Raw genomic sequence first — 72089 nt, 5'->3', positions numbered from 1 at the left:
GGAAAATAATAATAATAGTGTCGTCAGTGTTCCAGGTGCTTCATAGACAGAACAGTTTGCGGCCTGCCACCAGTGCCCTCTGAAATAAGACCATTTTACATGCCTTCCTGTATGCAGAAAGTATAGAAAGCACCCTATTTTAAAAAGACACATTGTGATTTTTTAAAAGTCCAAGCAACTATAGCAATAATATCAGCAAATTTAGATTACTATGCCACAGGTCCTCCCCCCCAGCATCTCCTTGCTCGTATGCACTAATCATGATGTGACAATCCCTGAGTCATGGGTGCTCACCTGCTTGTAAGGAATCCTTTCAACAGTCACCTGGATGCGAAGAGGTAGAGCTGTTCTAGGTCCCCCCCTCCCTTAAGTATAGTCACAAAACTCTACTTTTATAGGTCATCATGGAAATTATGTCTTCAGAGATTGAGACGCTCCTCTGCCTCACGACTAATAAGGAACACGGGCCATTAAGAGATGGAACAAATGGCTTAAACGAGAGAGACAAAAAGACATTCTGGAGCTGATTGTTTGTTATTAATAAATCATGATGCTCCTCTACTCTCTTGCTCGGAGATTGATTTTTAGAGAACTCAGTGAACCCGCCTGAGCCGAGCGCTTCGGGAGCTGGAGCACTGCAGCAGCTGGAACGATATTAAGACGCAAGGCAGTTTTAGAACTTCCAGAAGGTTCGTAAGTTGAGCCTTTTTTCAGCACGATACCAATTTGGCTACTACGTGACTATTTTTAGTGGAGGTGTCATGGGACTCTGGGGCACTGTTCCCTCTAAGCTGAGTCAATGTGAGCCAACTCACCGTTTTTTTAGCCTCCGGCTTACACATTTTTGCCTTAGCTCAGGAAGGATGGCTCCAGAGCAAACTGATTTATGCAGTAGCCAAATCACTCGCTCACAGCTTTGATGCCAGTAGCTCAGCAAGCAGAATTTTTGCTCACCAGACTCCACAGCTTAGAGGGAACATTGCTCTGGGGATGTTTCGGAGGGAGCAGAATGGGCAGCAGTCACTGTTACAGCTCCCACTTTGTTTCAGTGGATGTACGTGCCAATGTGCAGCCACCAGACCTCAGAGTACACCCTGACAGCTTTGGGGGTAAAGTCGGATGTGGCAGACAGCTAGCATTTCCAGCCCTGAAGTTGGCTAATACCCTGGTAAGAACCATTTTATTGTTCATGAAGGTTAGTGAGATGGTGGAGGCCAAAGGAGGAGTCCACAAAAGAAGGAATTCCAGCAGCTGCACTTTGTCACCACCAGGAGAGCCTCATTGCATTGAGTTCCTGGCCCAGCAGTCTTTGCAAAAGGAAACAGGAAGAGGCTAACAGCAGTTTGCACCAGTTGCTTCCGCAAGGATGCTTCATTTCCCCCTTTGCCAGGAGCATCCTCATGACCTTATCCTCCATATTGTCCTGCTTCTATGATTTCCCCTGCTTTGCAGCACTCTTTTCCTAGCCTGGCTTTATACAATCTCTTTAACAAGATCCTAGCAGAAGTGCGTTTCCATGGTGTGTGAGCTGGAAGTTGTGTGTTTTTGCCGGGTCCACCCACATCAGTGCTGTTTTCCTTGCCACAGCCAGCCCCCCCCCCCCCGCTGCCATTCTTTCCATTTCCAAGGTGCTAAATATCACCGAGGATCTATTTTAAAACAATTTGCTCTTGCATTACTTTTTCTCTTATCTAAATAAATCAATATTTCAAAGTGTGTGTGGGAGCTTAAAACATCCAATAGGTTGATTTTGCTTCCGCTTGCGTGATGTTCAAAATTATCTGATCTAGAGATATTATGGCAAAAGGGAGAGTTATCTCAAATCATCTTTTTATACAGACATGATTTCATCCCTAAAGCTGAAATTGCCAATATGAGCCTTTATTCTGCAGAAACCAGTCAGGCTTGCTTAGCAGCTAATGGAATAAAATTCTGCTTTAGAACCATTTGTTCCAGACCACAGAATGTGGCTACTGACTGGCGGGGGCTGGCAACCGACAATCAGCTCCTCTTTCCTTCCACTGCTCAGTATAACGAAAAAATGGCAAACGGGCTGGTGCCATGATGTCATTTCTGGGAAAGACCATAAATAAAACCATAGAGTTCGGGGTGATTCTTAGAGAGGTGTGACATCACCCTGCCTCCCTGGTCTCCCACTGGTTGCCAACCCTAGGTACAAAATGACTCCGTTCAGACGGGGCGTTTCAGCCGGCATAAACTGTACCGGTTAGAACCGGTGCAGTTTATGCCGGCTGAAACGCGATCACACTTACCTCCCTCACAGCGGAGCCCATCGCTGAATGCCCGTTCACATGCTGCGGGCGTCGGCGGGGTTTTTTTTAAAACTCAGTTTGAGCATGCGCATAGGCAGCCATCCACAGAATGGCGATCTTTGCGCATGCTCAAAACACCCCATATTACATTTGAAGTTTAAAGGTAAGGACTTACCTTTAAAGTTTAAAGCCCAAACTGGCCTCCCTGAAGTCCCAGACTCCTCCGAAACGTTAAACTAAGGGCCTTTTCTTTTTTAAAAAAACAAACGCCGGTGCAAAGCTTTGCCCAAGCGCATATTGGCAACCTAAAAAAAAAATGGCGGGCGAAAATCAGAAGCCTCGGGCTTCCGAACGGAAGTGGTTTTCTCAAGTGGCTAGACACCGGTGGAGAGCGATCAGACGGGGGTAAACCGATTACAACCGTTGTACTCAGGATACCACCACTTGGGGACCTAGTGGCAGAGTACAATGGTTTAAAGGGCTTTGCAACGGTTAGGGACGGAAGGCAGATGTTCTACGTGTGAACGCCGGTAAGTTCACCGATTGCAACCGGCACCTATTCCATTGCAAATGCCTCATTTGAACGCACCCAATATGTGTTGGGGTAAGTACCTAGGTACAAAATATGTGTTGGGGTATTTGTGGCAGATCTGCTTTCTGCAGGGAGTTAACTATCTTTAGTGTGTTTCCTATGTTTATTTTAATAATTCAGGATATTTTCTTGTATCGAAAGAGATTTATTTTATTGAGGTCATAATAATACTTTTCTATGCTTTTCTCACAAAATTGGGGCAGTAGCAACTCTAGCTGCAAAAATTGTACTGAAAAAAGTATGTTCTTCCAGGAACCGGCATATTTTGAGACAGGCCCAACCATGCATTTCCTTCTTATGCCAGCTACTAGGGACGAGATTTGTTCATTTGTCCTCACAACAACCCTAGGAGATATGTTCGTCTGAGCAAGAATCACTGGCCCCAGGTCCCTCAGTGAGCATTCATGGCTCAGAGGATTTCGCACCTGGGTCTCTGTTGGGATTGAATCACCCCTGATTGAATCACCCCAGAGACTGGCTGAGCTTGGAGCTCAAGAACAATAGCTGACCAGGACTCTGGAATAAACCAATCAAGTAGTAATGTTATGTAAATAGCCTACCACTGGGAGTGGGGTGTGTTTGGGTGCGGCAATTGCATGCTGTTTAACAGAGCTGAGGCTCTGGAGTCTTGTCTTGTAGTTTTGCTGAAATGACTGAATAAACCTGAGCCGATCACTGCCATGTGTCTAGAACCCAGTATTTAATAGTCTCCTGTCTCCTACTCTGGTGTTGTAAAGATTATATCACACTGGTAGAAGAAGATAGGATTGCCAATGTCCAGATGGGTCCTGGAGATCTCATGGAATTTTAACTGTTCTGCAGAGTGCAGAGATCAGTTCCCCTGGATAGGATGGTTGCTTTGGAGGGTGGATTTGATGTACGGTTGCCAACTCGGGGTTGGGAAATTCCTGGGTGCAATCTGGGGTGGAGGCTTGGGAGGGCAGGGTAAGGACCTCAGCAGAGTGGAAATGCCATAGAGGGCCCCCCCCCCCAAGTAGTCATTTTCTCCAGGGGGAGTGATCTCTGTCATCTGCAGATCACTTGTAATTCCAAGATTTAAGAGGCTTTAGAGGGCGGACTCTATGGCATCACATTCCTCGTGAGCACATTCTTGTACACAGGCCTTCTGTCTAATTCAAAGAGAGGAGAAATGTCCACAATAGCTGTGCTTCAAAAAGAAGCCCTCCTTCTCTTCTCCATCTGCGAACCTTATTGCCAGCCGTGTTAACAGACTGCAGCAATAGACTTTCCAGGGCTTTCAGGAACGAGCAACGCAAAAGTGAGTACAGTTGTGGGAACAGAAAGAGCAAGAGTCCAGACAGTGGCCCCTTGAAGAATGTCACTGGATTCCTCGATGCATCCAAAGATATGCCGAACAATATTTGTTTAGCGCTCCAAGCAGAAGATGGCCGAAACAGCCGCTTCCCCCCCACACACACAGATCATCTGCTGCCTGCCTATTGCTGCCTATCTGCATATTCAAGATTTTCCTGTTCTTTTTCAATGAAAAGCAAAAACAAAACAAAAGCAGAGCCAGACTCAATGTAAGCAGGCAGTCAGGGAGGGGCTGGGGCTAGCAAGTGACGCCGAGGAGGAAAAAATAAATTGCATATTGCATAAGTGAAGATTGCTGACAGGACTGGATCCCCCCCCCCACCCCGCACCCCCCACGTTTTGCATTCTACCACTGTTACAGGAGGTGAAACTCAACAGCAATAATGGCATCATTTCTAAGTGTCCTCCCACCATTATGGAGTCATTGAACGCTCGTTACTCACTTTAATAGCAACGAGGGTAGTGAAGTTATTTGTCACTTTTCAATAGCCTGCCTGCAACCCAAACAAAGGGATCATTTCCTGCTTGCTGGGCGTCAGGGATAAAAAAGCCAGCTGGGCGAGAGAGGCCAAGTACACAATGACAGGCGCCGAGTACACGGGGATGGGGAAGCTTCGTGAAAGAGGGGCTCCACCTGCTGGCCATAACTAGTAATGCTGATCCCAACGGAACAAAGCAACATAAACATGCATTATTTTAGATTAACAGAGCGCCGGGATAATTGCAGTAATATGATCCTAAAATGAATCTGGCTTATGTTATATTTGTATGTGACTTCAAATCAATAAAAGGCACTCACTATATCTTTAAAAGGTCTTTTAAAAATAACTTTAAGCATGAAAGAACAATAAATTACTGGAAAATATATTAACAATAAACTGGGAAGTGTTTTTTTATACATTGCATAAAGTAGCAGCCCATGAGTCGACACTCCACTCCCCGTGATCACACACCCTAGCCCTGAAGAGAAAAATATCAACGTTTATAGTAAGACATAAGAAAAAAAATAAATCTATGAAGAGACCCAGTTTCGAAGCACCACTCTGCCATGGCTGTTGACCTGCAGGGTTCTGCAGGATTCAGTCTTATCCCCCCCATGCTGTTTAATATTTATAATGAAGCCACTGGAAGAGGCTATCAGGAAGTTTGAGCTGCAGGGTCACCAATGATACCCAGCTATACCTCTCTTTTCTATCCAGTCCCAAGGGTGCGGTTATGTTCTGAACCGGTACTTGGAGTCAGTAATGGGCTGGATGAGGGTGAACAAGCTGAAACTTAATCCTGACCAGACGGAGGTTCTCTGGTTAATAAAAAGGCAGGCCAGGGACTCGAGATCTCTCCTGGCTTGTGAACCAGGTTCACAGCTTGGGAGTGCTGCTTGACACAGCACTCAGCTTAGAAAACCAGGTAGCTGCTGTGGTTTGGAGGGCTTTTGCCTAGCTTTGGCTGATGCTTGAGCTGCACCTGTTCCTGGTTCAGTCAGATTTAGGCACAGTGATCCATGCCTTAGTAACATCTAGACTATTAGTTATATGTGGACAATTGCAATGCACTCTGCTTAGGGTTACCCATGAAGAGCACTTGGAAGCTGCAGCTGCTACAGAATGCTGAGGCTAGACTGCCGGTCATAACCAGTTACCAGGAGTACATGACCCTGACACTACAGCAAGTCCAGCGGCTACCAATCCGCTCCCAAGTGCAGTTCAAGGTGTTGCTTTTGTCCTTTAGAGCTCTACATGGCTTGCGACTGGGACATCTGAAGGACCGTCTTTTCCCATACGTTCTTGCCCAGGAATTAAGATCACAGCGAGAGGCAATCCTGACTGTCCCCCCAATCAAAGAATCTCATCTAGTGGTTGCATGAGAGAGGGCCTTTTCAATGGCAGCCCCAGGATTATTAGGGTTGTGAGACCTCCTGATACAGTGGGAGGTCTCTCACCTTTGCTGCTTGCTGGTGCCACAGGCATTGGTGGGAAGACCTGCGGGGAGGGAAGTGTGCCAGCATGCCTATGTTACTTCTGGGTTAAACGGGAAGTGACACAGGACACTCTAGCATTCTGCAAAAACCCAGTAGTAAAACCATAGAATGTTTTGCTGAGTGCTAGAGTGTCCCCAGCAACATGTTGACATCACTGGTGTGTGCACAGGAAGTGACATCATCATGCTGCCAGTGAGGGCCCCCCACTGCACTGGGAAACGACGTCAGCACATTGTCAGGGATGCTCTAGCAATTCTGCAAAAACTCTGTGATTTTACCATAGGGTTTTTGCAGAATGCTAGAGTATCCTGTGTCACTTTCGGTTTAACCTAAAAGTAACGCAAAAGTAACTTAGGCACAATTATGGAATAACCTCTGCAGGCAAAGAGTTGGGATGCTGGGAGGTTTCCTGTTATAGTGGGAGGCCTGGTATCCCTAATAATACACCTAAAATTTTATTTTAAAATGTAATCAACCTTAGCAACACTAAACATTTAAGGGATATCTTGGTTCTTAACAAAGCAAAGAGTGGTGTTCTTAATTATAGTAGTGGCTATAAACATAGCATTTGGAAGCAATGCCTGATGGGACATGTAGTATGGTAGGATTAGGATTGCTGTGCCGTGCCTGGCAACCAATGGGAAAGTTGGGGGCAGGGACTTGTAGAATGTGACACTGATTACGCCATTATGTCACGTCTAGAGAAAACATAAAAGTGGCATAGGATAGTTGTACGAATCACCAGAAATCTGTGAATTGCTGGCAGTCTATAGCTTTATAATAGAATCTCCAGTGATTCCTAGAGCTACCCTACGTCTCTACAAGTTTTCCCCAGAAGTCATATGGCAGCGCAGATAGCGTTGCCTGTTTTTCTCCCATTGGCAGGCAACTAAGGCTGCTGGCAGTGGAAGGAAGTGGTAGTAGGAAGCCTGGCAGTGGGAGGAGATTTGATCTGGGTCCAATATTTATTTATTTATTTATTTAACTTTTACCCCGCCCTCCCCACCAGGCGGGCTCAGGGCGGCTTCCAAAAACTGATAAGCAGTATACATTTTACAGTAATAGAATAAAATACATCATTTAAAAACATAGACAAGTCGATATAAAACGTTCCATTCGATGGCGATAAAAATAAAGCGCAGTTTAGGGACACATTCAGCGGTGCCACCGCGCTAGGTCGTGTTGGATCGGAGTTCACACAGGGCACTGCTGGTAGGACGTCGCTCCTAGCGGAACACCTGCCTAAAAAATTCTGTTTTCACAGCCCTGCGAAACTGTGACAAGTCCCACAGGGCCCTGATCTCGGCAGGAAGCTCGTTCCAATAGGATGGAGCTGCACGAAAAAGCCCTAGTCCTGGTTGCCATCAACCTGACTTCCTTTGGGCCAGGGAGGTCCAGGCGGTTTTGGGATCCTGATCGCAGTCCTCTCTGGGGAACATACAGGGAAAGGCGGTCCCTCAGGTAGGCCGGTCCCTGACCATAAAGGGCTTTAAAGGTCAAAGCCAGCACCTTGAAACAAATCTTGAATGCTATTGGGAGCCAGTGCAGAGTCTTAAGCACAGGCTGGATGTGCTCCCACCTGGGGAGACCTATCAACAGCCTGGCCGCCGCATTCTGCACCAGCTGCAGCTTCCGGAGTTGCACCAAGGGCAGCCCCATGTAGAGAGCATTGCAGTAGTCCGACCTTGAGGTGACCATAGCATCAATCACTGCAGCGAGACCATTGCGTTCGAGGAAGGGAACCAACTGCCTAATCAGGCGAAGATGGTAAAAGGCTGCCTTGGCAGCGGCTGCTACCTGGGCCTCCATTGTTAAGGAAGCATCCAGGAGCACTCCCAAACTCCTGACCCTCGGAGCTGGCACCAGTGGCGTCCCTACCCCCGTACCACTCCGATTCAGGCACAGGACCTCCATCTTTGTCGGATTCAATTTCAACCGACTCAGTCTAAGCCATCCAGTCACGTTAATGAGTGATGTAATTGTTATGCCGGTTTAAGATTTACAGTAAATCTAATTTGTATTCAGTTGCTTGATATACCAATTGTTTTGGGAATATTTGGGAGTATGGGAGAGTTCTGTAGGTAGGCTGGCTGGCAACCAGCAGGATACTGGGGGCGGTATGGGGGGGGCGGCCGTTGGCAATGGCATGACATCATTTCCAGGAAAACCCAGAAGTGATGTCACACCTCTCCAGGAATCGCCGGAATAGAGTTTTACCACAGATTTCCAACTCTAGAGAGGAGTGCCATCACTTCTGGGTTTTCCCTGGAAGTGATGTCACTTCCTAATGGCCCTTCTTTAAAATACATTTCTCCTATTAGTGGTAGCGGGAAATGGGAGCTAAGGGAAAATGCTCCACCCACAGTGGGGGCCTGTCAATCCTGTCTGTAGGGCTTTATGGAGATAAGAAATGTAATTTATTTCAAAACAGTCCTGTTCTGTACAATAAACGTCCCTCAAAATGGCAACAGTATACTTGAATCCCTAAAATGCAGTACAGCTGCTTATCATCTGGACTAACGTATGCCGTTCTGGTTGCCATATCTCAAAAAGGAGATTTCACAGCTAGAAAAAGTACAAAGGAAGGCAACCAAGATGATTAGGGTGTTGGAGCACTTTCCTGTGAGGAAAGGCTGAGACTTTTCAGTTTACAAAAGAGATGACAGGGTGGGTGGGTGGGATTAGAGAGGTTTATAAAATTATGCACGGAACAGAGAGAGTGGATTGAGGGAACTTTTTTCTCCCTCTCCCATAATGCTGAAACTCGGAGTCACCCAATGAAATTGTTGGGGAATCATTTTCAGGACAGACTCAAGGAAATATTTCTTTACTCAAAAAGTAATTAAACGGTATCATTCACTGCCAGTAGATGTACTGCTGGCCACGAGCAGAGATGGCTTTAAAAGGGGTTGCACAGATTCATGGAGGAGAAGTTAATCAACGGCTACTAGCCGTGGTGATGAAGGCAGCCGCCATTACAGAGGCAGGAAGCCTCTGAATACCAGTGCTGGGAAGGCACCCTCATGGAAGGCCTCTATGCCCTGTTAATTTGGCTCACCAGAACAACTGGTTGGCTGCTGTGAGAAACAGTAGGCTGGATTAGATGAACCATTGGACTGATTCAGCAGGCTCTTTTCATGTTCTTATAATAGGTACATGAAGATTGATTTATTCCTCTGGAAACGTGTCTGACTGCACAGCCTAAGGGGGAAAAGAAGTGGGACTCCCCCCACCGCATTCATTTCCCACTGTTCTTATGGGAAATATTTTAACATGGACAGGAATTCTGTAATCCCTTTAGGGATGCCCCCGGTTCCTTGTTTTGGCTCCCTACTGATAGTCTCCATATTAAATACAATCGCTTTGATTCTGTGTATCATTATGGTATGTTAAGCACTAGGCAATACCAAAAAAAACCCCACCAAAAAAACCAGGCAGGCACTTTGAAATCAGAGAGGATTTTCATCCAAACAAGTTGTGGACTGATTATCCTGTACACCTTTGTATATTGCAAAAGACCTGCTAGGCAGATACAGATTCTAGTGAAAGTCAGTTATAATTTTTAATGATTAAAGAGCACACCAAAAGACCTGCCATCCCAGGGATTTTATTAATGCTTCTGCCTTCTATTTTTGTCTTTATTTTGAAATTATAATTGTGCACCCTGTGGAGAGAGTTAAGGAATATAGATCAGCTGCTTTAAATCAGGAACCTTCATTTCCTGCTTGGTTTCAACGTGTCTTAACAAAACCAAGAGATGTTGAAAGCACTTGTGGAGTAGATTAGAATGTTAAGAGGAGCTCAGAGGGTGACATGAATAAATATGAAGTAAACAGATGCACTTCAGACAAGTTAGTTCAAATAGGTAACAAACAAAGGTGGCACTTCAGAATGGATGCTAATTTTCCAGACAGGATGTAGGAATAATTTATTGCTTGCATGCACTAATCTAGATTTCCTTCTTCATCTTCACCACCTTTTAGTGATTGCAGAAAAAACAAATGTCAAGCAAGATCAATTGGAGGTTACCATGATGTGGTGTATCTTATGATCTAAGAGCACTATGTCCTTCTTTTCTTCCCAAGAGAGTGTGAAGATGCCACCGTATCACAAAAGAATGGAACACAGCCTCTGAATTCTAGGCTTTTGTGGTAATTTATATATTTATTTGTAGCTTAAATATGGAATTCTTGTAGTTTCTTTTTAATATTTGCATAATAAATACCTATTTAAGATACAGTGAAACTAATGAAAATGAAAATGGGGGAAGAAAGTTATTCTCATCCATGTCACAAGGATAGCAAATAGATTATAATCTGCCCAAGAAATCCATTTAGACAGTTTAAGAAGTTGCCTACCATCTTTCAAAGATATTTCAACTATTCCAAATGCTCAGGAGATCTGTCAGTTTTATCTGCAACAGGCTGCATCTTTCACATAAATTCAGTTTCCATAGGGATATGTTGTACTCGGTTAGACAGCCGAAATAGGATTTGATAGATCCAGGTTCAGATCCCCACCCAATTATAGAAGCTTGCTGAGTGACCTTGGGCCAGCCTAACAGGGTTGTTGTGAGTATAAAATGGGGGAGGTGAGAATGAAGCACACCGCCTTCTTGAGCTCCTGGAAGGAAGGGTGGGAAATAAATTTACTGTTTCGTAGCAAATAGGCTTCAACTTGCATTAACATCAGAATCTGAAATAAATCCGAACATTCAAAGAGATTTCCAAAACCACATATTTCAAATAGCACAAGAATTAAAAAGAAAGGATTCAGAGGCCAGTTACATCCTGATATTTTATTTTATATTATAATGACAATCATCAGATTCCAAACTCTTTGCATAATTGTGAATGTTGTGCCATACCTTTGGACAATTTAAACTCCTGCATGATTTTTTCAAGAGGAAAATAAGCACCTAAGTCAGTTGCAGCAAGTATTTTCTTTTTCTTTACTTGGTTTGTGGAGGATTTCATTTACATCCAGCATAGGGAAAACGACAAAAGCAGGAGCTTCAAATGCAACTTTGGCTTCCTGCCTATTGAATGCAAATCTCAGCAACAAGATAAATGCTGTTATGAGCCAAGCTGCGTCTCAGCTCTGAATTTTTAGAATATCTATGTCCTCCTTTTTTGCCATATCCTGTTGAGACAAGCAGTATTTACATCTGCGCTAAGTTTGTAGCTGCCAGTTCGCCCACTGCCTTTGTGTGTGCGTGTATGCGTTAAGGGCCGTCAGCTAGCTTCCAATTTATGACAACCCTATGGATTAATAACCTCCACGACATCCTATCCTTAACAGCCTCGCTCAGTTGTCTCGCAAACTGAAGGCCTTTGTGGCTTCCTTTATTCAGTCAATCTCACGTCCATCAGACTTACCATGACCAGGAATAGGGCGTTTTCGGTGGTGGCTCCTATCTGGTGGAACGAGCTCCCAGAGGAGATCAGGGCTCTGCGGGACCTAGCTCTTCCGCCAGGCTTTTGAATAGGAGCCGCCACCACTAGTGTACCACCAACGCACCAGTGTACCACCTACGCCCCATAATTTCTATATATGGACATCAGGACGTGGGCATGTACCACCAATGCCCCATAATTTCTGCATCATGGGTGAGAACGGGACGTTTAGGGGACAGTCATCTTGCCTTTAGTAAGTGTAACTTTGGAATTGGTTCAGAGGAGCACCAAAATTGTTTATTAACTGTGATGTATTTTTAACATTTTGTACTGTTTTATTGTTTTATTCGGCAATATGCTTTGTTAGCCGCCCTGAGCCTTCGGGGAGGGCGGGATAGAAATGTAAATAATAAATAAATAAATAAATAAATAAATAAAACTCTCCTCCAACATCACATTTCAAATGACTGAACTTTCTTCCTGTCAGCCTTCCTCATTGTCTGACTTTCACACCCATACACAGTAATGGGAAATACCGTGGCATCAACTAACTTGATCTTGGTTCCCAGGCGGTGGCTGGAGATCTCCTGGTATTACAACTTATCTCCAGGTGACAGAGATCCGTTCACCTGGAGAAAATGACTACTTTGGAAGGTGGACTCTGTAGCATTAGACCCCACTGAGATCCCACCTCTCCCCCAATCCCGCCCTCCTCAGGCTCCACCCCCAAGATCACCAGGTATTTCCCAACTCGGAGCTGGTAACCGGAATAGTGCCGTTCCTTTTCCACAAGGCTTTTGTGCACCTCTTTGGGTAGTCAAAGGGAACCCCTCCTTCGTTCCTCACCAGTGGAAAAGTTGGTTGGATTCAACTCAGAAGCTTTACATCGATCAGCTTGCTGGTGAAATATTTTCCAGCCAAACGATGCCGCTGGCTGCAGAAGCCTCAGGGGTGAAGCCTTTGCATGATAATTCCCAGAGGGATCAGCTTCTATTGCCCAAGATTTATATAGACTACCATCCGGACGAAGCAGAAGCCCTTACCAAAGTGACATTGCATTATGGATATCCACCACCACTCCATACTACTGGTGCCTGCTGGTGAGAATGGGAATACTTGGAATGTGATACTGCCACACCAGTTGGTAAGAGTTTGCATGTTTTGTGGCTGGGGCATAGAATTCATCACTGGGAAACAATCTCCAAGGCAGCCATAAAATGTAGGTAAGCCTGAAGTCTTTACTCATAAAGCTGGAAGCCGAGGGACCACCAAGAGACCACCTTCCAAGAGGGTTGTACTTGCTGAATGATATGTGTGTGTGCCCCCCCCCCCCGAGTCCTTAAACAAAACAGAGGCCTTGCCTGTTTTGGAATATGGAGTTCTCAGCAGCACACACACCTGGAAAACTTGAGGAGAGTTGAGTAGACACAAGATAGCAACTTACATGGAACATCAATCACAGCCGAAATCAAAGTAAAACAGAGGAGAAAAATCAGCAAAGGGCTCACAGGTATCTCATTTTCACTCTTTTATAAGCCCACTTTTTTAAAATTAAGCAAGATTTTTCTATGCAGTGTAAGAACAAAAGGAATCTAAAATTGACCTTTTTAAACACATATTCAGGCAGGCAACTGAAAATTCAGCCCCTGGCCTGGTTCTGTTAATTGGGTTAGAGTCCTTGATGATTATTGTCTAGAAATAAGTATATTAAAATATTTATCCCAGCCTTTCTTTTTCACTCAAGGAGGCTTACAAACCCAAATTTAAGACATCCATGGTGCAATTTGAAACACTGGCATTTGAAAGCACCCCTTGAATTAAATTCCTATATTCTCTTTGAACTTCAGGGCATTTTAGAAGTAGCTTGGAGGTTGTCATAGATAACTGCTGAAAGGAAGTGGATCAGATGTGCAAGTATTCGGAGGGGGGGGAATTCTGTACACTTTCACATCTCTGTATCAAGACTCTTTACAAACGTAATTTGCTAAGTAATTATGATTGACTGGGCATGTTGACAAGAAATCATCTCTTGTCCCCATAAGTTAGGATGGGGGGGACGGACGCATTTAAGATAAAGCCACGCACACCTTTCACTGACAACAAGGAAAGGAGGAGGAAAGACAAGATCCACTCTGGGGAAAGAGAAGATCCACTTCAATCTCCTTCATACCTTTGGGTTCACATTATATAGGATGTATGTCACAATGACTATAAAAAGAACAGATTTTAAATTGTCTTGGGAGGAAACTGGAAAGCAAAATTAGATCTCTGTTTTCGAAACTGGAAGCTTTATTAGTGATATCCTAGTTGGGCTCCATTTTGGTAGACAAGAATGAAGAGGGGGACAGAGGGGGGGTTACACGAGGAATGCTGCCCCCCCCCGAAAAGTGTATGATCTCGATTTTTTCTTTGAGACATGAATCACAGCCTTTTTTTTTTTTTGAAGCAGCAGACATTTATTTATTCATTACAAGGACTCTTCCTGCTCCCCCTTTCAGGCTTGATGATGAAAGCAACACTGAAATGGTAGTGAAGATTGCAGGTGACTACTTTTGCACTGCATGACAAATAGCAGAAGGTGGCGGGGGGGAAGATCTTTGGGCGCACAGTGCAAGATCCCCTTTTAAAACAACACTCCCATACTGTTGCGGTTTGTTTACATTTTCTACAATAACTGCAGTATTAAAAACCTAAGCCAGGGGTCCCCCAGCCTTTTTTGCACCTGTGGGCACCTTAGGAATTGTGACATAGGGAGGTGGGTGTAATGACAAAATGGCTGGCACAGGAGGTAGAGCAAAACGCACAGAAGAAGCCCAATTGCAAGGGAGAAGAGGGCTAATCAGGGGGGGGGGGAAATGCATGAGGAAAGAAGGGTGAGAGGATAAAACAAACACTGTGGTGCCAGCTGCCACGGAAATGTTATTTTAATCAGCCCAGCCAGTCAGATCTTGTGGCAAATCAGAAGCCCTGCTGGGCAGGAGTCCCACCTGGCCCCATCTGGTTTCTAAAAGCATTTGGTGGGTGCCAAGGCAGGTGTCAGCAGGCCCCATGGTGCCCACAGGTACAACACTGGGGGGCCCTGATCAAAACCACTGCTGAGGAAATCCAGTTTCCGATCCAAAGAGGTGCTGCAGAAATAGTTTAAATGTCAGGTGATGAAGCATCACAGGTATATGAGACACTATAATCAAGCACATCATACCACTCAGAACTACTAAATTAACCGTTTGAATTCTTTATGCCACAAACAGCTCTCTTAGAAGAGGCTTGAATTTACTTTCATGCTGAAGGAGGGAGGGAGGGAGGGAGAGCTATGTGCACAGACAATTTCTCCTCAACAGTAACAGCGGAAGCAGGAGAAACAGGGACAGAGCACCTGGGATAATGCTTAGCTTGGAAGGTCTGTGCTTTTTTGGTCCCTCATTACAAGAACAGACTGCATCTGTAAGAACAAATGGAGCCTTTCGGAGACTTTTCTGCTTAAAGTCGACACACGCCCATCACAATTAATAAAGCTTACATCAGTATTAAGACATCTGAGGTAAGCTTTGAAAATATAATAGGTTGCCTACATTAGATTAGTTGGGACTCTGTTCTGGGGAGGGGGGACAAAAAAAACCCCAAGCCTGTACCACTTGTCACCCAAGTAGATTGGTGGCCTCCCAGGGACTGTTATTAAGTCTCCTATTTCTGCTGCACAGCAGCTACTTGACAGACCCATTTTCTGAGGTGGCCAGAAGGTCACAGTATGCAGCTGTGTGGGGCCTGTTTAGCTTGGGGTAGCACAAGTCGGCTAAGCTTACCATAACCAATTTAGAAAAGTAGATTTTCATGTAAATGAGTAAATTAAAAGAACAGTCTTTTCAGGGGTTTGAAAGGGGTATGTGAAGAAAGCTCTGTTTGACATTCAATCCTCTACTGTGAGGATGTGCTACTCCAAACACTAAGTACCAGTCTAAAATAAAATTGAATAATTGGTTGTGTGGTGATTTGTTTAAAGCAGCCTACATATTTTTTGCAGTGCCCCGCATTTATGTAGGCAACTACAAACAGTTAACTGGAGACCAACATGAGCTGTTAAGTGTGAAACAGAATGATTTACTTCAGAGTAATCTTAAATACCTTCATATTAAACACCTTCATATTAAATTCATATATTATCTGAAAGAAAAAGGTTCTGGTTTTTAGTCTGCTGCTTAGCTTCCAAGGGTTCATTGTGCAATGCTGTGTTGTTGTTTTTTTAATGTAAACCGAGTGGCACAAAGGTGCCAAAATTCAGTATAAAATTTGACACCACAGACAAAAGAGTGACAGGGACTTGTCACAGCACCAAAGTAGTAAATATCACATGCAAAGGAGCCCTTTTACTTTACTGTGATACAGTCTGAGACTAGGGATGTGCATATCAAAATTCCAAGGGTAAAAATATATCAGCAAAATGCCTCTCTCTCTTATATCTTTGTATTTATGGAACAATAAAACAGTTATGGAAGTTTTTGCCATTATTGGAAAAACCCACAAAATGTTGGCGTGGAATAGGGATCTTTCTGGGTGTCTGGAGGTGTTTGTACAGTAAATACCCTAGGTTTGCAGGGAAGCCAAGTCCAGTCTCTCCCCTAAAGTGCTCCCAAGTCTGAAGGGGACTGAATAAAGGGGGTCTAATTTTATGGCCCCGGAACAAGTCCCCCGCCATCCTGGTGTCAATTGTTTCCTATTGGGGAAATAGGAGATCTTTTGGGGGTCTGGAGCAGGTAATTTTAGAGCAAATGGCACCAAATTTGCAAGGTACTACATCTTCCCTCTATTTTAAAGACTCATCAAGTTTTAAGGGGATTGGACAAAGGGGTCCGATTTTATGGACCCCTGAACAATTTGTCCCCAGCCAGCCTGGCCTCCCTGGCTCTTATGGGGGAAAATATCAAGCGTTAAGCCTTCAATTTAATCTACCAAAGTAACCTCCAGTCCTCCCCTCACAGGAGCATCCAAAAACTCCACCAGCAAACAAACTAGCACTGAGAAAACTCCCCCCTCAAAGAACATGCCCCCCAAAGAGCAGAGCAACCTCCAAAAGCACCAAACCTTTACAAAGAATCCAAACCAGAGACAGCAAAAAACTAAAAAAAAAAACAACCCCGACAGATAAATACACAAAACAAAAAACCTAAATATGAGATCCCTTCCCAAAGAAGCAAATCAGGAAAACAAAACACTAAATACAGAACCAGAATTGACCCCCACCTCCCAAACACACACACTCCAGCACTAAAATGCCAAAATAAAAAGCCTTGTTAGAAACAGTAAAACAATTAACAAAACCGGGAAAGTCAAACCAGTCGTGACAAGGCTCCCACATTTGTCTCAGGACAGCACAGCAACAACCGGCAGCAAGGCTATAGGAACTCAAGAAAATGGCCGGCTCCGGCCTTGCCAAAGAGGCTTTGTCCTCTCACACTTTTCTAAGGTGGCAGAGCCACCAGGCCTCAGCTGGCAACCCCTGGGAGGAGTTGGGTGGCGGGTCCTGGAGTGCTGGTATTACGCTGATGCACTGATGTTGCTACTGGTAAAAACTGGAAGTGACATCTTTAGAAGCTCTGGCTTTTAGAAGAAATTTTTCTGGAATTGATACAGAAATCCACTGGTGCACTTCTGGCACATGCACCTCCCCATTTCCTCCTACTGGGATAGGGTTGCCAACTTCCAGGTGGTGACTGGAGATTTGGAATTACAATTGGATCTCAAGACTATATAGATAGCTTTTTTGTTATTTATTTATCTGGAACATTTATTCCACTTCTTTTGGAAAAACTAGCTGCTTTGGAAGGAGGACTGTATGGCATTATACCCTACAGTTGCCCCCCAACCCCTTCACCCCAGGCTCTACCCTCAAATCTTCAAGTATTTTTGAGCCCAGAGCTGGCAACCATATACTGGGGCCTGAGGCACTGGTGCTCAATATTGGGAGGCCTCCTGCTATAGTGGGAGACTTGGCATCCCCACCCTATATGGTAAGAGAGTATTTTTCTAACCAGGTTTGGTGCTTTGGTGGTGGTGGTGGGGTGTCTGTGTGTTTGTTTGTTTTTGAGGCAGGGTATCTGTTGCTGTTTGACATTCCTTGGAGGAAGCATGGCATTTTCCCATGCTTCCAGGGGGTCTTAGATCCTTGCAAATGTGGTACCATTTGTTCTAGAAACCACTCACTCCAAACCCCGATTCCAAACCCCGATTATCTTTTTCAAAATGCACACCCCTGTCTAAGACTACACATTCAAGAGACAGCAAAATAATTGGATTTTCAAAATATCTACAGACTGGTTCAAGACTTTAATCAAGAAAGATTCAGTAGCTATTTCAACATTCAAAAACTGACTGTTATTGTGCAGACCTTTGTTTACAAACTACTCTACTTGCTTTTCATTGACAAAAGTTTGCTTTTTATTATAACAAAGTACCTAAGAACTTATGTCAAATTACAGTTTTATGAAGAACTAGAGCATAAACAATTCTTATTAAAAATACTGCACGGAATCAAGTATTTTATTTAAAAGTCCTGAGGTAAAGATGGTCTCCTGTTTCATTTGCACTGTGTCTTTTTATAGTATTTCTGGGCGTTAATCATAATATACTTTCCTGTTTTCCACTTAAACTGGCTCACTATTGCACTTTTCTTAGAAAAAAAATCATCTTAGCACATTAGACCCCGCCCCCCGGGATAAACACTCTAACCACAAGGTGCAAGCCAGCAAGGGATCATGCAATAATACCTACAAATGAACAGGCTGTGCAACTAAAAAGGTGTTTGTTTTAAAGTCGGTGGATTCTATAACAGCTCTTTAGCAACACAAATGTCAGAAATAACAAAAAGACCACCCCCCTGGCAAACACAAAAAAATATTGCAACAGACAGTACCTACAGCCAGGGAGGGGTTGGGGTAGAAATTCATGACTACTTTACTACTCCACCCCACTTCCAGTTCCTACTTTTGTCCTTTTCCTTAGAGCTCTGAGGTTATTTTGACAATCCCACTTCATAACCTAAAAAAAGGTAATTAAGATCTTCTACACACTTTTGGGATTCATAGAGAAATACAGTGGAACACTTTCAAAATCTTAAAAAGACCAGTGTGTCAAGACTGAAAACTGAAATAGCTAAACAACATTTACTCCATTATTTTATTACAGTTGCCGAAGACTACTGGGTCATTGGACTGTAAATAAAGAAGAGATTTCATTACAGTTAGATACAGAAAGTCTTCGTTGTATATGTAAACTATAGCTTAACTGGAAAATCCTCTAAATTTTCAAAAAGTTCAATTTGAGAAATGTCCAGTTTTAAAAATATTAGAGAAACAAATACCCTCTCTAAATATATAAAGAGCAATATCAAACTTAACTATACAATGTTGATCTTGAAAATCTCCCTTCCCTAGCAAAAGGCACTGCATGGCTTAAAGTGTGTGAGTAACATTTTAAAAGAAAATGGTGCAAACAAAGCCTGGTTTTGTGTGTGTGTTTTTTAAAAAAGTCTTTGTTTCTTAGTATTTTACAAAGTATTGCTTTGGATTACATCTGCAGCTGGTTTTTCTGAAGAGTAGAATTCTAATCAGTCCACAGAATTGCAAATCTCTTTTATTTTCTCGTTGAAATCTTCAGGTTGATCAGCATATACATAATGACCCGCACCGAGAATAACCTATAAAAGAGGTAAGGGGGGAAAACCCATTAGTGTAACAAAGTCTATTTAAAGGTTTACTTGCAAGAAGACTGAACAAATACAATGGCACAAAATAATTCAAATTTGTTATTTTGGCAACAGTCTTGACAAAATGAGGGTCAAAACTGCCCAAAGGCAAGTTGTTGCATGTTCATCTTAACCACTAAAAATATGCACAGCACATAGATCAGTTCACAGTGACCCAATCTTACAATGAAATCTTTTACTCATCATATAGATATAGCTGTTTACAAAAGCAAAATGCTTTTAGGTTGCCAAGTAAGCAAATCTTTGCCAACCACAGTAAGCAAATCTTTGCCAACCACATTCTTCTATCTGTTGAATGGTGTGCTTATCAACAGATTAGCATGGTGCCATTATGCCATTTTTGGGTTTGGAAAGTCTTTGCCAAAATCATACAGCCACATGACTGTGCCGGTGTGTGCTGCAAGACGACTCCAGCGATTAGCGCTTCACTACATACTGACAGAGAGGTCTTCGTTATGTGAGCAAAACTTGTCTTAAGCAATCACACTGGTTTACTTCGAATTGATTTACTAAGTACAGGACGGACCTAAGTGATCTAAGTTTGAGTCCAGTGGTACCTTTAAGACTGACAAAAATTTTATTCAAGGTATAAGCTTCTGTGTGCTTCTTTCTGAAGAAGTATGCCTTGCACATGAAAGCTCATATCTTGAATAAAACGTTGTTGGTCTTAAAGGTGCCCCGCTGGACTCAAACTTTGTTCTGCTGCTTTAGACCGACACAGCTACCTCACCTGAACCTAAGTGATCTAAGACATCTAAAATATAAAATGCTAGCTGGCAAAAAAAAAAATTGAAATTATTCTTAAAATCAATAAACATGAGATAAGTTTTATTTTATCCTAAAGACATCATGAGCATTCAATTAGTTTGGCACAGGAAGCAGGATAATTTATAGGAGTGACTTGGTTGTTTTTTTTTTAAGGGAGTTTTTTTTAAAACAACTTTTATTAGGATAATACACATTTCATATATATATCAACTTCAACATATATATCCTTTTCTTCTAACTCCCCCCCCTTTTGTAGGCTTCCAACAGCGTTTCCACCTCCAGCTCAAATCTTGAAAAAACATACCTGTTTCTAATCTATTATCGTTATGTCTATAGGTAACATATATTCATTTATTTATCATTATACGTCCCATCTTTTTCTTTTTAAACAAACTTAATAATTCTCAAAGCAAATCAGATTGCCCTTCACATCCCAATACTTCTCTAAAAAGTCTTTAAAATCTTTCCAGTCCGCAAAAAATTCTTCAGCCTCCAAATTTTTAAGTTTTCTTGTCATTTTGTCCATTTCGACCATGAAAAGCAGTTTTTTAATCCATTCTTCTACATCTGGGATTCTGTCTAATTTCCAATTCTGAGCATAGATTATTCTAGCTGCTGTTATCATATACCACAATAATGTCCTTTTCTTGGTAACTTTTTTTTTTTTTAAGGGAGTTCTGAATCCCTGGTGGTGATGACCGTCCATGGAAAAAAACACTCACCCTTTGTCCAGTTTGGCTTCCTACATGCACACACCTCTTTGGTGTTCATCCTCAACCTCATAAAACCACATTACTTAGTAAAACTGAACAGATTGACCACCTTTGATCAACAATTTCCTGAAAACTCATTATAAAATGTTGCATTTTGGACACAGTGGGGTAGATCCAGCCATCCTCCAAGTAACCTTCCTCCAGCCTAAAGAGCCTTCCTTTAATGTACGTGGCTCTTCATCCAATGGAAAAGCCACTCAAGTTGAAGGAAAACTTCAAACTTAAACCAAAAGGAAAGGTGTTGTTGTTGTTCACCAAGTAACCTTCCTCCAGCCTAAAGAGCCTTCTTTTAATGTACGTGGCTCTTCATCCAATGGAAAAGTCACTCAAGTTGAAGGAAAACTTAAAGCTTAAACCAAAAGGAAAGGTGTTGTTGTTGTTCAGTCGCACAGTCGAGTCCGACTCTTCGCGACCCCATGGACCAGCTCCCGCCAGGCCCTCCTGTCTTCCGCTGTCCTCTGAAGTTTGCTCAGTTTCATGTTCGTTGCATCGATGACACTGTCCAACCATCTCATCCTTTGCCGTCCCCGTCTTCTTTGACCTTCAATCTTTCCCAGCATCAGGGTCTTCTCCAGTGAGTGCTCCCTTCTCATTTGGTGGCCAAAGTATTTTAACAAATAAATTTTGCTCAGTGGAGCGGAGTGGTAGGATAGAGATAGGATTTACCACAGTCTGAAAAGGGGCAGTATACAAATACAAGACTGTGAATGAGCCATCTTAGGGCTGCCAACCTCCAGGTGGCACCTGAAGATCTCCCACTGTTACAACTGATCTTCAAACAATCAAGATCAGTTCCCCTGGAGAAAATGGCTCCTTTGGAAGATGGACTAATAGTTATAATAAATAGTTATCATATGGCATTGTGTGTAGTATAGCCAGGAGATCCTAAGATTGTCAGGCAGCCTTACATTGTAGCTCCTAGGAAGATGGGACTACATGGCACTAGACTAGAGCATGCTGAGGTCCCTCCCCTCCCCAAATCCTGCCCTCTCCAGACTCCTCCCCCCGCAAAATCTCCAGGTATTTCCCAACCCAGACTTGGCAACCCTACCCATCCTGCACTTACACAAATGGCTACCACAAAATTCATTTGTCTGAAATTTCAACATTCTGTCATCTGATTTACATGGATTACTCTCCTCCCAAAATGAAGATCTACAGAAAGTATTTGAAGGGTGGGAACAGCATGACAATGACCTGATATGCAAGCATTCCTGAGGTATGTTAACCTGGAAGACATATTCTTGCCAGACTTGATTACAGAGGGCCAAGCAGCAGTTCAAGTACATTGCCAGAGAGCTGCCACAGCATTTCATAATGGATGTCAACAGGTCAGGAACGGAATTCTTAGTCAAGAAGAACGTAGGCCCCCATAGACAATTAGGCCAATCTACGATATTTCAGACTAGTACAATAAGCCACAAGCACAGAACAAGAACTAGAAATAACTGCAGAGCCAGTAACTCTGTCACCTAATGGCATGTGCATTAGAATAATTTCTACTTTATTCTGTTAACCAAGCACAAATAAAAGGTCAAATGGGACCACAAGATATCAACAACAACTAGGCTGGCTAGGCAAACCCTTCAAAATAATAGGCCTGCCCTGAATTCCACACCCCCTAACAGACAAGTGCATTGCTATGTATAACTGCAGCCTTGGAAAAGGTAGATTATCCCATGGCTTTGAGTCAAAACAACCAGAAGTTTCTGCCTTATTTCTAACAAGCATGAATTCAGCCGGATAATTAGAAGAGCTGGAAACATGTGAGGTGGTCTTCCAAACAAGAGCTACAATAGCTTTTAACTTCCTGTTTATACCAGATAGATGCTGGATGGGAAATACTACACCAAGACATCGTTATGGATTTTATTCTGACAGCTTCTGAGCCTGTAGCAGCATCCATACCAAACTCTCTGGTGAAAGTTCTGATGGGTGGATCTTACTGCACAGAGTACATGTCAAGATACTTGTCAACATCCAAACCACTGGCACTTAGAACAAGTACAGGTAATACAAGGCCAAACTGGACAGTGTGAATAGCTAGCTAAAGCAAAATCCAGGATCTTAGGTGAACCGAAAATAATTGGAAGGATATCCATTTACATCATAAGCCATCTTCAAACTGCAGCTACTCTTTGGGAAGGTTAACTCCTCTGACAGTTCATTTTCTTGTACATCTGAGGTCATGTTCAGCAATAGGAGGTCATGTTCTGCCATTCTTGCTGAAATCAAGAGTCACAACAACCAGAACACCTCCAAAATCTTTGTACTGAAACAGGACTCCAGACTGGTTGTCTGAAACCCCCATAAGCATATCTCCTGACCTCAGTCTCTTGATTAAGTGAGCCAGCTACATCCTCAACAGCTTTCTGGATGAAAAATGGAGACCTCCTTCTCAAAACTTCATCAGTAGCAGAATGTGTGTTATGCTTTTGGTTCTTGTAGAGTATCTGGAGTCCAGGACAGTTTTCTAGCCCTGGAGTTTTGTTTTGAGTTTGGTTGTGTTTATTTTTACTTTACAAAGTACATAACCTGCCAGTGAGGCAAAGGACCCTGTTTCCTCCCAAGGGTTAGAATATTAGTAGGTTTAGTCCTGGCATGATCTGGTCCATGGGGTCACGAAGAGTCGGACTTGACTGTGCGACTGAACAACAACAAAGGTCTAGTCCAGCTCGCAAGTGTCCATAACTAGGCCTCCCTGCCTATACCATCATCTCTTTCAAGGCTGGATTCAGGAATGTGGTAACTGACTCATCATGAGAACTTGTGGTCAACTAGATGGGAGGGGGGAGACAGGAGCGATGTCGTAATCTTCTACAGGGTTCCAGTTTGCAAGTGCCCTGATTGGATCTGAAGGACCACCTGACGCCAGATGGCAAAAGACTATAAATAAGCCATAGACAAGAGGGAAGCCATGCTAACTTTGTGATTCTACAGGACAGTGGCTCTGACTTTGCCAAGCCCCACTGTGATGGACAGGTACATAGATAACGCTTGAGCCTCTAGCTTAAACGTGATATTTAAATGGTGTGCCATCTAATACCAGGTGCTGGAGTATTAGATAGAAAAGCCAGCTTTCTTCTTTTCTTGCTGCAAGACTGTAGAGACTGTGTTGCCTAGTATTATCTTATTCTTTAAATACATAACAAACCTTCACATATTTTACCAAGGTCTGGTTTCTTGTGTACACAGAGCAGTGAGAATCCACATCTCTAAGTGCTGCCTGCTTGCCCAAGGGGTAACCAGAGGGACCCAGGCTTGGATCCTTGACACTGCCTTCCTGCCCTTATAAGAACCACCAAGGTGGGTAACAAATTCAAATGTAAGATAATAATATAATCATTAATCAATTAAAACCACAGCTAAAACACATAAAGAACAACTGAACATTGGGCAGGAAGGAGGGATCACTGATGGAACCGCATACAAAGGAGGACCTTTGCTGGGCGGGCCCCTCAGCACGAGCAAGAACCCATGGGACAATGGAAATTCTGAATAAATCTCAATGCTGACAAGCATTATTTTTCATATGAAAAGCAGGGAAATATCAGTGCTCAAGAAATCTTTAAGGTAGTGGTCCCCAAACGTTTTGAGCCCGCAGGCACCTTTGGAATTCCGACAAGTGTGGTAGGCACAGCTATAAAATGGCTGCCACAAAACAACTGCCTCAGGAAGCTATATAAACGGCTGCCACAGCTTACCTTCCGTCACACAGTGAAGATCCTTGTGCTGTGCTGTGGTGACAACTGCTGTCAAAGCAATGTTTCTAAAAGTCTGTACAGTCAATCAAATCTCTAATGACCAATCACAAACCCTCTTGGACAAAAGTCCCACCTGGCCCCACCCACATCCTAAGAACACTTGGTGGGTGTCAGGAAAGGTCCTGGCAGTTGCCACGGTGCCCATGGGCACAATTTTGGGGAGCCCTGCTTTAAGGGAACTCTCCCACTCCTGCCAAGGATCTTATTTCACGTACTCTTAAAACTAACAGTATAACTGACAGTATAAAGGTAAGGCAATTTATACTAAAAATCAATCTAATAACTGAACACCCTACTTACTATGGTTTTCACATATGAGTTTGGCCGTAGAGACTGGATGGTGGTCCCAGAATTGCCGTCTATACATGACCGTGCTCCATAAATCACAGTGATAGGAATGTCTTGGTGCATGTAGGCAATCCGCTGCAGCATTGGCCTTTTTGCCCATCCGTATGGCACGGTCATGTTCCTGAAAGCAGTTTCACCACTTTAAAGGTAAAAATGGAAGAAAAGGAGTGAAAAAACCTGTATTTCTGAAATCTGTTTCTCCAATATCTGACCGGCAGTGCTTTTAAACTGGAATTATACTTGCCGATCCAAACACTAACTTAGTCTTACACAAAAAATGAACTCAAAAAGTTTAAGAAAAATGCCCTATTTGTATATTCTACTGCAAAATTGTATCTCATATCTGCTTAATTCTGACTCATGAATACTATGTCAACCGAAAGAGCCTTACACATTTCTAGAAGATATTTGTGATGAGATTTTGACCTGTCACTAGGGAAAGTGCATTTTATCTTTGCAGAGCAGCCATTAAGAATGCTCTGTTTTTGCCATCCAGCCTGGTTCACTGAAAGAAGAGTCCAGAAGGGATTTTCAGCTGATCAGAGGCTAGACAGTAATCAGTAATGCCTATTCTGTGAATTTAGGCAGATCATGAAAGGGAGGGCAGGAAGGGTTGCATCAGTCTGTAGTTCTCATGGCCCTTTCTTACATGCCCAGGGAAATGCTGATCGCCAGTTTGGGGTCAGGAAGCAATTTTCTCCAGGCCAGTTTGGCCAGGGATCCTGGAAGGGTTTTTTGCCATCTTCTGGGTCACTGGGAGTGTGTATATGGGTAGCTGTCACTTTCCTGCATCATGCAAGGGGTTGGACTAGATGACCCTGGAGGTACCTCCCAACTCTATGATTGTATTATTTGAAAGGTCTTGAAAGAAAATTGACAGAATGTCCCTGCAGGATCCCAAACCATTAAGGGTTTTAACAAACCAATATTTTACAACTACAAGCATTTTATCCAGAATTTCTATTGAATGCTGCCAAATTGTATGATCATTTTTGCCAAATCCACCAATTTTTGGTAATCTTTCTGATTCAAAGAACCTAATTCTTTAGCCAAAGATCAAATCAAGTTCTGAACTAAATTAATTCAAAATTAGGGCTGCTAGTTCGTTATGTGCATGATACTTAAAGTGATTTTATGTTGTGCTTAACACAATGAAAAAAAGTAGTGATTAGGGATTTCAGTGACAAATTAATAAATTTAAATACTTAACACAGTTTTGCAGACTTTAAATTTACCTTGGTGACTGCACATTGCAATGGTAGATATATTCAGTCACAGTGTCATCATCAAACATGGAAGAATACTTTCTCTTGAAATCTGGCCTAATACGCTGTACAAGGCTCAGTCCTGTCATAAATCAAGAAGAGAACAGTTTTAAAACTGTTCAAAGTACCCATTAACAGTATTTCGCAGCCATTTTCAGTGGCTGAGTTAATTAGTTTAAGTGCACATATCATAATTTTAGACAGGAAACAGAATGCAAGAGGCAATGCCTTGACAGCTAAGAATGCACCCATAACATACATACATAGTGCATAGGGTTGCCAGACCCCTTGTTCCGGGCAGGGGTCTCCTGCTTTCAGGCACTCCTCTCCCCCCCCCCCCCCCCCCCAAATTACCTCGTTTACTGTGTTACTGTGAAGATTTCATGAATGCATTGCTTTATTTCCTTAGGGAAACCAAGTTGCAAGAACAAGTATCGTGGATGTACATTGGGATTTAAATGTCTACTTTGTTTAGGGAAAAATGTTTAGTTTAATAAATGGACTCCCACAATGCCTTTGGGACCAAGGGGGGGGGAGTTCTCTTCTTAATATGCAAAATATCCCCTTCCTTTCTGGCTAGACCTCCCCATGTCTAGATTGGTTGGGAACAGGGAAGCTTTACACGGAGATTCCCGAAGTGAAGATCGGATGTTTTCGTGCCTTTCCGCTGATGACGTTTGAAGAATGGAAGACCCGAAGATTTTCAACTGAGTTTTATTGTAAAAAAACCCCACTTCATTTGATCAAAAGGTAAGATAGGCGAGTTGCGCCTGCCGGCGTCTCTAACCCCTTTCCCTTTCTTCTCCCCACAGACGCCGCCAGCAAGCTCTCCCTCTTACTGGACCGTCCCAGGGACTGGTCAATTTTTGGAGGAACCTTTTTTTAAAGGTTCTTATATTGCGTAATACTTGTAAAGTCTGAAAGTAGTAACGTTAACTAGTCTCTGTAACAAACCCACCAATTACTGAATGTGTGCGTATATATCATTTTGTTGTTGTTGTTATAATAAAATTGGGGGGGGGGGGGGGGGGGGAAACAAAGGAATGAGCCTCCATCTGCGTGGAGGAAACCAAACCAGCTCTCATTCTCCCTCCCCCCTGTTGCTGCCAATAACTGCTATGTGCATACGTAACCTAGAAGTGACGGGGACGTTGGACACTCTGATTTTGGGGCAAAACTCTATTATTTGTAGCTAATTTTACCATAGAGTTTTGCCCAAAAAACAGAATGCCGCCACCCAATGTCCCCAACGTCTTCCTGATGACGTAAGCACATTGCAGTGCTCCTCCCCGCTCCTGAAAAGTTCCCTCCCATCCCCCACTGGCACGCTGTTGGGACCTTGCAACCCTAACAGTGCATGACAGCTCCTTCCCTTTAGAGGCACTCTTATTTCTATTCAGCACTAAGCTTACAGGTAACTCAGGACCTGCATGAACTCTCTCTACTGGATTCTGGCTCTATTTAATTAAGACTGTGGTGCACAAAGGATAGAGAAAGCAACTGGCATATGAATAAAGTTTATTACACAGAGCCAGATTATCAGTTCATCTAGCACAGCCCAGTCGACTGTTACTGGCAGCAACCCTCCAGGGTCTCAGAGAAAGGGTTTCTCTACCCAAACACCCACTGCTCTTTAACTGGAGATGCCAGGCAACTGAGCCTGAGGCCTTCTGCTTACAAAGCATGTGCTCTACCACTGAGCTAGGGCCCTTCTGCAACACAAGGAGGTATGGCTAGATACTCATATATTTAAAAAGTGTGCGTCTATTGCTTACCTGAGTTTCTGATTTAAGAATGCTATCCCAACTTTTTTTGTAGCATTGGTGAGCATGACACCTCTTTCCCACCTTTCTGGTTAGGAGGTGCCTACTGCTTAAACTGATTTTGCTTTCTTTCCAAACATACACCTAAAGTCTACCACCGGCCATGGGTTCTGAAGCTCAAACAGTGTAATCAGGTTCCTTAAAAGAGCAACACTATTAAACTGACAGGCACTCACCGAAAGGTCCTGCTATCCTGAGACCAGCCAATGGGTTAAACGGACTCAAAACGGCTCCAAGTGCTTTGATCCAGACTGGAATTGATCTTTCCTGTTCAGCATTGCTGGGTCTTTCTGGAAAACCCCATGGCTCCACTAATATAAGATGCTTCACCCTTGTAGGTACAAATGTCAGAGGCTGTGTCAACAGGACAACTTAAAACAATGCCCACTATATTCCAGAGTCAACATTACTTATTTTTTTCTCTTTCAGAAGCCATCTCTGCCCATTACATCAAAGCAGGGTTAGTCTTAATGATTCTAGGGCCTTGGGCAGAAGTCCAAGTCAGGCCCCCAGAATACTGCCACCACCCCAGCACCCATCCTTGCTGGGGCAAAGCAAGTGGTAGGCCTTGCCCTGTGCAACGTGGGAAGGAGCTGTCATTACTGTGACAAGCCACATGGAGAGGGCACAAGCAGCAGCAGGAGCCTGCACTTCTTTCCCCCATCTTTCAGAGGGGCAGGGCTACAAGTTGTCGCCCCTCCAACCCCCAGCATGGGACCCAGGGCAGCCGCTCCTGTTACCCATTGGCTAAGACTTCCCCTGCGTCAAAGACACACTGGAAGACTCTGGGGCGGGAAATACCATATAAATTGTAGTATGCAATTGACACCTGAAGACATGCAATTCAAAGAAAGTGCAATTTATAATTTAGTTTTGCGACTAGCCAATGTATTCTTATTAGAGAAGGATGAAAATAGCCTTTTGGTGCTACATTTGAAGGTTAGAGAGATTATTCCTCCAAATTATACTGTGCCATGCTGCACTTGTTTACAAAAGCTAAAGTATATTTATAGCTTTGATACAACAGAACTTCCCTTTATGTACTATTTTCAGATACCTTGAGGGGTACTTCAGAGAGTAAGCAGCTGCCAGGAATCCACCCAGGTTGTGTCCAAGTAAAATCATTCTGTCCAAGCCTATTTTCTGTCGCCATTCTTCAATAGATTCCACAAATTGATTCTCTGCTAGTTCTGCATCAGTTTCAAACTGTGGCCTACTACTACGTCCAAATCCCAAGAAATCAAAGGCATAAACAGTTCTATTTTCACAAAGGTCTTCAAAGTTCAGAGCCCAAAGTCCAACACCTCCTCCAAACCCATGGAGGAGAACAAGTGGAGTTTTATGGGAAAGGTTCTGAGAGAATGTTAGCGTCCATATTTTATTTCCATTGGATATGAAGACATATTGCTTATGATATGGACTTTTGATACCTGAAGAAAGAGAGAATAAGACTTATATCTTATTATTCCAACAATGACATCTGACCGTCAATTCTAGGTATAACAGATTATGGCAAATCCACAGAACAGTGACCTCCATTCCCATTATGTGCAATAAGGTACCCACCAAAAAGGGCAGGAAGCGGGTCCTTTAACAAGAGTCACAATTACATTGTGAAGCGTAGGCATTCATATGCAGGCTGCATGTGGCCTGTGCACAACTTGCAGCATGTGACAGGAATAGCTCCCTTGTGGATTTGCTGAACATATATAATCAAGTTGTTGAAAAACAAAATCCCATAAAACTAGGTACTTCAGAATCTCACGATAAAAGAACCTAAGTTATTTCAATAGCTTTTAACAACAGTATGCATTTGCTGTTGTCTTGAGATGGACTGACTCAATCAAGGAAACCCCACCCTTCAGTTTGAAAGCCCTGAGAATGGCTGTTAATGATAGGATGTTTTGGAGGACATTAATTCATAGGGTCACCAGAAGTCGGAAGCAACTTGATGGCACTTAACACAGCAGCAGACAATATTTCTGTTATGCAAGGAATTTTCACGTGTAGCAAAAGAATTAACTTAAAGAGAGGTAAAACGGGATGGAGACTGGGGGCAATTGTTGGGAAGTGCCACAATGTAGGATTCACTCTGGACTAGTCACACAAAAGATAGTACCTCTGAAGGCCAATTTACACAGGCAACAGTGGACTTTGTCGGTTGGAACACAAGCCTGGTAAACTGGCCCTAAAAGCAGCTGGTGGCAAAGGACGTCAACACACAATCTACACTGGGGCTGTTGTCCAATTTCCACAATTGACAATGCACCCCCACCCCAGGTTGCACTGAATAGTGGTAGGGGAAAAAAAAAGACAAATATCAGTACTGTGCCTGATTTTTCCTACTGGGACTTGCACTGTATTTCTGAGCAGCATGTATGTGTGCACATTCACGTATGTGTGTGGGGGGAGTAACACCCAGCCCTATGGCCATAAGCCAGATCATTCACATGATTACTTTTTAAGGACCAAATTAAGGTCCAGACAAGGAGCATGAGCTTCAGATGTACCCAAGTCAGGTTGTGGTCATCTGAATACAGGATCTTCCTCCCCCCAGCTTCCTGATTAGAAGCCCACATTCTTTCTAGGATCCAGCTGTATGGTTAAGATGTTACATTCAAACAGGCTAAAGCCAATTCATTCCTTACTGAATCTCTGCTTGTGAGAAAGGAAAGAATATGTGAATCTCTGGTTGAGATTTCTTAACAAAAAAGATTGTACAGATGCTTGGGAGGAGAGTAATAACATGTTGAGCAACACATGCCATATAATAAATCTCCTGGTAGAAATAATCAGCAGCAGAATTATTTCATATTTTACAAGGCAGGCAGTGTGTGCACACAAGATACAGATTACCAAAGCTGGTTTTTAAATCCAGTTTCAGATAAAAACGCCAAACTACAAAAAATTAGAAGTCAGCATTTGCTACAGGTTTAATGAAGTATAAAGATGAGTTAAAACTGCAGAGTGCTAGATAGGTCCAATTTATTCTGTCCTATGAAGAACAAGAATAATCTTCGCTAACTGCTGTTCATGAGATCCAGCAATCAATAATTTACCCAGTAAAGCATATGCCTTGTTCAAGGGACATTTCCCATTAAGGCTTCACTTCTGGGCTTTTTCCTAGAAAAAAAAAGTTAGTACCTCAATAGAGAGGTACAGCTTTCCTACAACATAAGTCACAATCAGTGTTCCTTCTAAGCTGAGTTAGTGTGAGCTAGCTCACAGTTTTTTAGCCTCCAACTCACACATTTTTGTCAGGAAGGATGGCTCCAGAGCAAACTAATTTATGCAGTAGCCAAACCGCTTGCTCACAACTTTAATGCCAGTAGCTCACAAAGTAGAATTTTTGCTCACAAGACTCTACAGCTTAGAGGGAGCATTGCTCACAATATCTGTCCGGACTTCACTCCACTATGAATAGATCTCCTGGGGAGTGGGGTACTTGTCTGCAATAAATTTACTTACAGATAGGTTCTCTATAGCTTACTCCTTGAACTAGTATATTTGTAACTCAACATATTTCTTGTCCTCCATTGCTCCTCAGCACATTTGTCGACTGTACACCCCAAATCAGCAAAAATACTGCAAACCACCTCCACCATAAAAGGTAATGGTGCAGCAGACATACTTTAGTTCTATGTAAGAAAAAGCAGTGACATTATACTGAAAATAAAATCTGATTCTCTGTAATTGCTTACATTTCAGCATTTTCTCTTCAGCTTCTTTAAGCTGTACCACTGACGTAGGACACCACGCAGGCAACCAACTGGACACGGACAGCCAGCCTGATCTACAGCAATAAGAATGAAAACATTGTGATTTATAGAACTGCAGAGTTTTATAAGCAAAGGATGTACTTCCACCACATCTAAACAAGTGCTTCTAATGCTGTACTGGATAAAGAACCTCTACCCTGCTTCTTACAAATAGCAAGAGTGGTGATTATTCTTAAATCCAAGACCTAACATGGAGCCTAAATGTAAAAAAAAAAATTATAGTGGTGCTAAAATAAACTCAAATTAAATACAATCATCGTCAGTCACATTAATACATATCAGATGAGCATTATGCGTCATAGACATACATCCAACTCACCACTAAATATAGTAAGTAGCCAGGAGGTACAGTGTTATTAGATGCTGAAAGGGCTTTTGATTGTTTAGGAGAGAAATTTATGAAAGATATTGCTAAATATGAAGCTGGGATATTGATTTATAACAGTGGTGTATATATTATCTAACTCTTCAATAGCACTCATAAGACATACAAGGAACAATACAAAGATGCCAGCTATGTCCTTAGCAATATCTATTAGAAACAATAACAAAGTTAAAGGAATGGAGAGGAGTGAATGTGAGCATAAAAATAACTTTTCAGATGATAGCCACCCTTCCTGCAAATCCCTGATAATCCATAAAGGAAATTCAAGTGGAACTGAAAGCTTTTTTTTTTTTAAGTTTATTTATTTGGTTTTCAAAATAATATATACTTATAACATTTCTTTTGGATATAAACAAAAATATACACATAAGCTGGAAATACTTTTTCCCCCAAAAAATATAATCCAATAATTCTTATTTGAGTACCAGGATCAAGTATCAGCACATTAATACATAGATCTTTAGTTTACTTGTTTGTTCATGTTAGTTTTTACCACATCCATTCTGACAGTAATCATAGCACTTTGTCAAATGTAACCATCCAGAGCCAAAACATGTCCTTTCACAGCTAGGTTCTAACATAGCACAAATACTCAAATTAACCATAAGGTACCAAATCAATTAACAATATTTAAGTACAAGGATCAAGCATTAGCAAATTAATACATAATTCTTTAATTTTCTTGTTTTCTTGTTTGTTCATATTAGTTTTTACAATTTGCCACCTCCCTTCTAACAATAATTATGAGACATTGTCAAGTATGACCATCTAAAACCAACACATGTCTTTTCAGGGTTAAGTTCTAACAAAGCATACATACTCCAATTAACCATAAGGTACCTGTTTCCAATATAAGTATAAATTATCAATTTAATTTTTATAACTTTTAGATTTTCCAATTATTTTTTTAAATTTTTTAACATTTTAAATTTACTACTATATTTGCATCCAAACATTCTCTACTAAACTTTTATACCATTACAAAATCAATTGACTTTTCAGAGTGGTATCAGATTAATATCCACACCTCCTTTACCATATTTTCCTATCTTTAATCACTGCAAAACTAATACAGTACCCTCTTAACACCCCACTATATCATTCTACTTTTTATTTTTAATTAAAGTTTCCAAAGTCAGTATTTCCATTTAAACAGACATCCAAAGGAGGTAGACAAACAAAGAAAAGGATACAACTTGATTTTCTGCCTGTGGATCATCAGTCTGTTCTTCTGTAACAATCTGTCTAAATGTTTTTGATCTTTCCATGTGTGATAATCTCTTTCCAAGGTGTTCCTTTTCCTTCTCAACCAATCAAACGTCCATAAAGTATTCCATATGCCATCTCTCATTTTTGGCTTTCCTAATACATTTGCAAAAGCTTCTCATTATCTTCATAAATTGCTCTACTGTAATCTCTCCACTAGAGTGTTCTCGTTAATTTCCTCCTCCTCCTCTTCTACCATAGAAACCATTTTAATTGTCGTTTTAAATTGACTTTCAAGTTTTAACAGTCCTTCCATTCCAAGGAGATAAAAGGACAAACAAACCATTTTCTTTTAACTATTATCTCCCAATGTTCTCAAATATCCTTGCTCCTAAGGAGAAGCCAAAACATTCCCCGGAGAAAGATAAATAAACATCCACAAGCCTTTCATCTGCTCCAACACGCTCTCTGGCCGCTCTTCTTTTCCATTCTGCAAACTTATACTCCGGGCTCAAGCCATATTTTTATATAGATAGAGGTACTCACAGTTCCTTTTCTCATATTTCCTCCTTTTAGGTTGCTGTTATCTTTGTAGTCCACACAAGTTAAAATAAAAGACGGATGGCAGCGGCTATGTGAAACATAGAGAACCATGCTTCACTCCACAAGCTGCTCCTGCGTCGGGGCACATAGTGGACACCCCCACCCCGCCTTGCCAGTTGCGGGGGGGGGGGAGAATTAAAGCTCCCTGCTCCAGACTTCTCTCCAGGAAATCTGGCAGAGCTCCCCCGGCAACCGGGAGACTCTGAAGTGAGCAACAAGGGATTGGGGGGCTCAGAGCACGCTGAGAACCACCTGTCGCCACGCCGTTTCCTCCTGGAACTGAAAGCTTTGATTTTAAGAAGCCAGAGCCTTTATATATCAGGCTGGACAACTGAAAAATAAGGAATCACAATTCGCAGGAGTGAAAATAGCATGGAAATGTGTATGGGTTAACATTACAGTTGACTATCAAGATTTCTATAAGAATAATTTGGTATTCATAATAAACGAAGTTAAAAAAAAGAGAAGGTCTTGGGAGTGGAAAGAACGGGATCTTTTGGTATGGAAACATTTCTGTGGTCAAAATATTATGTAAAGAATGATGAGTAGCTCACAAAATGACAGATCCTGGTGATCTGTAGCACAGGTATGGGCATTCCACAATAATGTGAAGTGCCTACACACCTGGGCCAAGTTGTCAAGACACCGCCACAGATGTTTTTCTGATGAATACCGATGTTGGCTTCAGAACAGAGTAACCATCACCTGAGTAGCTCTTGGTAAGAGGAAGCGTTCTCAGACTTTTTCTTTGTTCTCATGTTATAAGTGTAAACAAACCTATGAAACAGGGCAGTTTTGAGCCAACTGCCAATAGCATAAATATGCTGTACCAGAGAACAGCCTGACAGCCATTCATGACCGCGCAACTGATTAGTTGCAGAACTTGTGCATACACACTGTTCGTCATTTTAACCACTCCTATTAGACAACTGTAGAGCTTTAGACAACTGTAGAGCTTTAGACAACTGTAGAGCTTTTGCCAGTAAGGACCTCTGTCTTAATGAAAATTTATACACTTTATTTATTTCTCAAACTAATTTGATCCTCCCTCCTGTGCCTTGAGAATTCATGCATAAAGCTCTTAAGCTAATAGCTCTGTGAGGTAAGAGTAAGGCCAGGATCCAAAAAGCCCCAAATGTACATGAAAAGCATTTCCGTATGTGGTATCTGCATGCATCCAATTCTCCCCGTCCACTGGTTGCATCTTCCTGTGCCACATGGTACACTTCTTCACAGCAACTGAGGGAAAGCATGGGGGACTGCATAAGGAAGGGGACAGGGTATGGAAAAGCTCTGGTAACATACTGAACAGACATGCAACCCTCCAGTTCCCAGCCAACAAATCCTAGTGTTTACCTGAAAATATGTAAGGCAGAATTAGCAAGTTTTCATACACACTTTATACAGTGAGCAGCTGCAGTATCTGTCAATGGGATCTTGCTGTGCAAACTCTCCCAAACAACTCTGCCCAGCCTGTAGAGCACTTTCACAACAGATTAAGTTATTTTGTGTGTTGACGCATGTTATGACAATGCTATTAAATGACTGCTTGTCCCAGTTGCTACATTAATAATTATGCTACACAAGAAGCAACTGTGATCCTATTAACGAAATGTTGATTTCTACGCAAGAGACTTAGCTTTGTCATGGATAAGCACATTTCCCACGGGAGAGAAAGGGGGGGGGAGAGTAAAAGTTTAAATGCTATATAATCCAATAAGCAATTGTGGGGTAGGGTTTATGACCTGCCCATATCCAACAGACCTGAACATTCACATTAAAGAAAAGAAAGCATCTTAGGTCCCGTTCACACGAGGGGATTTGGGCCAGTAGCGGGACGGTTCGGGGGCGGAGCAAATGGCCGCGATCACACCACAACATCTGGGAAGCGTAGTGCTTCCGTCCCCGAACTGGCCCATCCACGCGATAAACCGCTCCAAGTTGGAACCACCTACCGAGGTGGTTCATCCCAATGGTGCGCCGCAAACCGGGAGTCTGATCGCCGGCGCATCCTTGCGCCGGCGCGTCCCTGGCTCCTAGGCGAACTGCGCATGCTCCGACATGCGCAGTTCGGCTGGCTCGCCATCCGATCTATGTTTTCTCCCCGGCGTCTGATCGTGCCGGGGAGAAAGGCGGCGCGGCCAGGGGATCCGTGGGATCCCGCCGCGCCGTTTCAACTTTGGCGCGGCTTTTAAAAGCCACGCTTTTTGGCGGCTTTTCCCCTGCCGTGTGGCAGGGGCCATTGAAACCCTAATCTCAAACCATTTCCTTACTTGGTTCAATAGGCTGATTAGCTCATCTTTAAGATAGTCTGCCAATGTTGTTCAGCTGGAAAGAATGAATTTGTACCACTTTTGTAGCAGACAGAACAGAGACCACCAACAAGGTGTCTGGGAACACCAGGGTATCTGCCGCTGTATCTTCTGGGAGCTTCCTGAGACTTGGGGATAAAATCTGAAGGGTCTTCAATGGAAGAGGGGTAAAACAACCAGCTGACTGACTGGCTAGCAAAGCACTGAGCTAATTACCGCTGCTCTCCCTTGGCTGGTCACAGGCAGACACAGACTTAATGTCTCTGGGCTTGCAAACTCCATGCTGTGGGTATGCAGAGAAGAAACTGGAAATAAACAGTATCTCTTCCCCAGAGAGGCAGACTAGCCATTTAAATTACAGGACAATTTCCTGCTGGACTGCTATCCTGATGGGCTGATGACAGCCAGAAGCAAGCAGAGCTGAAGTCCCAGCAACTCTGCAAGCACCCCGGGGGCAGCTTGGGGTGCACCCTTCAGTGGCAATGATGACTGCTGTCAGCTAACCAACGGTCCTCTCCTGCATTGCTGACAGAGGCAATAAGTGAACAATCAGCTTGGTTTATTCCTTCCCCATCTTTTCTGCATTACCAACGCAAAGGGCTGGTCCTGGTTTTCTCCACTCCTTCTCCACTCCATTATGACAGCCATTTTATGACTGGGATTTTGATAGATGGCTGTGGGTGCAAAGTGCTTGCAGGATCAATAGAGGAGACCTTTGGTACAGAACATGCTACAAAGCTTTTTGTCCTCAAACTGTTTCAGTCAGCAAAACTTAATTCACTTACAAGTATTCAAGGACGAGTGTTCTTTCTCTCACACTCACTCAATGCTTCCACCTTTTTTTTAATTAAAAAAAGGAACATTATGGCTCAGCTTGCCATACATGGCTTTCCAGTTTCTTCATCTAGTATACCTGCTTCAGTAACAGTGTGGGACATGAAAGGTTGCAGTGACAAGAGGGAATCAGCAAAAAATCCTTTCCCATCCCTTTGTTGGGATCCAAGCCAAATGACACCACCCTGGTCATCAGGCCCGTAGCTACCGAGGGGCCTGCAGGGTCTGGGCCCCTAGCATTTCTTCTGGCCCCCCTCTCTCCCGGGCCAGTCCCAAATTGAATTAATGTGATTGACTTTGATTTAATTAGCTGAGCCCCCCCAGGCCCCCTCCCCCCAAAAATCCATAGCTATGGGGCTGCTTGTCATTCATATCAAGAGTTCTGCTTCGAATGAATAGCTGTTCCTTAAATGTTACTTCAACATCTGCATGACAAACATACTCTTGGACTTGTGCCACCATGCCTTTGGACAAACTGGCAACAGTTGACAGATAACATTATCAGCTGATCTGGTGTATATTAATTACAGCAAAATGAAACTGATCAAAAAAACCCCCACCAACATAAGGAGAGGCAACACTTCAAAAAGCAACTCAATAAAAATGTTCTCTGCTTCAATATTGACAATCTCCCTTCTGTACCATCGAACCTATACTGTTTGTTTGCACAGTCTCCTGATTTTATGCAAAATACATGGCGTACAAGCTAGGCAATACAATCTTTGTGTTTATCAGACTTTAATGTTCTAAAACACTGAACTTGAGCATAGAACATTTGGCTGTTGTTTTTTAACTCAGCAACTGTCAATGGAAAAGCACTCGGGGGGATTTGGCTCAGGGTATAAGAGGTCCAGATAAATAAGGGCGAGTCCAAGAAAAACAGAAAAAAAATAGAAGATGATTCTTGTTCTGGCTAAAAAGTTATCCTTAAAAATCTGTCACTTTTAAAAGCCACAATCTGACAACAGCTCTACACAAGCCAGTCTGCAAATAGTGACTTGGAGTCGCAATTTACATAATTATTTATGGGACATAGTAACGGCCTGACCGAAGCGGAAGATCACAAAGCATAATTTCACGTAGGCTGACAAGGAGTGGGATTCGCTATTGCTGGCTGTAGCAGCCCTAATAGCCCAGGCTAGTCTGATCTCATCAAAGCTTGTAAACTAAGCAGGGCTGGTACTTGGATGGGAGGCCACTGAGGAAGACTGGAGCTGCTATGCGGAGAAAGGCAATGGCAAAGAACCTCGGTTAATCTCTTGCCTTGAAAATCCCATGAGGTGGAACTTCATGGAGTTGCCATGAGTTGGTTGTGACTCGACGGCACACTTTACATTTTACCATGGCTGTCTTGTGCTTGTAACAGTGGGCCAGTGGCTAGAGGGTGTTAACAGCTCTGTCAGGGTGAAAAGTCTATCTCAGGGGTTCTACGTGCAAGGTAGAAAATGGGCCCTGGGCTAAGCAGTCACAATAAAAAGGGGACAGAGGACAGCAGATACGATCAAGTTACAAATGATGTGGCCAACGAAAACTGCCTCCCACTCTCACAACTTCAGAGCCACCTAATAAAATTGACTGGTAGATTCAGGGAAGATTAAATACTTCTCTACACATTGTATAATTAACATATGCAATCTGCTGGTGCACGTTCATTAGGCACTGTGTGACAGGTAAATAAAATTTCCAGCTGTGGATACAGTATGCTGTAAACATCAGTTACTCTAGGTTTTGGGGTGGAAAGGTGGCATAAAAATGTTTTAAACAAAATAAAATAAATAGGACAGGGAACAAGGAAGAACCCTCACGCCTTGTTTGTGGGCTTCCTGGGAGCTTCTGGCTGGTCCCTGCTGGAAACAAGATAATGGGCTTAGCAGATCTTTGGTCTGACCTAGCAGGGCTCTGATGTTCTTCTCATAGCTGGGGTGGGTAGGCAGGAGCCACAGCAAGGTAAGCTTTCAGCAATATACTTGAGGGAGCAACAGTCTCCATAACTGACATTCCTAGTAGTATATACATGCTAAATACAGCTAAGACAATCCCCAGCAGAAAAACTTATATGCACCAGAAGTGGCCTTGATGGGGAGGAACACAGATGGGCAGCTGGAGAATGTGCAGTCTCCTGCCCATTTAAATCCCAGTTTTAGCCAGCCTCCTCTGGTTCCTGTGCCTGACTGCCTGTACCTGATGCAGAAAACCCATTCAACCCAGGAGTTCCTAAATCAGTTCTTGTCCTGCCCTCTGCCCTGCGCCTCCTTCCTACCAAGAATAAGCATGGATAACATATTTTAACAAAAACTCCCAGAGACCAAGAGTTAGATCCACAGATTTCCATTCCGCTAATGGTGAAGCCTTCTTCCAGCACAAGGAGACTTTCTTAACAGTTCCACTAGAGGAAGGCACCCCTGTATTATGGGGAAGGCTCCAGTGTTAGTGGAGCACACCCAGGGAATCTAAACTTAAATACTGAACATTTAGTTCAACCTAAGTCCCAGATTTATCCTTCAGTCTGTGGGTTCTGTACCTCTTCATACAAGAAGGCCAGAAGCACAGTTGCCAGTTTTATGCAACAAAAGTGTTATAATAAAAAACAACAACAATCAGCAATAGACACAAAGGGCTGCCCCCCCCCCAAAGTAAGGAAACTGCTCCCCTTGGAGTTTTAAACTTCTCCCCATGGAACAGTGGGAATGGGGGTGAGCTGAGAAATTATATTACCTTAATATTTATATATATATATTTAAATGAGTGAAATGTTTAACAGAGCAAGGTTTTATTCCTCCAAATTCTAACAACTTTGTATCAAACTAAAACTGATAATTGTATAATACCAGACAAGTACTATTACACAATTGATAACTGTTTAGTACTAAACAACTATTAAGTACACTGCAGATACTTAAAACTCTCAAATCCTCTTCCTTGATTCAGATTCCTCCATCCTTCCCAGCATGTTAGTTAAACTAATTCAAATATATGAATGAAATAAAAAAAGAAGTTTATATGGAAGACTAGAGGCTTGTTTCAGTTCATGCAAATCTTCAGTTTTCTGAAGTCCATGAGAGATGAAAATGAAGTTCAGAATCAAAACTGTTACAAACTAAAAAAATGCTTGGAGCCCTTAGGGTATAAGTGTGCTGCTCCATCTATAGTAGGTATTATCTGTAGTTACTGAATAAAGATAATACTTCATACTGGGTTGGATTGATGGACTAAGTGAAGAGTATTTCTCAAAGAAGAGACAGAATCCTTAGATCCAACCAATGCATTTATGTTCTTGAAAGTAGTACAGAAAGTTTGGATTTAGTACAAACAATATTGCAATTGTACTTTCTGAAAGAAACTGAAAAGTTATACTGCAGTGACTTCCAAATTTCTGTAAGCTTCACTGCAACTTCAAACTAACTAGAACATAGGGACTGGGGGCTCTTCAAGGTATATAATGCTTAGCCTTAAGAGAGCAAGTTAGAGCCTCTCTGAGACCACCTTGAAAAAAGAAACATCTGTTTAATTAGCATTTTAGAACCATATTGGGGAGTTGAATTTTGTCCTCTTAGGTGCAGCTTTTGGTCTTTGGAGATGTATTTGAAGGTGCGACTCCTGAGTGCCCTTCTAAGCTTTCTTACCCAGTGAAATGGAACTCAAAAGGCATTTAAATGCCTTCTGAGCTATCCTTTCGCAAGTCCCATGATGCCCCCCAAGAATTCCACAGTGGGAGGGAGAGGGAAGCCTGAGGGCAAGCTATGGTGCCAGTCTCTCCTCAAAAATAAGGCTTACACACACAGAGAGAATAACCCCCACCAATAAGGTTTCTGGCATGGCTATTTGTGGAGCGGGGCCCCAAAATGCCCCACTGTAGCTATGGATTAACTTTCCAGATAGCGGGAATCCACTAGTTCACAAACTAAATCACCCTTGCCAGCCCCCTACCCCATTCAATCAAATGGATCTGAAGCAAAGGAAAAGACTGCAAGATCAAATTTAGAAGTGGGGAAAAAAATCCTCCTGAAAAAATGCAAGACCAGGAGAAACTTTGGTTGCTTGTGGCCTGTGTGTTTATTGACTTGAGGCTTAGCGATTCTGACATTGTGGTTATGGAGATCATGGCTAGGCTCCAAAGAACTATGAAACTAGAACCAAGAGCCCAAGGGGACTTTTGGTTTGTTTTTCTTGAACCGCAGCTTTCTAAGCCGAACAGTGAACTGGTTGAAGACAAGGAGTTGCAAAAGCAGTTTATGATGTGGGCTTGCTGGTTTAGCTGGCCAAAGTCTGAGGATTCTACCATGCAAGTGTCAACCAAAGTGACTGTTTGGATCCCAGTCTTAAAATCTAGTACTCTTAAAACTCAGGAAACAAAGCACTAGCATTTGGTATAAACCAATGCAATCGACACATGAATACCAAACTTTTTAAGAGCAGTTCAAAAGGACCTCAGTAAAAATCTTACTGTTGAAGCCATGTCATCTTGGATTTCACACAAGTCTGGCTCTATTCATGTGCAGAATACATTTTTAAAAGTGAATCGAGCTTGAACCCCCAACGCTTGGTTTTGCAACCTTAAAAGCAACAGCTGTTCAGATTTCCACACAGGATCCAGTGACTGCCTTATCGTAGAAAGGAAGTAATAGAATGCAATGTACTTGCTGGCCAAACATTACTGCAGAGAGAGAGAGGGATTTCTAAGTGGACTGAAGATACAGCCATTGGAGTCCATGTTGTTTGGTAAACAAGAACAAAGCCAAGAATGCAAAGTTAAAACTAACATAGACAAAATGTTGCATTTTAAAGTCACCACGCTGAGCAAACTCCGGAGGATGATGGAGGACAGGAGGGCCTGGCGTGATGTGGTCCATGGGGTCGCGAAGAGTCGGACTCGACTGTGCGACTGAACAACAACAACAACAAAGTCACCACATTTTAAACTCTAGCACTATAGAAGAATTATATAGGCAACTTACATATGCAAATAACATATTTTTGTTTTGTTTTATGGTGATTATATTTCTAGTGAAAATTTGTGATCTTTAGTATTGCTTTAGGTTAGACCTTTTGTGCTATGAAGAAGCAGGAAAGAAGAATATTCTAAATAAGCATAAATACAGGACAGCAAGAAGTTGCAGGGATTCTTTAAAAAGAGAAGTTCCATCCTTTTCGCTTGCATGCTCTGATACAAGACACGTGCCATTCAGGGCACAACAGGATTACCAGACACATAAAACCTAAATTCCCATATTTTGCAGACAAACCTGTCAGTCCACATCTCCATTAAAATTCAATTGTATGACTCAGCACCTCAACAAAGGGGTTTGAATGAACATGATGCCACTATTATGTCTTCATGGCACGTGGTGCTATGCTGGGAACAGGACTCATCAGGAAGAGCCACTGTGACACCATGCAATGCTTTTATGGAAAACAACCCGAGGCAGAGCTACCCTGGAAACAGCTCACCTGCACAAATCCAAAAAATAATTCAGATGACATGCAGTTTTTTGTAGGTGTGAGAAAGATTTGTAGCTATGTTTACACCTGTGAGGGGAGGACTATTTAGAGAACAAGAACACGTTAGTCAAGGGAATTCAAGAATTAATGCAGGACACAAAATTGCTAACAATATTTTGGGACTGATTGATCTTGTTGGAAACAGATGACCTGGGGAGAAGCAGGCTGAGAGATACACATAAAAGAGGGGAAAGGTATGGGGGATTAAATTCCAGTTTGCTCAGAGAGCAATGTCGCATCTCAAAGAGCAAACGCATAGGCCTTCAAAGATCAAACTGAGATGCATCTTCAAGAGTAAAGATGGTGGTTTATTAGTAGGCTGGGGAATACATAACACAGTTTCCTCTGTCATTTGAAATTTTACAAGTACAAGTAATACTGTACTCATGGTAGGGACAGCTCCCAGTCCAGGATCAACAACACAAACGCTATGAAATACCCTTTCAACTCCAGTTTAATTTCTATCAACACACACAGTGGTTGCTTAAATGCTGCCAGCAGATAGTTAAGACTAGGAAACTATCATATTGGTCTTCATTCTTCACTGTGAGGACATACAATCCTCTTGTTTATCACCAGTACCAAGGTAGTGGGTTATAGTTCCCTTTAAGAGTTGGGGAGAGGGGAGGGAGCTACTGCACAACATTTCTAGGAACCTTACTGTACAGAAGCGGTTGAGGAGGTCCTTGGCAGATTACTGCAGTATGTTGCTACACTAGGTCAGAGGTAAAAATAACTATTTCCTCGAATAGTTATTGCCTCTTGAACTTTGTATTGCAATAAGACAGCACTTGAACAATCAGAGTAAAAATAACACAGGGGATGCTGCCACCCAGGATCTCCTAAGCATACGACTAGAGAATTACACTGGCCCTTGACTTGCCAAATACTAACATGAGACTGTAAAAGAGAGATTCCTCAGCCCCAGGATATCAGAAACTGCTCTGATGAACTGTACACCTAAAAGTATTCAATCGCACTGATATTTAGAATTCCGTGGTGATTCTCACCTGAAATAAAACAGAGGGATGCCTCCCCACATCTTGCTTCTCCCCAAGTCATCTAATCTTTCTTTGCATATTTTAAGGTTATTTTCTAATTACATTTAAGCCACCTAGTTACTGCAGCTCTTGGGAAAGAAAGCACTTACAATGCTACAATTAAATTGGGGGGGGGGGGGAAGTCCTGTTGAAAAACATAACTGTTCTGGATACCCAAGAAGCAAACATATATGGCCCCCAGATAGTCATCTGAATCTGCACCACAACGTATTCAACCTGCTAAATTTCCAATGCAAGGAAAGGGACTTTGAATCTTTTTTTTTACCTCACCATTTTTTAATAATTTCAAAATCTTACACATTTACAAGTTATTCTACAACAGGAAATGAATTTAACACTCTTTGATAATAGTCTTCTACAAGTTGCCAATTCTATTCTGCTTCTACTTAATTTGTAAGTTATAATACTTAATTAATCCAACAGAAATTGGCAGGCCTAAATTAATATTTCTGCCTCTCAAAATTACTCCAGTACAAATGCACTTATAAACTCTATCTCCCATAATTTCCCTTTGGATCTCCTTATGTTTATAACCATTGATTCTATATATATTTCGTTTCTAAATCATTGTGATAAGATGAATTACAATAAAGTAAGATAGAAAGGAAGTTACAAAAAAGAAATATATTCCTCTGTTTCTTTACTCTGCTCTCTTAAGATTTTTTACTAAATTCTGTTCTTCCTCTTAGCTGGAGCTTTTCTAATCGGCGTTCCCTCACCTGGGACTCCAGAACAATTCTGGAGAAGACTCTCACTGAGAGTCTTGTCCATGGGGGAGGTGTGGGGGGGTATCCCAATAGCCCTACCTGCATGCTCCTCTACCTGCGTGCTCCTCTACACTTTATGTTCCAGGCTACTTTACTTAGGGGAAAATATATAAGGCAAAAGGGGAAAGAGAGAAAAAAAGTAGCTCTGTAGCTGCAATCTCCTCCGGTGTAGGTCTTTGCAATCTTCTGGTGCGTTCCTCTTCTTTTGGTTACCAGTTCATGGACTCCTAACCTGAGTCCAATTCCAGCGCCTTCAGAAGCTCTTCAGCGGATGTTATATCATGGGTTGTGAATATTCTTCCTTGGTGTGTGACCGATATATGTCCAAGTGGAAGCCAACGATACCTGAAGTTCTTCTCTGCAAGCTTTTGTGCAACTGGGCGCATATTTTTCCTGGCATTTAGTATTTCAAAAGGAATATCTGGGTACAGCCGGACTAGAGTGTCCTCAAGCTTCAGACCTCTGTTCTTCCTGGACTTTGAATCTTAATGAGAGAAAAAAACTGCCTAGGTTTTCCTTGTAGATGAGGATCAGAAAACAACCTTAGCAGTTGCTAAAAATTTAGCTGCAGTGACTGCCTCTATAGAGGGTTGGGTCTCAATCTGTTCAAAACCTTTGAGTCAAAAGAACAGTAAGATTAAAAACAAAATTCAACCTGCTTACAGATGCTACTATAGGTTCACATTAAAAAAAAAGCTCTGCAGTAGATTGAAAGGGGACTTTCTGCATGCAGAAGAAGTACCTTTCAGGGAAAGGCTGTTTTACACTTCACACTAGAATACAGAACAATGCACATGAAATAGGGTTGCCAGGTCCCTCATGGCAACTGGCAGGAGATTGGGGGGGTATTATGAGGCGAAAGAGAAAGGCCCAGGCCTCGTTGCCAGCATTGCATAGGAAGTGACGTCATCACGCAAGCGACATCCAGGCAATACTCTGGTATTTGGGCAACAATTCTATGGCAAAACTGGCTTCTACCATAGAGTTTTTGCCCAAATACCAGAGCGTCACCCAGATGTCGCTGGTGCAACACTGACCACCCTAACTTGAAAAGTGAAGCTAAATCCAAAGACATACTTCTGCTTCCACTAATACAGTGCTGCAAGCATTTGCCAAACTATACCAGTGGCAATTTCCCCTCTAGCCATGGTTCTTTAGACCCAACCCAAACTAGATTCATGATTTACGGAGATATATACAAAATAAGGATATGCAGCTTCATCTTGGCTGGCTCTTTTCTGTCATGCCTCAGATAGCATTGCTTTCCATTCATAAAGGTCGAACAAATAACAAAAGCAGATCTGATGGTCTGCGTTTACTTCATCCATACCAACCACTTGTCTGTAGTGGGGAAGTCAGCCTAAGGATAAACGTATGCTGAATGTATACAAGGTACAGTCCTTTCACAATTCTGTACCACATCAGATGTCACATGGCATAGGCATTCGCCTGGTTAAAAATGCTCACTTGCAAACATCACATACTTCCATTCAGTGATACGGGGCAGAAAATCTCCCAGTGCTATGTTTCTCCATGGAAAAATATCTACCCTACATATGTAAATATACTCTATCTACAGTTGTCAGGGCTATTATGCTGTGAATCAATCATGATTGATGGGTTATATGTGGGATATGGAACATGGACAAACTCCAGTTCTTGCACATAGTCCAGGCTTGTACATGGTGCATTTGCCTCCTCTTGCTAAAATTATTTCAATTTTGCTAGCATTGTTTAAGTATTTACATTATAAATCAAAACAAGAAGAATTTCCAGAAGGGTTATTTTATTTGATAATGTTCTTCTGAACAAATGAATTTGCTAGTTTAGAAAGGAAGAATGAAGTCACAGGCTTCCACAATAGGAAAAACAGGCTATACGGGTAGAAAAGTTTGAGAGTATGGACTCAATGGATCATGCACTCATTGCATCCAAGCTTATTAGTCTGACTAATTTAACGTCCCAATGGGCTGAGCTAATCTTACAAAAGATGCTTGCAAGTCACACACTAAGCTGACAGGCCTGGATCAATTAATAACTGGCAGCACTGGTTGCATGACTGGCTAGTCTATGGAACTGCAGACTCAAGAGGTCATGTGACAGTGACTAAGCAGCAGAGTGATACAACATGACATTACACAAGGGTCAAGTGATACCCGTACTACCCAGTACAGTACTACTTGTACTACACAGGCCTCTTTGCTGATTAATTTCCCAGAACAAATTTAAAAGGTACCAAACTGTGTTTATATGCCAGCACCCAAAGCAATCATTTTGACCTGGTATAGCACAGTGCAGGGGTCCTCAACCTTTTTGAGCCTGTGGGCACATTTGGTATTCTGACACCGCATGGTGGGAACAGCCACAAAATGGCTGCCATGGCCTATCTTCACTCACACAGTGAAGATCTTTGTGCTGTGGTGGCAGCTGCTGCCAAAGTAACATCTTTAAAAATCTGCACAGCCAATCAAATCTCCAACGGCTAATCGGAAGCCTTACTCAGCAAAAGCTCCACCTGGCTCTGCCCATTTCCTAAAAAAACCAACACTTGGTGGGCACCAGGAAAAATGTTGGCACGCACGGACACCAAGCTGGGGGATCCCTGGCATAGTAGCTAAGAGTTTAAGCTATCTGCCAGGAGGCCCATTCCAAATGTTGTCGCATCAGCTGGCTTAAGGCAAGATGTAATCTCCAAGAAAAGGTGTTGCAAAGGAGAATAAAAATGCTTGTAAATTGTAGGGTTACATATAAAGAGAGAGAGAGAAATGGGTGCAGTGGGAGGATATATATCGTGAGAAGCTTGTGTACATGTGTTCTGAGATCAGATAGAAAGGATCAGAGGAACCATGATAAGAAATGTTTATTGAGGTGGACTGTTTAGTGACGGGAACAGAAAGTGTAAGAAGCGGGTACATATGATGTTTACCAAGGCCACAGCAGGTCAGAAAGTAGTGGAATACAAGAGCTGCTAAGCTGCACAAAGGCATTGGCTTGCATATGTAAGAAGGAAGAAATTCTTCCGCGCACCACATATACAGGGGAAACGTGACAATGAAATTACACAAAACTCTGGTGCGTGGAGGGGCAACACATGCAACAGCAAGAAGGTGGTATTAGATGGGGGACAGCAGAAGTAGTGTACTTTTTATCTGTTTTAAATTACTTACACCACACCTTTCCCATAATTCAAGATGGTTTACAAATCCAAATTTTTACAATACTATGTGGAGCAAGGGGGAACAACTGGAGGGGTACCAAGTGGACAGCATACATAGGATGAAGGCAACTGCTAGGTCTAGAGACAAAAGAGGGAGGAAGGGAGTCATCAAGAGGGCTGAGCAGTGTTCCCTCTAAGCTGAATTAGTGTGAGCAGGGGTAGTTTCGTAGAAAAAGAGCTAGGGGAACTCATTAGCATGACTCATTAGCATATGCCACACCCCCTGACATCAGGGGCTCGGCGGTGGACCTGCAAGGCCGGCGGGAGTGCAAGGAAGCCCCGCGAAGGCCCTCCCTGGCCCAGGCAGGCAGGGGTGGGGAGAGGCGGGGAGGAAGCAACTTACCCTCCCTCTTCTCCTGCCTCCTCCTGGCTGAATGAGGGCCGGAAGCGGGGCGGCCGGAAGCAGGGGGGGCTTCATCGTGTGCTCCGCCCCCGGTACCTCACCCAGGGGAACTGCGATCCCCCGCAATCCCCCCCCGAAATGACCTCTGAGTGTGAGCTAGCTCACAGTTTCTTAGCTTCTGGCTCACACACTTTTTGTCTTAGCTCAGGAAGGATGGCTCCAGAGCAAACTAATCTATGCAGTAGCCAAATACCTCACTCACAACTTTAATGCCAGTAGCTCAAAAAGTAGAATTTTTGCTCACAAGACTCCACAGCTTAGAGGGAGCATTGGAGCTGAGGTATCTACTGTGGCACTTGGAGGCAAAGGAGCGCTCATCAGAATTGGGTCACCTCAAAAACCTTGTTTGTGAGTGATTGTAAAAATGCTAAAAGTAAAATAAAAATGTCATGAGGTTACCTATTATGCAAAGAAAGGAAAAGTCTTGATGCACTGTAATAACCCAGGGTGAAAGAAACACATTAGAACTTTTTGTGATAAGACTCTTATGGGGAAAACAGCATAATTTGCCTTAGTCAGCACAATATATTGTGTGGGAACATTAATCTTTATATACCAGACATCATATGAATTACTATTGAGAGAATCCACACCCAAGCATATATTGGAAGAACGGCAGATGGAGATGTTATCATTTAGCCTCCAAACATCTTTCAACAAGTAGCATCATAACAAAGAAGAGAACACTTTGGAGCACAAGCGGAATATATTTCCCTGACAACTGGGAACCCACATCAGGAATCAAGGCTTTCAAGTCAAAGAATATGGCTAAGAGCTCTTCTTTAGGACATATTGTACATCAGAAGTACACAAACTGTACAAACACTGGCTGTTTTTGTTCTTGTTGTTCAGTCACACAGTCGAGTCTGACTCTTACGCTAACATAATAGCCACATCCACCCAGCAATAATTCGTAAATGTATTTTCTATAGCCAATACCAAATGTTGTGTGGATGCAGACATAAAATACAGAACAGCACAAGTTTGTATAGAGAAAAGATTGATAGAGGCCAGAATGGCTTTGGAACCCAGATCATAAGCAGTGTTTATGAAATAGGCTAGTTAATATGACAATTATTATGTGGTCAGAAAAATGTATGCAACCACTAGAAAGGTCTTTCCTACTCTGTGCCTAGAAAGGGGACAAGAATTGGCATCTAGAGTTAATGCCAAACTCATGCATATGACAGAGTTGACTTCAGTTCTTGCTAAATCTCTGTAAAGCAGGAAAAGAGGAAGGGGAGACCTTGAAGCACAACAGAGATAGGCCGTAATGAACCTTGCTCTCATCCGGCCACTGGTCCCCTTCCTCAAACCACCTCTGCCCATCTCTTCCAGTGAAGCACCAAGACCAGGAATAACCTCAACTGCAAGAAAAACAGCTGGGAGAAGCAATCTGAGAAGGTGGGAAAGTGATATATAAACGGCAAAAGAGTTCAACACCCCCCTCCATATTTTTATGCCTCCCATTTTATACCAATTCAGCTCCATCTAGTTCGGAAAACTGGAGAGAACATGTAGGGACAATACATGTAGCAAAAAATATGCAAGTGCAAAAAAAGTTATATACACCGGTAGACTGACGAGTAGAATACAGAGAACACTGGGGGGCGGGGGGGGGGGGGGCAGCTGGAGATATACCCAACAAATATGCATAGGATGAAGGCAATCACTAGGTGCAGCCAAAGTTAAAAGGCACATCAGTGCAGTTCTAGACACACACGCACACAAAATACTTACACTGAGCCACTTCAAAAACTTTATGGAATGTTTTAAAAATGTCAATGGAAGTTTTAAAAAAATGCTTAAAGTAACCATTAGGCACTTAACTATTGCCCAAAGGAAAGCAAAGTACTGGAGCATTTTAAAATCCAGGGCCAAAGGAAAACATGAAAAACGTTTCTGGAAACAGAATGTCCTGTAAGAGGTACCTATTTATTTATTTATATTATTGATGTATAAACCGCCCACTCCCTGCGTACACAGGGCGATGCACAGCTAAAGTTAAAGTCAAACACCCCAAGTTAAAATTCATAAGATTCAATAAATCGTTGCACACGCGAGATGCTTCACATGCACCCTCAGACATTCGTGTTCAACATCCGGAGCGCTTGTCCGGGAAGCCGCATCCCCGCTGGGTGGCAAACTTGGGTCCGCTTCTGAACAAGGTGAGGCAGGGACACGGCAGACACACCAACGCGCGGCACGGGCCAGGCAGGCGCTGGCAGGGGTTGCGGCGACCGCGGAAGAGCCTCTGGGAACCCCTGACGCGGAGGACCCCCTCCCTCTCTCCCCAGAAGGCAGCCTCCGCGGGCACCTGAGAGCCCCGGGCAGGAGCACATCAGGCGAGAGGGCGGCAGGGAGGGGAGCCCCCAAGGCGAGAGACGAGACGCCTTCCTCCTCGGACTTACCCTTCCCTGGGAGGCGCCAGGCTCTCTTCCTCGGCCATGGCGACAGCGCTGTGCTCGAGGGACGGCGGCGGGACAGCGGCAAAGGAAAAGGCGACCGCGGCGACTGCCCCACCGCCGGCCATCACGGGACTCGCCCCAGGAGCAGTCGCGTCAGTGCGTCCGCCCCGCCTCACCATAGAGAGGGCGTGGCGGTTAGAGCGACTGCTGGGACTCGCTCGGGAGCCTGACGCTGGGGACTCGGGCCCGCGCGCCGCTGTCGGGCCCGGCCGCTAGAAAGACCCGTCTCTCTGGTGACGTCATCATTCCTAGGGTTTTTTAAAAAAAAACATTAACAGATTGACGAACGCATGCGTCATAAACCTGGATGGGTGCCAAGAAGGCACGCTGCTGCTGTTGAAATCGTTTTTATACTCCGTACTTGAGCCGGCCTCCTGTTGACTGGACTCTCTGTGTTAATGTTATCTAGTCTGACTGGCTGCAGCTCTCCAGGTGTGTGTGTGTGTGTGTGTGGCAAGAACTTGTCTTTCATATCGCTTGATCCTTTACAGCAGGGATTGAGCCTGGGACATTCCGGCACACAGAAGGAATAGTCCCTCCACAAACTGATTAGTTTTTGCTCCCGTGGCAAAGCCGTACTTTAACTCAGAAATAAGACTCCCCGGAAGTTCAGTGATATTTACTCCCATGTAAATGCACTGGCATTGTATGGCTGCGAGAGTTGGACTATAAGGAAGGCCGAGCGCCGAAGAATAGATTCTTTTGAACTATGGTGTTGGAGAAGACTCTTGAGAGTCCCTTGGACTGCAAGAAGATCAAATCAGTCAATCCTAAAAGAAATCAACCCTGACTGTTCCCTGGAATGCCAGATAATGAAACTGAAGCTCAAATACTTTGGCCACCAAATGAGAAGGGAGCACTCACTGGAGAAGACCCTGATGCTGGGAAAGATTGAAGGTCAAAGAAGACGGGGACGGCAAAGGATGAGATGGTTAGACAGTGTCATCGGCGCAACGAACATGAAATTGAGCCAACTTCAGAGGACAGCGGAAGACAGGAGGGCCTGGCGGGAGCTGGTCCATAGGGTCGCGAACAGTCGGACTCGCTTGTGCGACTGAACAACAACAAATGCACTGGATGTAAGCCTTACAATTAGGGTTCAGGGCAGAGCCACTGCTTTTAGTAATTGTATTATAGGCATAAAACTCAACATGTGAATTGTTTTGAAAAACTGACTCTCCATGCTAAAAGAAGATTTCAAATAATGATTTCTGAGTGTTAGATAGCCCTAAAAAGCACATAACCTCTAATCCTAAAAGGTGATAAGCATATATTTGCGGAGAATGAGAAGTAATGGAAACTTTTGTGTTCACTGGCTGGCAGGAGGATTTAGCTCAGTTCCTCTAGGTTCTGAAACAGAAAGCAAGGGACACAAAAATCATATTTGGACGTTAACATGTTACTGCTCCACTGTTTTGACAGCATACCTGTGCAATTGCACACAACAACATCTTGGGAAGTGTCCCACAGTCATTGGCAACCTGTTCTGCTCCACCACAGAAGCGGAGTTAAAAGACACCAGGGAAAATCCGGTAGTAAATGGGTTGCGATGGGCCATGGATGGACTTTCCCGTCTGATTGCTCTGATTCCCGTCTCATGCCGTCGATATGGTCTGATCAGGCCATCCTGACTCCATGCCATTGTCCCCCCTCTTCGCAGTATGCGTATTACCGCAAACCCCATAGGGAGCCCTCAGTGCGGAGGTGCAATTAATTGATTCCTTGTTTATGCACAAGGGAAACAAACAGCACAAAAAACCCCCACACGACTCACCTGCTGTTGTGTCTGATCACATACTGATGGGCTTCACCCGCAGCTTCAAAGGGAGGTGTGATCTTGCAGCTCAGGTCAAATTCCTCCAGAGGAAATAGCCTCGGCCCCCCCCCCCCCATTTTATTTGGTGTGTGTGACCGCACCCTATGGCTAATTTTATATTTATGACACATGTAGACAGCTACTGAATTAGACAATCAAGAATTATGCGTAATATCTGTAATATCTAATGTTGCCATCTGCCTGGAGGAAAAATGTCCTAACTTTTTTTAATAGAGACTTAATGGGATGCTATTCACCCAGTTACAGTTTTGATACATTAAGGCTGCGGTCACACTGGAGGCTTGCCAGTGCCACAATCTGGGCGTGCCTCTAATAGGACCGTGTCAGCTAGCTGCCATTGTCATTCCGGTTCCTGTGTAGTTTCCTTCAGCCCTCCCCCCTCCTTCTTTCCTCCTTCAGTATGTTATGTTATGTAGTCGGCTGAACTTGCCAAGGTCGTGCAGCTGGGTGTAGGGGGAGAGCTTTGCCTAGAATGTTTTGGGTATCTTGCATGTGAACTGAACCTGTGTTGACATTTCAGAACGGTTGCGTTCCCATGCATTGGGCGCGAACTGTATGGTCTATTCCCGCCAGCGGGAATTGGACCCATTGGTCCTTCCCTGGTTCAAATGTCTTTATTATGTCTGCCCTGGTTACCTGTAGTTATTCCTAACAATGTCCTGTTCTGGTTACACCAATGCTTTGAAATAAACCTTACTTGCTTTGCAACGTGGAGTTGTTTTTTATGCTTGGAACCCAACAGACCGGTTTAAACTGTTGTGGGAAAGGGTGATCAGACAGCACTCCTTGAAGTGCACTGGTCCTGCTCTGCAGCATCCACATTACCACTTTGCATGCACGTATGCACTTATGTGCACAGCCGTCAGGGCCGGCCCGAGGTGTCCTGCGCTCTACACGAGCGCAGATGCCAACCTCCCGGCGGGGCCTGAAGACCATCCTGGTGAAGTCGTTGGGCGCTCCATGCTGTAGCCACCCCTCGATCTGTCCTAGCCGCTCGGCCAGGAAGCCTGGCGAGCCTGGGCTGACTGGACTGAGCCACAAGAAGCGGCAAGGGGACCCAGGAAGAGATTGGCGCACTTTCGCTTTCCGCCCTGGTCCGGCTGCCTGCCCCAGAGAGGCACACTGGAAGGGAGAAGCGCGCCAGTCTCGGGCCCTACACCAGGCAGGCAGGTGTGGGCTCGAAAGCGCATGTGCTAGGGGGCGGCGGGGGGGCATGGGGCTGGTGCTGGCGGCGAGCGAGGGCCCGGGGGTGGAGGCGCAGCCTCCTTCTGGACAGCGCAGGAGGAGCAGCAGGAGCGGCGTGGCCAGGAGCATCTCCCACGCAGTTCTGTAGAAAATTCATTGTGAAGACCTTGGGTTCTGTTATTAGAGCGTCAACATGGGATGTTTCCTTCAACACTTGGTTAGATAAGAATTCTGATCACTACACGCTCAGACAAAGCAATTCTTGTGAAACAAATTTGTTTATATTGCGCAGTATTCATTGCGTGTGAGCGATAATAGAAAATAATTTTCTACAGAATTACTACAGTAAATGATTTTGCACACATATCTTTATTGACTCGTTGTTATTTTTGTCACGGATGTTTTGTTTGGATTTCCACCACCATCTTGAGATTGGCAGCCGCACCCAAGTTTGTAGAAACATCTGAAATATATACTTTGGCTTTGACTCCCAAGGGATGGAGCCTGGGACTGCTGTGTCTTTCAGCATCCTTTAGTGGCAGGCTGCAGAAAAAGCCTCAGTCGCTGGGAAGAGGAAAGTTCTGGCTCACCATGTTCCCTCGCTCCTTGCTCCACACCTTTTCTCTCACTGCAGAGGTCTTCCCTGTGCTCCTTGGCTATCCTGCCTTTTACAATATTTTGTGCGGGTGGGGCAGCCCTTGGCTCATGAAAAAAGGGTGTGGTCCTGCAGGGTGCCTGCCTGGGAGCTTCTGCCAGCCCAGGTAAGTTCAGGAGTGAGGCCTCTCTGACCCTGGACAATATATAAGAAATATACATTGGGGGATTAAAACTCCCCAAAATAATAGAAACAACACCTGTAGGTTTAAGAAAAGAATGCCCTTAGCTCTCAGGTGCCATTTTGTAACTTGCTAGGCAACCCCAACAATATTGGAACAAAGTATGAGTCCAGTGGCACCTTTAAGACCAACAAAGATGTATTCAAAGTATAAGCTTTCATGTGCAAGCACACTTCCCCAGGCCCCACCTGGAGGCTGGCATCCTGTGTGAACCAGGAGCTTCTCTCTTGATTCTCCTGCAGGGGCTCCAGGCCTCAAGTTGGCAAGGAGCAGCTTATTTAGGCCCTGGTCACACGGCGCATTAGGCACGCTAGAGAGACGGAAGACAGGCGGATTTTCCGGGCGCGATCTCACCGCCACATCTGGGAAGCGTAGAGCTCCCGTGGCGCACCCGAGGCTTCCCGCCGCAGGTGCGGGGTAAAAAACTAGTACCTTGGAGGTACTAGTTTCCAGAAGCCGCGGGGCAAGGGCGGGCGTCTGATCGTGTTTCCAGTGGTAGTTCCGCCTGCCCATGTCCCCTCGCAAAAAGGGGTTTTTTTTTCCAAGTGTCCACGGATGCGCACAAGCACCCAACAGAGCATGCACACATTTCAGTTTAAAAAACCCCCACAACCCCGTTTGCCGCCCCACTCGGCTTCTTTGCCGTGCCCTGTGATCGGCACCTCCCCCCTAACCACGGGAGTTCGACGGGACCTCAATCTGACGCCTGATTGTGCAGTTGCGCGTTACGTTTGCTCCGGGGCAAACAGCCACGCCTCCCCCCCCCCGCATTTTCCTGCCCGTGTGGCCGAGGCCTACCTTTGGCAGGACTCAAAGCACTCTGCTCTTTAAAGGCTCACCTCTTCAGTCTCCCGTTCGGCTCTGAGAAAGGGGAGGGAGTCTCCCATTAGCAACACTGCTCCACACTTCAGCTTTTGGGAAGCCCAACAAAGTTTATTAAAGATGATTAAAAAATAACAAATTGCTTCATGGTGACAGCGAACAGACAAAACGTACCAGCATCAACAAGGTTTCAAGCTCTCAGACCCACATGATCTGACCGGTGAGTGAGTTCTAAAGAAAGGTGATATTAAACAACCTGCCAGCCAATCAAGGCCAAATAGCTAATTATTACTTGCAGGCGTAGAGCTCTTAAAGAAAAAAAAAACCCAAGGCCTTCAACTGAAATAGTTCACAGGGCTCAAGCTGAAACAACTTAGAGTCTCTTAGTTCAAATTAATCATCTGAAAATAAAAACCCATGCTGCTTCCATACACATCCCTACCCCCCCCCATGTCCCATCTCCAAAGCTCCCACCAGCTGTGCCTGTCAGCTCCAGGTCTTGGTGATTCTGGGGCCCTCGGCAAAAACCCACGATGGGTCCAGGAATCACTGCTACCTGCTGCTGGACTGCCCCCCCCTCCTGCTGGAGCTACCTTCCACTACTGGGGTCCAAGGAAGGGGTGGCCCTTGCCCCGTGTGAGGTGGGTGGGAGCTGCTGCGTCTTCCAGAAGCTGGCTGCCCAAGCCCCAGATGAGACAGGCACAAGTGGCAGCTGCCAAAAAGAAGAAGAAGAGATTGGATTCATACTCCACCCTTCACTACCCGAAGACGTCTCAGAGCGGCTTACAATCTCCTTTTCCTTCCCGTCCCCACAACAGACACTTTGTGAGGTAGGTGGGGCTGAGAGAGCTCTGCCGAGAATTGCCCTTGAGAGAACAGCTCTGAAAGAACTGTGACTGACCCAAGGTCACCCAGCTGGCTACATGTGGAGAAGTGGGGAATCAAACCCAGTTCTCCCAGATTAGTGTCCGTGCTCCTAACCACTACACCAAACTGGCTTTCAAGCAAGCTATAGCTCTCTGTCATGAGGTGAGGCCATGGTAGTCAGAGGTTCCCCCAGTGTGGGGCCAGGGGCAGCTGCTCCTGTTGCTCGTTGGTTAAGGCCTTCCCTGCCAAGTCACAGAGAAGAGCCAGCTGGCTTTACTGTGCTCCCAAGCCATTGGAGTCTGTTTCTGCTGCAGCCATATAAGGGCAAGCCACTCCTTGCATTATACCACTCTCCCTCTCCTATAGATAGGCAGTGGTGGAGAGCGGTATAGAGATATTAAATTTGATAGCAGAATTAATTAGGACCAGTGGGACATGTTTAAATGCAAAAACCCGTTACAGTTCTGCAGGGCCTGTAAGACGGAGCTCTTCCGCCAGGCTTTTGAATAGGAGCCGCCGCCACCACCACCACCAACGGGCGACTGCGAGCAGTACCACTGGGTAGGGTCGACCGGCCACTTTGAACACCGTGGCCCACAGCATCCCCCTCCTTGGCCCCATGTGATGTGCAAGGGGGAGCGAGTATGTTAGTCGCGACAAATCCTGGGGAGTACCCACTGTGTTTTAACTGTTTTAACTATATTTATTGCACTGAGTGCCTTACTTGTTTTAACTGTGGTGTTGTATTACACCTCGTGTTGTAAGCCGCCCTGAGCCCGCGAGCGGGGAGGGCGGGATATAAATGAAATGAAATAAAATAAATAAATAAATAAATAAACCCGAAAAATTGCAGGATAGTCGTTTGGTGAAACTGAGGAAGTGAATGATTCAAAGCTCCCTCTGTGCATGCAACATTGTGCAAACTTTCCCTTCCTCTCCATTACCTCAGCTAAAACTCCAGTTATCTTCCAGACTTTGTGGATTACAGCATTCTTCTCTCTGGCCTCCCCTTATCACGCCTGGACTCCTTTCACCGCTATCTCTGGTTAACTACTCCCCCTCCTCACTCAATCCAGATGATGTGATCTATGCTGGCTTCCCATTCCCTGCCTACTCTGGCATAAATTCCTTGCTGCTGCCTGGAAACGTCTCCTGAGGCTTGGCCCCACCCTATTCTCCTCCCTTTATGTCTTGACCTATCACCCACTGATGACCTTTGCTCCTCCAGCTCTACCATCTTCAGCTGCCCAAAGGTCTCCTGCTCTCTTCCAACTCTGCCCATGTGCCCTAACAGCCTGAAACTCCCTCCCTGAAAACAAATAATGGTGCATCTCTCCACAAAACTCTCTCTGTGTGTGTAAACTTTGGTTTAACATCATAGTTCTAATTCAGAATGGAAATAAATCTAAACTAAGGCCCCGGTCACACGAAAGGTTTTGGGCTGGGAGAGGGCGCAGCAAACGGGCGCGATCCCACCGCAACATCTGGGAAACGTTGCGCACCCGTCCCTGATCCGGCCCTTCAGTCCGAAAAGCCGCATCTAAAATAAACCACCTACAGAGGTGGACTTACCAGCACGGCCACATCAAGCGCCGCAGTGGGATTGCTGGCGCGTCCTTCTGCCGGCGCATCCGAGACTCCTGGCCGAACTGCGCATGCTCACACATGCGCAGTTCGGCAGCCTCCGTCTCTGTCTCGTCACTTTCTCCCCGGTCTCTCTGGCATCTGATCGTGCCGGGGAGCAACTGCGCGGCGGCTCACAGGATCTGTATGATCCCGCCGCCGTGTGTCTATTTTGGTGCGGCTTTCAAAAGCCGCACTTTGCCCGTGCATTTCCCCACCCCCCGTGTGGCAGGGACCTAAGTGAAGCTACATGGGCTCACCTTCCACACTCTCTCCATTATTTGTTAGCTTTGACTGCTTCCATACGGGAACCATCCTGGTTGTACACACATCGCTAGGTATTAGACGTGTTTCGACATGTCGTATATGGTTCTTTGTGCATTTGTCACTTTGGTTTATTTTATTATATGCCCCTAGAAGGTTTGTATATGTTTTTGAAATAAACACATGTACTTTTGTGTATACCTATTGATGTTTTTAGCTTTTGGCCCTTGGCTAGTTCTCTTTGGAGGTTTTTGCTTGGTTGGTTTAGTTTCTCTTCCCCTCTCTTCATGTGTATACACATTGCTACAGCAAATGTGAAGGCATGTGGCAATGGAGCACCCCCATGGTGGGAGGTATTCTGCACACTTTCCCCTCCTTGTCCTCTCATGCCCACCATTCTCTCCCCTTAGGCCCCTGCCACACGGCAGGGGAAAAGCCCTTTAAAGCGTGGCTTTTAAAAGCCGCGCCAACGTTGATACGGCTCGGCGGGATCCCACGGATCCCCCGGCCGAGCCGCCTTTTCTCCCCGGCGCGATCAAACGCCGGAGAGAAAAGACGGCTCTAACCGGGAGCCGGCCGATCTGCGCATGTCGGAGCATGCGCAGTTCGGCTCTGGCCCGGGGTTGAGCCGGCGCAAGGGAGCGCCGGCAATCAGACGCCCGGGAAGAGGCGCCTCATCCATTTGAACCACCGAGGTAGGTGGTTCAGTTTGAGGCGGTTCTTCCCGGGTTTGGGCCAGTTTGGAGGCGGAAGCAGAACGCTTCCCAGATGTTGTGGTGTGATCGCGCTGCTTTGATCCGCCTCCAAACTGTCCCGTTCCCGGGCCAAATCGCCTCGTGTGAACGGGGCCTTAGGGAAGAAGGGTATTTGCCAGCTTTAAAGAAATGATAAGTGGGGTGTATGCTACCCCTGCTGTACCACTCCATTGAGCAAAGTTTATGTGTTTATTAAACTATTTACACATCACCTTTCCTTTGGGCTCTAATTCGAAGACATCCTTTGATTTAAGGAGAATTCCTCCAACTTAAATGCCTCTTCCATTGGAAGAAGAGCCACTTAAGTTGGAGGCAGGATTGCCAGACCCCTGGAGGTTGGCACTGGAGGTTGGCACCCTTAGTTGCAGGATATCTCCTTAGGCTGGAGAAAGGCTATCTGGAGGATGCTTGGCTCCACATCAGTAGGTATGTGTGTGCAAAGTGCTCTCAAGTCGCAGCCGACTTATGGTGACCCTGAAGGGTTTTCAAGGCAAGAGACATTCAGAGGTGGTTTGCCATTGCCTCCTCTGCTTAGCAACTCTGGAATTACCTGGTGGTCTCCCATCCAAATACTAGCCAGGGCCAGCCCTGCTTAGCTTCCAAGATCTGATGAGATTGGGCTAGCCTGGGCCATCCGGGGCAGGGCATCAATAGATATAGCTACTGATTATTATTTTTTTTAAACAAATCTGGCTGAATGTCTGCTAGAGCAAGCTACGCCTTCCTGTCCACATGGTGGAAAATCTACTTTGAGTATGATCTTCGGGAAAAGACCAAACCAAAGCACTCTTGGAAAGAAACGGAACAAGGCAGGGAAAAACCTTGAAGATGGGTGATAGAACAGCAGAGTTGTGCAGAAGTGCTCCCCCCCCCCTTTTGCAGTATGAGAGGCGGAGCCAAGCAGTGTTCCCTCTAAGCTGGGTTAGAGTGAGCTAGCTCACAGATTTTTAGCCTCCGGCTCACACACTTTTGTCTTAGCTCAGGAAGGATGGCTACAGAGCAAACTAATTTGTGCAGTAGCCAAATCGCTCACTCACAGCTTTAATGCCAGTAGCTCACAAAGTGGAATTTTTGCTTACAAGACTCTGCAGCTCAGAGGGAGCATTGGAGCTAAGTGTCCATGTGGAACCAGCCTTCGTCTCCTCTCCTCTCTCTGCTGTGCCACAGTTTTGATTGAACTCTTCTTGAGGCTAGTCTTTTTTGCTTGTTACTCTGCCACCCACGAGCCTTGCATTTTGATTAGCACTCGATAATGGCACGGTATCATTTTAATTATGGGGGCGTGCAGAGAGGAACCACTGGATTTGAATAATGAATTTGCAAGGTATCCTTTTCACCACAGGTATGTGGGTTTTGCCCTGACCTGAGTGGCCCAGGCTCACCTGATCTCATCAGATCTTGGAAGCTAAGCAGGGTTAGCCCTGGTGAGTACTTGGATGGGAAACCACCAACAAAGTCCAGACAATGGCAAACCACTTGCGTTCATCTGTTGCTTTGAAACCCCTGTGGGGTCACCATAAGTTGGCAGTGACTTGTTGGCACTTTCCATCATCACCATATTCATTTTAGAATTTTTGCCTGTTTATACTTAGCAGGTAGTCTAACTCAAAGCTTGTAAAGTTGCTCTCCATTGAGAACTGTGGGGCAAGAGAAAGTTAGAAGGAACTGATGTGGAGTGGTTATTTGTGCTTTGCCGCTGAAAATGGGATGGAGGCAGGCCTTGGGTCAAATCCCCTTCCCTCCCAGAGGAGCTCAGTGGCAGTAGCCGGAGTCCCAGCGACCCACCACGTGAGCCATGCCTGCCTTGGGCCAGTCTGATTGCCACCCACAGAGGTCCAGAATAAGGGATACATTGTGAGATCATATGAAAGTGCTGTCTTATTGGGAACATAACCAGTACAGTATTATAATATTCCATCTTTGTAACATATTAGAGTTGCATTTTACTTTGAGTACTTCAGAAATAAATAAGGAATGGTTCCTTGAAACAAGGAGCATGCGGTAAGCGTATGCATCAGGGTTCCTTCCTCTGTCTTTTACATGGACTTCTCCGGTCACACCTGTTTGATACCTCCCTGGTCTTGATCTGGAGCAGGCCATTCTTATTCCTGGGGAGGGTCAAAAAGAACCATTTTGTGGGAGGAGTGAACTGCCTTACCACCTCCAAGGCAAAACGTTTCCTTCTCTTGTGGCTCAGCAATTGACCTTTTTCTTTTTCCATTCTGTAAGGAACCCCGCTCCTGCATCTGGAGGCTTTGGCAAGAGGGGGAAGGGGCTAATCTCACAGACATGCTCAAACCATAGCAAAAGTTAAAATCCACACAGAACGATATACTGGCTGACCCCATTTTTGCAAAACCTTCCTTTCTGTGGGTTAATTGGTGACCATTTTTGCAAGAAGGGGTTAGGATTGATCATTAAGCTGTAAAACACAACCGGCATGGATTTGCCATTGCAGTCTCTGAGCAGAGTTGGAAACCACTGACTTCAAAGGGACAGATTGCAAAGAAACTACTGTATGAAAGAACACTGGCTGAGAAAGTCATCTTTAATTACCATATTTGTTGATAATCTCCTTTTAATTGGGCTGAATATAAACACACTCTTTAGCAATACATTCTTGCTGTTTCATGGAACTATTGCCTAGTTACTTCCGTATGAAATGCACAGTTGTGCAATATTCTTCAACATCTGCAAGAGAGGGGTGGGATGGGAGGAGCGTGCTTTACAAGCAGCTAACCAATATCCAGCTGAGTTAAGGTTTGGGAATCTTAAGATTTGAGCACAGTAGAGACAGTCAACTTCCCCAGTGCCCAGCAGTGAAATCTTAAACAGATCTTAATAATTGATTTAATCTTAACCATTGATTTCAGTGGTATTGGATGACTGCATTCCATGTTACATTTTAATAAATGTATGATCCCCATTAGTCAATCCACTATTTTCAAAGTTAAAGCTGTCAACCAGGTATCATGAACTGGGTCCCAATCAGCCTGATAGCACCAAGATATATTTTGGATGGTTGCCCCTGGAATACGTGCAACTCAGGTAAATAGGGGGGGGGGGGGTTGGACTATTCTTTAAGTTAGTTTTTCTAACTAATGCCAGTGTTAAAAATAGCATTCTTCTTAAATAATTGGAAAAGTATTCTGCATCTTGATGTTTTCAGGGAGCCTGAGGATTTGGGAGGTGGGGGAGAAGAGAATGAATCAGCAGATAATGAGAATGACAGATTCTCCTTCCTTTTGTCCCTAAAAATATATTATCTCATTGTGTGACTGCCTTTGCCTGAATCTTCTGCTACTTGGTTTGCTATTAGCAGTGTTGCTGTTGTGTAGGACTCTGGGAGAACATGATTTGCCACAGTGTGTATGAAACAATCAGTTCCACTTATACCCTCGTAGTGCTAGTTTACAGATAGCACCATTCAGGCAGAGGGAGGTGTCCCCTTCAGTCTGGGGAAGAAGGAAAGGGTTATTGGGCAGGTAAGTAGCTAACTACCCTTGGCAATAGTCCACCCCCCCCCCCCACCAAGTGTGTGTGCTGAAGCAAGAGCCTGGCTGGAGCAGTGAAGCAGCAGGCACGGAAATCCATGCTATTGACATAGCACTAGCAGGCGCAGTGGAGTGGATGGAGGGAAAGTTAGGGGTTCAGGGCATGTAACCTCTTTAGCCACAGCAGTCTTAGCACCCACAGTATGCCCACCCTCCTCTACCAGCATGGCGGCAGGTACAGGACCTTCGTTGGCCAGGGTAATGACAGGGTCAATTTAGATGTGGACCTGTGATACCCCTCTTCCTCTGAGTTCCTTTTTTGATATGGGTGCCTTCTCAAGTTGAGAGATCATGTTAACTTGCTCCAGTGTCTTTCCAGTGTTGCAGTTGCACCAGATGTGGTCAGCCTTGCCTGTCCAGGTCTCAGGAGCATCGGCAAGGGAAAGCAGGGACAGCCCCCTGGCCCCCTCTTTTTGTCTTACAGTTCTGCAGGTCCCTCAGATCCAAAGTCAACAGTCCCCACCAATGTTCCCTCTAAGCTGTTGAGTCTTGTGAGCAAAAATCCTACTTTGTGAGCTCCTGGCATTAAAGTTGCGAGCGAGCGATTTGGCTACGGTATAAATGAGTTTGCTCTGGAGCCATCCTTCCTGAGCTAAGACAAAAATGTGTGAGCCGGAGGCTAAAAAAGTGTGAGCTAGCTCACACTAACTTGGCTTAGAGGGAACACTGGTCCCCACCGCTTATAGTTAGGGGAGAAGGCGACCCCACAGATCTTCACTAAGGGAATGTTTCTGTACCACTGACCTGGTAGGAAAAGTTGATCAGAAAATAGTGGGGAACAAGGAGGTGCTGTTGTTGCCCTGGTTCTTGATGAACGGCATATGTCTGCCAACAAGGGATGCCAGCCTCCAGGTGGGACCTGGGGATTCCCTACAATTACAGCTTGCCTCCAGACTACAGAGATCAGTTCCCCTGGAGCAATTGGATGCCTTGGATGGTGGACTCTATGGCATTGTGCCCTACTCAGGCCTTCACCCCCAAATCTCCAGGAGTTTCCCAACCTGGAACTGGCAACCCTGCCCCTCCCATCCCTTGCCAGGGGGCAGGTCCAGGGAAGACCTGGTAACCCTACTGCCGACATCTTCCAGGATCTTAACTATAATGGATAGCTATGCAGAGGAGCAGCAGCTGACGTCATGAGGTGGTGGTTCATGGTGGCCTGTGAAGAGGGCAGCAACATGACAAAGGCAGCAAGGAATGGGAAGGTTACAGATATCAGCTGCATTGACCACATTCTTCCCCAAGCCTGGGGAAAAGGGTGGTGGTAATATGGCCCCACATGATCTGGTTGTGATGAAGACCAAGAGGCACTTTAACCACACAGCATGAAGGATAGTCAGCCGTTGCAGAGGAAGCAGGAAGAGTTGGGTGTGTGCTGCTGGCCTGGCCATCATAATTCCATCACATGGTGGAATTCCATCTATGTCATCCTAGTCAGTTGTTTATATCCTGAAGCTCTTCAAAGATCTTCAGTGCCATCCCAAGTACAGCTATACCCTTCTGAACTAGAGTTGCCAGGCAGTGCTTGGTAACTGGCAGGAAAACTGTGTGTATGGGGGTGTATAAAAACAGCAGTGACGTAGGTAGCTCTAGGAATCACTGGAAACTCTGGTAAAATCATAGAGGTTTGTAGTGCTTGCTAGAGCTACCCTATGCCATGTCTGTGGGGTTTTTTTTTTTTACTGGAAGTGACACAATGTGGCAGCCAGTGGTTTTTTAAATCCCTCCCTCCTGCTGCCACTCAGAGTGGTAACAGGCAACATAAGCAGGGGGCGACTGGGGGCTTAGTAGCCCTGTTCTAAACCCACTGAATTCAATGGACTTGGAAGGGTATAACTTTGCTTAGTATAGCACTGATGGAAGAGCAACTGTAATAGAGATGACAAATGACATGACGATCTCTTTAGAAACATTCAGGATTGATTCAGTTCACTTACCTGAGTTGCACAAATTTCAGAATCACAACAGTTCAGTACTTGCCTCTGTGACTCCTCCTAAATGAAGAAGAAGAAGAAGAGAAGAAGAGATTGGATTTATATCCCACCCTTCACTTGGAGTCTCAGAGCGGCTTACAAACTCCTTCCCTTCCCCTCCCCACAACAGACACCCTGTGAGGTGGGTGGGGCTGAGAGAACTGCTCTTTTTCAAGGACAGCTGTGCCAGAGCTTGTGACTGACCCAAGGTCACATCAGCAGGTGCAAGTGGAGGAGTGGGGAATCAAACCCATTTCTCCCAGATTAGAGTCTGCGCACTTAACCACTACACCAAACTGGGGTCCCATTTCATGATACCTGGATATAAATTTGACCTTTGAAAATCCTGCATGACTATTTTAACAAATGGGAAGTTGCCATTGTGATGGGAAATGGGAAGTTACCATAGTGATAATATAGGGCCATAGCCCTCATCGCTATCTGTCCCAGTACTGTGTACCAAAGTTAGGAACTGGTTCCCTTAAACTAGGAAGTCTGGTGCATTGTCCTGCTACTTCTTAGAGATAGTAATTTTAATATTTCATATTGATATTGGACGAGATTTAATTTTGGACAGCCTTTAATATTACTGATCAGACTGTTCCATGCCCCTCTGTGCAATTCCTATTAGAACATACAAACGGGAACGTGTGATACTCGCAGGCGATCTCTTCCTCCTCTTACCATTCTCCCCCACCGCATTGCCACCGCTGCTCCCAGGCCCCATTAGGCTCCCACTCTCTGTAGCTGGCCCCAGTGTGACTCCCCCCCCTTGCCACCAATGCTGCTTCTGGACCCAGTGAGGCTCCCAGCTGCTGCTGTTGAAGAAGAAGTCAGTTTTTATGTTGTCTGCACATACAGAGACAGTGCTTTTGGGGTTTTTTGGTGTGGGGATTTATACCTCGCAAATTATTTTTTTAAGGATTTCAGATTTTTTTTGCAAACAAGGGGGTTCCCCCAAGTTTACAGAAGTATCTGTTTTCTTTCTTGTTGGGCCCAATCCAGAGATTTAGATATCCTCAGATAGGGGCCACATATGGTTATTAGACATATAGGCAGGTGGGAACCCGCGAGGACTTGCAGGAGGCTTTTCATTTTCCCCTCTCCCACTATTTCCTCTTTCCCCCCTCTGAAAGCCCCCCTAGCCTCTCACCTTTCTTGCTTCCTTCTCTCCTTCCTACCCTCCAGCTGTTGGATCCCCAAGCATCGAGAATAAATCCACGTTTTAACGAAAAGCAAAATTTATTTCAAAGCGTTGAAGACATACTCAAACACGTTCTTTGTTAGCTCCTACCTGGTGGAATGAGCTCCCAGAAGAGATCCGGGCCCTGCGGGACTTGGTGCAGTTCCACAGGGCCTGTAAAATGGAGCTCTTCCGCCAGGCTTTCGAGTAGGGGCCGCCGCCACCATCATTACGTCACCATCGTTACCATCATTCCATCTGCGTCCCTCTCTTTATTCCCGATAATTGACCATCTTCAGAGTGGGTACTATTGGGGGCGTGAGACGTTCCTGGCAGAGGACAACGCTATAGGGACGTATATTGTTGCTGCTATATATTGTAATTACTGTTGTTTGTTGTTCTAGTATAAATAATTTTAGAACCCCATCTTGAATTTCATAGTTAAATATTTTTGGAGCACCGTAAAGTAGTTTTTAGCGAACTGTATTTATTGTATTTTATATTATTCTGTATTGTTTTAGTGTCCTAACCTGGGCATCCATGCCCCTTGTGAGCCACCCTGAGCCTTCGGGAAGGGCGGGATAGAAATTTAAGGATAAATAAATAAAATAACTGACACCTCTTGCTCTGAATTATTGCATCAAAATGTCTGTGCTGTTGCAATCTTGAGTATGCTGTTTGGGCATGTATCTGTAAGCCGCAAACCTACGATGACGCAGCAGCAGCACTGGAAGAAGAAGCAGAAGACAGCCAATTCCACTGTGGGCCTAATAGAAGCCCTCTGGGGGCCTGATACGGCTCCCGGGTCGCATGTTTGACACCCCTGCCCTACAGCCTCTCCCCTTTTCCTGCTCCCTTCTTCTAGGCTTGCCAGCCTTCAGGTAGGGCCTGGAGATGTCCTGGAATTATATCAGATCTTCCAGCTACAGAGATCAGTTCCCCCATTAGAGTTGCCAGCTCCAAGTTGGGAAATGCCTGGCAATTTGGGGGTGGAGCCTTAGGAGGGTGAGGTTTGGAGAGGGAAGTGACCTCAGCAGGGTATAATTTTCATTTTCACCGGGGCAACTGATCTCTGTCATCTGGAGATCAGTTGCAATTCTGGGTGATCTGCAGCCCCCACCTGGAAGTTAGCAACCTTAGTTCCCTTGGAGGAAACGGCTGCTTTAGAGGGTGAAGTCTATGGCATTATACTCCTCTGAAGTCCCTTCCCTACTCAAACTCCACTCTCTCCAGGCTCCACCCTTCCAAAAAAAAAAACATCTAGGAATTTCCTAACTTGGAGTTGGCTACCCTATCTCCTTCCTACCTAACAGCCAACCTGCCTTTATCTGCTGTTCTGTCTTAAATTCCCTCCTTTCTGACAGCCTCTACCTAGGAAAACTGTGGCCTAGTTGTGTGGTGCCAACTACTGGGTCAGGCCCACTTGCATGGTAGGAAACCTTGAGGACTTGTGGGGTAGCACCTCACTTTCCTGCATTCCCCCCCCCATACTATTTCCTCTTTCCCCCTCATGGGCAACCCCCACATCCTCTCCCCTTTCCCTGCCTCATTCTCTCCTCAGTGATTTGCCAACCTACCTTTTAACTGCTTCCCATTTTCAGCTATATTTATTATTTACTTCATTCATACCCCAGCTGTCTCCACAATGGTGCCCAAAGAAACTTACATTATTCCCCTCTCCTCCTTTTTATCCACACAACAACCCTGTGAGGTAGGTTAGGCTGAACGTGTCCAAAATCATCCAGTGAGCTTTCCCAGCAATATGGGGATTCAAACCTGGGCCTCCCAGACCCTACCCTGAAGCTCTAATTGCTACACCACACTGGCTTTCACAGGGTGCTTGCTGTTGAACAGTAGCAGGCAGCCAGGTCTAGTTCAGTCATGCAAGTTGGGTAGTCAAATCACACAGAGGTTGCTTCCAGACCTAGTGTTTCCAACCTCTAGGTGGGATCTGGAGATCTTCCAGAATTACAACTGAACTCTAGATGCAGAATTCTGTCCCCCTGGAGAAAATGACTGCTTTGGAGGGTGGGCTCTATGGCGTAATATCCATCTGAGGCTTCTCCCTCCCCAAACCCTGCCCTATTCAGACTCCACCACAAAACCTCCAAGGATCCCCCAACTTGGAGCTAGCTCCCTCAAAAGCCAAAATAGGTCTGGAAAGGGCCATCCATCTCCCCCTGCTTTTTACTGACAGAAAAGCTTTGAATCTGTGATTGCCTAGCAACAGCCACCGAGGGAATCTGCTGCTTAAAGCTACAGGAGCTTGTTTTACTATTTTCAGGTTTTTAAACTGCCCAGTGGTGTTTTTTTTAAAAAAAGATTTCACATTTTTCTGCAAACCTTGGGCCCTTTTCAGGTTTGTAGAAAGATCTGTCTTGCCTGTTCAGAGATCCAGTCACTAGATGTAAGTATCCAAAGATATCCTGACTTTGCTGTTAAAAAAATAAGATGTCATGGGTATATGTGCCTGAGGGAAACAAGGCTCAATATCCTCAGGTTCCCCACTTTTGGATTTTAAAGGTAATATGTGTCTGAGCACTCAATGGGCATGTAAGTTTTCTTCAGGAATTCTCTGTCAGACCAGATTTTACACATTGTATGAAAACATGGATAATTGGGGAAACACTATAAGCAGGTGGAATAACACTAAACACTGGAAAACAAAAAGGAAACACAGTTGCTACCTAGATATACTCACAATATATAAACATCTCTCTCCCTTGAGAAAGGGAATCAAAGCATTTCCTTCCCTACTCCAGCATCAGGGCATTTAGACTGGGTAAAGATGAGACTGTAAGACTTGAACCTTCTTTACAGGTTTCCCTCTAGTTGGGGATTTCCATTCTTGGACCAAACAGAACTTGGGGTACAAATTCAAAATCCCTTCTTCTACGAAGACTGTTGACCAATCAGCATCAAAACAGAAATGAATAGCATGATGCACTCAACCCCTAAATTAGTGAGGAGTGCAAATGAGCATACTGGGTGCACAAGTCAGGATGAGAGAGGTGTTAAGACTGGAAATACATCCAAGGTCCACCCCCTTCCCCATAACTGAGTTGACAAGAAAAGTGGTATCTGCATGGTGATTTCTCTCTTCCACCCTCATCTTGGGCCATGTCAATGCCATCTCCCTGTCAGGAAGCGTAGCTTGGGGTTTCATTGGGAAATTAAAACAGGACGAGCTTGCTTTGTCACAAAACCATGTTAATCCACACATAGCAAACATGGAATGCTGATAATTCCCTGATAAACCAGTCATCTATTGTGCTGGCAAACGGTGACACTTCTGCATGTTGATCAGAAATAAAAAAAATAAACATGTCCTCACTTTAGGCAGAGCAATTGGGCCAACCCATTTAACCTAAGGTTACACATGAATACATTGAAGCTGCCTGACAGACCCTTGGTCCATGGAGGTCAATATTGCCTACTGTGGCTGGCAGCAGCTCTTCAAGGTCTCGGAAAGGTCTTTCACATCACTTTTTACCTGATCCTTTTAACTACATATCCTGGGGATTGAACCTGGCACCTTTTGTGCGTGAAGTTCTACCACTGACCCACAGCCTCTCCTGGGTGCTTAACAATTTGCCAAATAGGAGCCTGTCAGGATTAAAATCTTGCCTGGTTCTTTAAATGTACTTTACCCCTCCATCTGACAATTTTCACTTTAATATTTATAACGCTATTACTTTTCTAACAGTTTGAAGCATTCTGACTCCTTCATACTCTTCTGTTCCTCATCAAGGTGACTTTACAGTGTGCAGTAATTGCAGTAAGCTTTGTATCAGATGTTGCATGCAGGGGACTAGCAGGTCTAACAAGTCCTGTGAGCAAAAGAAAGCAAATAACCTGGACAGCTATGTAGAAATGAAGATGCAGCTGGACTTGCATCAAATTGTGGGCAGGTTTTTATTACCAAAAGTTATATGTATCTTTGTATTCCGGTTTCTAAACTTTATTACGATTATGTTTCTTCATTTGTGGCTAATCTGCCAAAAAGCTTTCACCCACTCTTCAGGGGAATTAGTCGTTCAACTGCGTCAAATAGATCATCAAATAAAAACACACCGAGATGGGTGTAAACCCTAGATGGAAAGCCAAAGGTCAGCCTCCCAGAGATTTTTTACTGTGTATACATTCCAGAATACACAAGAATGTGCAAAAGTATCCAAAAGGGCAATAAAGGGTATTTTGCAAATGGGGCTTAAACTTTAAGTGGCTCTTGCTTCAGTTGTCAAACCTACTCCAGCCAGGATTCTTACCTGCATCACAACTCAACACCAGCCCATAGAAAGAGATGTAGGCAAGTTGTTCAGGATGTACATGTGTTCATTGTAATGTGTGAACAGAACTACTGGCATAAAATCAGGATCATTAGCATCAGTACTACTAAGGAAACAACAAATATAGCAACAGTGACAGCCATTGCCACTTGGCTGCTATATTGCCACCCACCAATCACAGTGACGAGAGCTTCCTGAGAGCATAACCCATATGAACCATTAATTAGAAGGCACTAAAAAGATTTGATGGTGACCTCATGTTAGGCAATCATCAAGGGCACCTATCAGCCAGCCCCGTAGCGAAGGACGTTTTAGGGAGGGGGCCTAGAGGGGCCCGCCTGCTAATCCAATCAAAGGCTCCAGGGCAAGGGCTGCAGCGGTCGCAGCTTCTCTCCTCCTCCCCTCCCACAAGGGTAGGCCTTCCCTGTGGAGCATCCGGGTCCAGCTCCCTCCCTCCCCAAGGAGCCCCCGTGCCTCTTCCCACGGCACAGCACCAGGGGCAGCCTCTGAAATCACTTCCCGTGTCCTCCCTTGCCAACAGGCAGACAGGCAATCAGGGGGAGTAGGGGTAGGGGAGCCGAGGCTCAGGAAGGAGTCCCATAAAAACTGCTAGGAGGCTGGGCCCCGTGGGCCTCGCGTTAGCTACGGGCCTGCTATCAGCACATCTTGGCCTCTCAATTCTAGTGATATGTGGAAGGCATTGATGGAGGAGTGGCGATGCCAAGAGTACTGAGATGACATCACAGCCTCCATCCCGCACCCTCTTCCACACATGTCAACAAGTGGGCTACCAGGAAGAGTTCACAGCTTGTCTTCTGGCACAAGCCTCCATAGCCAAAGACACCCACAGATAGCAGACTTTTCAGGAGAAAGATTCCCTTACATGGGAATGTAACTCTAACATGGGCAATGTCCTAAAAACTGAACACAAAACATTTGTACTGGTGTCTCAAGCTCTGTTCACAAGTTCGTGTACAGTGTATACTTTAATTGTTCTTTGTAGGTACCTTGAATAATTCTCATGGATCCGGATTTAATTAGATCGGCTGAATATGGGCAAGAGACTTCTTTTGCTCGTTAAGAATCTTTACCCTTTCAATACTTGTCAGATCAAATGTTCATCGGCGGGCAACCTAACACCGAGGATTGCTGCGAACAAGGGCGTTAAGCAGGATTGCATTTTAGCTTCCTTTTTATTTAACATCTTCCTCAGTGACCTTGCTGCCCTGCTGTCTGGTGCTGACTGTTATAGTCCAAAACTTGGTACAACACATGTACCGCTACTTCTTTATGTCGATGATACAGTGCTGCTGTCTTGCACCAGAGTTGGTTTAAGACATCTGTTGACCCACTGTATTGCTTTTTTCACCAGTTATAAGCTCCAGCTGAACTATGATAAGTCAAAAATCCTAGCGTTCTCTAAAAAGTGGAGATCATATAAATGGGCTATCCGTGGCAAAGAGATAGAACAAGTTAAATACTTCAAATATTTAGGAATTTACTTTCAGTACAATGTAACCTGGTCTATCCACTGCAAACATGCAGAGAAGGCAGCTAGCACTAGTGCATTGGCTATAACACGCTGCTTCTACTGCAGAGGCAACCAATTCATGCCGGCTGCAATAACAATTTTTAAGTCCAAAGCAATGCTCCCTCTAAGTTGTAGAGTCTTGTGAGCAAAAATGCTACTTTGTGAGCTGCTGGAATTAAAGTTGTGAGCGAGCAATTTGGCTACGGCATAAATTAATCTGCTCTGGAGCCATCCTTCCTGAGCTAAGACAAAAATGTGTGAGCTGGAGGCTAAAAAACTGTGAGTTAGCTCACACTAACTCAGCTTAGAGGGAACACTGGTCCAAAGTGATCTCACAATTACTGTATGGTATTCCAATTTGGATAAGGTCCTTTGACTGTGCCATTGAGCGCGTCCAGTCTAAATTCCTGCAGAAAATTCGGGGCTTGCCGAAATGTGTTTCAAATGCAGTTATATTTCTAGAAATAGGTCTGTCTTTAATGGAAACTTGTGCATGGCTTATGACATTCAAATACTGGCCACACCTACACTATAAGTTTGAATCTGGGAGCTTCGTATACCACATGCTCTCTGAGCTCAATGTATCAAATTGGTCAGCACACACTGAGGAAAAAATCAAAGTACTGGGTCTTTTTATAGAATCATTTTCTATGTTGCCCTCCGCTGCTGCATCTCAACAGATTAAAAACAGGATATTAGACACTGAGCGCCAGAGATTATACAGTTTAGCCAATGAAATCTGCTCCCCTTTGAGTGTCGAAA

At 44.3% G+C, this 72089-nt stretch overlaps 1 protein-coding gene across 1 annotated transcript; it reads right to left on the bottom strand.

The window, feature by feature from the left end:
* Nucleotides 1-17922: 17922 nt before the first annotated feature.
* ABHD5 (abhydrolase domain containing 5) lies at nucleotides 17923-50712 on the bottom strand. Its single transcript, XM_015412466.1, has 7 exons — nucleotides 50552-50712; nucleotides 31776-31867; nucleotides 29132-29504; nucleotides 28251-28405; nucleotides 26222-26333; nucleotides 24939-25125; nucleotides 17923-19264 (listed from the first exon to the last, which is right to left on the bottom strand). Exons 1-7 carry the CDS (start codon nucleotides 50671-50673, stop codon nucleotides 19175-19177), a joined length of 1131 nt encoding a protein of 376 aa, XP_015267952.1. The 5' UTR covers nucleotides 50674-50712; the 3' UTR covers nucleotides 17923-19174.
* Nucleotides 50713-72089: the final 21377 nt, after the last annotated feature.

This window comes from Gekko japonicus, unplaced genomic scaffold (assembly GCF_001447785.1).
Source record: "Gekko japonicus isolate JY-2015 unplaced genomic scaffold, Gekko_japonicus_V1.1 scaffold785, whole genome shotgun sequence".
Lineage (NCBI taxonomy): Eukaryota > Metazoa > Chordata > Lepidosauria > Squamata > Gekkonidae > Gekko > Gekko japonicus.
The sequence above is the reverse complement of the archived record's forward strand: the minus strand, read 5'-3'. Positions and strand labels throughout refer to the sequence as shown.

Bases quoted from the DNA above. Each gene is read 5' to 3' on its own strand.
- ABHD5 (XM_015412466.1), bottom strand. From the start codon at position 50,673: ATGGCCGGCGGTGGGGCAGTCGCCGCGGTCGCCTTTTCCTTTGCCGCT. The intron at 31,868-50,551 runs GTAAGTCCGAGG...TTATTGCTGTAG, and splicing joins CTGGCGCCTCCCAGGGAAGG to ATCAGGCTGGCTGTCCGTGT. The intron at 26,334-28,250 runs GTGAGTGCCTGT...GATTTATGACAG, and splicing joins CAGGATAGCAGGACCTTTCG to GACTGAGCCTTGTACAGCGT.